The following is a 54090-nucleotide window of genomic DNA, read 5'->3' as shown; positions in this document are numbered from 1 at the left end:
GTTAGAAAACATAATTTAGTTATAACAAAATAAAACATAGATATTTATCTAGTAATTTTTTTAATAAAAAAAACTTATTTTGGAATAATGAATCGAAGTTGTAGAGACCAAAAAACAACAAAACAAGCAATAATTGTGTTTTTCTTTGCTTATTTTGTTTTTGTTTTTTTTTTGTTTTTACGTTAAATAAGTTAGTTAATACCCTAAACACATAAAATAATGCTTAATTTTGTCCTAACAATTTCTTTTTACTTTCTATCTACATGGGGAATTAACTTTCCCACCAATTATTATGAGAATCACTTTTCATTGTTCATGGAAAAGTAACTTCTATGAGAATGTTACATTCCAAGGAAAATAAATTAAAAAGTTTCATATTCCAATCAATTAAATTATTTGAAAAGTGATAACTTTCCATCATACCAAACACCTCTAAGTCAGAGAAAAATAAATAAATTGGACAAATTAGATAACTAATTTTAAAAAGAAAAGCATAAAAGAGTGGAATGAACCATCCCTAAACAAAAAAGTCTCAAAGGCATAAATACTCTCTTGAACTTTCTCAAGTGTAAGGAGAGCCTTTCCGAGAAAAAGGAAAACATCCACCAAGAGTGTGGAGTATATTAAATTGCTACATATATCTTGGATAATTTTTTTTACTGCTGGGCCATAGTAAAATTTTATTAAACCCAATAGGGTAAAACTAATCAAAAGGTTAGTGAAAACAATAATCACTTACTTTTGATTTAACTGTAATTTAAACTCATGATATTTTTTAAAGAGGTAAACACATATCAATAAATCATAATTTAGGTTCAAAAACAAAAATCACATTTAAATCTAAAAGATACTTTCTTAAACAGTAAAGAAAATTGCGAGATCTCAACTTAAAAACTCCATAAAACAACCAAGTTCAGAAAGAGTGAAAACAAAACAACGATAAAAGTAAAAAAATTGAGACATTCCTTAACATCACAAAACATCAGTAGCTATGAATCTTATTGACGAACTCCACACACAAGTCAAATACTATTATTTGATTAATATCCAAAAATCCCTTCAAGACATAAGCTTATAAAAGTAAGATTAATTTTGAAATTTCTCATTGAGCAACTTCTCAAGTCACTATCAGCTCTCGAATATTATATTTATTAAAAATTATTGAAGGTATTATACTTATCCATAATCTTTTAGTTTTTTTCATTTAAAATTACATAAATTATTACATGTATTTATTATAAAATATACTAACAACATTGTATTTATTATAAATTACTATTAATACAAGCCATTTGCTTCCCAATTTTGTAACAAAAATTGAAAGAAGGTTGATGTTGTGCCTTGGTGAATATAAGGCTATAAACTTAATAAGCCACTTTTTAACTTTTACATGTATATGTGGCTCTTCTAAAAGTCTCCTTTATATGTTTCCTTAAAGATGGTTTTTTGATGTTATGCAGTAAAGGGGTTGGATCAGTAATGATTCTAATATTCAAATTTGAAGCCCTACAAAAATTAAATGAGACTTTTTTTTTCTAAACTTGTATGATCTGAAAACAAAGTGGATTCTTTTGAACTTAAAAATAAAATAAAATTCTCTTTTGAAATTGAATTGCATGAGTATAGATGTGTTTTAAGCTTCAAAACAATGAAAATCTTGATATTTTTCTCTATCTAGGTGCTTAACCAGTTATGCTATAATATATCTCTCTGTCAACATGGGAGACAAGTTAAAGCTCTTCAAAACCCTTCAATGGATCCTTCTTTGCTAATTATCCGCTATATAATGACCAAAAAGTTAAGCAGTTCAAGGCTTGCTTTTTGAAAGCAGCTTTTTGCAAGTGCTATATACACATATATGATGTAATATTGCATAATTCAGAATTGTTTCCCTTTCATCTTGTTCGTAAACAACGTTGATTCAAGCAGCTTCTTTGTCTTGATCTTTCAATCTACATACAACTTCATTCAGCACGATCTAATTTTAAGTTCAGCATAGATCCAGGTTCTGAATTTGCAGATTTACTCAGTGATTCCTAGCCATTCAATACAGATACTATGTAAGAAAGCCAGCTTTCAAGAATAATATGTATTTTGTGCATCCATAGGGAGATTGTGTAGTAAGTAACTCTTACTGTTTCCTCCCATTATGTGGTTATAAGTAATTTTGCCCTTTATCTTAAACTTTTTTCTTTTTGCTATGCATGTAATTGACATCAATGATAGATAAGTCTCAAACCTGGCTTGATGATGATGAGACCCTCGACCTTGAAAATGGACTGCACAAACCATCACTGCCGCTGTGTCCACGGCTACAACCACTAGTGTTGAATCCTTGGCTTTGATCACTACCACCGTGTCCTTGGCTATAACCACTACTGCTAGAACCATTATTGTTGTATCCAAGGTCTCTTAGTCGGTTAAGTTCTGGCAGTATAACCGTGGCAAGATCTGGTCTGTCCCTCTTCCTCAGCTCTGCACATTGTAGTGCCAATTGAGCAAATGATAAAGCCTCTTCCATTGGCCAATTCGGCACAGCTGGATCAAGTAAATCAGCTAAAGTTCCTTTCTCAATGGCCCTTCCGACATGGTGAGCAAGACCCATCGGAGGCTTTGCTGTGATAATCTGGAGCAACATTATCCCGAGGGAGTATATGTCTGATTTAGTTGTTAGCATGCCTGTTTGCTGATATTCAGGATCTATGTAACAGAATGTTCCTGCTGCTGAAGTCATGTGATATTGTGTTACACTGTCAGCTACAGAAGGTGGAACTAGCCGTGCTAGGCCCACATCACTAATTTTGCTCACATAATTGCGGTCGAGGAGAATGTTAGCCGGCTTAAGGTCTCGATGCACTAGTGGTTCTGGCTTTGCTTGGTGAAGGAATAGAAGCGCAGTTGCAATTTCAGCAGCTATTTTAAATCGTCTCCTCCATGAAAGTGGATGGGTATTACCTTTTCGAAATAGCCTATCCTCTAAGCTGCCATTGTGCATGTATTCATATACCAAGCATCCATACTCAGGGCAAGCGCCGAGTAAGAGGACCATGTGTGGGTGTCTAATGCTGCAAAGAACCTCAACCTCTTGCTGGAACTGTTTCTTCCCTTGAGCAGCATCTGGTCTTAAAATTTTGATGGCAACTGGAGTGTGATCAAGTTTGCCTTTATAAACAGGCCCATAACCTCCTTCTCCAATCTTGTTTGATGCTGAGAAATTTTCAGTAGCTTCTTCAATTTCTACTATGGAATATTTTCTATATCGGACATCGTTAGTTGCCAAGGCATTCAAAGCTCGATTCTTCTCATCCGACTCTTTCTTAGCTTTAGACTCTGCTTGCCTTCTTCTATATGCTTCCATTTCCGCTAGCTTCTGTGCTGCCTCGGCTGCTTCAATGGCAGCTCGGCACTTAGCCTTCTCCATCTCTGCCATGGCAAGAGCTGCTTCTCCAGCTTGCCTGGCTTCCTCAAACCTGCGAGACTCTTCCATCTTCCACTGATGAAGCTCATTAGCCTGAACTCAGAAAAGTCAATTATGTTCTCAAATTGATGTTCTTGATACCTTTTAGACATTAATAAAAAAAAAACTGGTATGATAACTTCCTGTGCAACTTTGAATTTAAAGGGTGTTTTGAATAATTTTACATGTAACACCAGGACAATCCGAAAATTGTACTTTAACTTCAAAAGACATCTTTCATCCCTTATATATACAATAGCCATTTTGTACCTTTTATATGCAATAACTTTATTTTTGGTTAATTCTTTCTTTTCTTATCATTTATTCCTTGAACCATCTCATGTGGCCCAATATGTACAGATATTTTCAACTTTCAATCATGGTCATGAACAAAGTCAAAGATCTGTTATATTAAGACCTGTAATTTCAGAATTTTCTTGAAAGATATGGTTGATTTAACAGGCAAAAACTTAAAAAGGTTGAGAACATGATGGTAAGAGATTACCGTTTTCTTGGCTGTAAGAGCTTCTTTGCAAGCTGAGCTATACATATCCATGGTTTGTTTAAGTTCAAGCTTTAACCTTCTCATTTCATCTTCTATATCTCGCTATAATTCAAGGTCATACCATATAATGAATGTTAGCAGTTCTGTCATTAAGCCAACAATGCTTTACAGTAAACACAACACAATGGCTGAAATACCAAAGGCCTTACCGCACTTTGTGAAGATGACTCAGAATTGCTACTTGACAAATCTAAATTTTGGCCAGAAATATCAACAGAGCCAAGGGAAATTTTTGCTGGAAAATCTATGTCACTAGACAAAGAATCTTGTCTAGATGACGACGGTCCTCGAACTACATCAATGTCCAATGACATATTTCCTGGAGAGCTTCTATGTCTGTCGCGTATAGGTGCTCTTGAGGAATTATCAAAGGACAATCTCTCTGATCCTGCATTTCCTGGTACACCTCTTGTATATTGTCCTCTGATACAAGTAAAACATACAATGTCAACATTATACTAGTACTAACAAGACAACCATTTCTAACTTTACCAACCAAGTTGAAGGTTTTGATTGTTTGTCACATTTTTCCAGCACTATTTCAATCAAATTCCAACAATGTAACTGACTTTCCCACCTGTATCCATCATCTTCACTTTGATCCGACGGTATTTGCGGTGGCATTCCTACTGGTGCCTTTGGCGGGGCAGCGGTATTCGACACAGGTCGTTGCGCTGTTCGCACTGTCAATATCTTACCTTTGGAAATCACATACACAGAACAAAAATCTGGTGCAGTTTTGATCAAGGTGGTTGGAATGTCACTTTTGAATTTTCTATAAGACAAGTAACTGAACATTTATTATTAGAAACACAATATAGAGAAAACCCAGAAACTTCAAACAGGAAGTAAGATATATTAATGAACCTTGATATGGCACCCCTGGTTGCTGCGCCAAGGACTATGCTGTTAATCAAGTTTCTACTAACGTAGTCTATAAGTGCTTTAGAGATATCAACATCCTCGAGGACAACCTCCCTCGCTTGAATCTAAACTTGTCAATGAAAATTACATGATAAGTAGCTACAATTTTGTGAACAAATCATCATAGTTGGTAGTTGATACCGTACTACTTGATACATATCGTTACTATTCTAAAGTTTCAGCCTATTTCAACTACTATTAGCATGTACCAGCCTATACTTTTAAAATTTATATTTACATATGAACATAGTCATATATATATTTAAAATATATTTGCATCTATATAATAGATATAATTTTTTAATAACTACAAATTAGAATATAAATATATGTGGATTGAAAAAACAGAAATCGTACATCAAAACACATCAACAAAAATGGCAAGGTTATCGGTATGGATAACCTTATCATTGTTCTTGAGAAATGCTTACCCCTTTGCGTGCGCAGTAGCCACGAAATGGAACGAAAAGCTGGTTTATGTCGTAATCAGATTCGGGTTCACCTTCTGCATGAAAATGATAAAAAAAAAAAAAGTAATGCATGGGTCAAAAATCATTATTGGGGTATATTCGTGTTACTTCATTGTCGCTTTTCATCAAACAAAAAAGAGAGGCAACGAAGATGGATAATATAAGAAAAACGAGTGAAAGGGTACCTACGGTTTCTATGCCTAACATGGATCAATACGATGATAGGATTGGAGATGACGAGATGGTCGATAGCCCAACGAACAGCATGTGGGCTGTTCTTGTCTTTGTCGATGGCCACCGCAGTGGAGTCGGCGGGTAGATTGTCGTCCGGTGACAAGCGAGGAGCCATTGGAATGTGAAATGACTTTGTGTGGTTAGGTCTGACGGCAATGCTATATAAATTTTTTGATGGATGACGGAAATATAAGTTGCTGCCACCACCACCAGCACTGCCGTTGCGACCACCTAGCCAATGCCTCCTCGAAAGAGAAAAACAAAAAATCCTACAATACCAAAAAACCAAAATGGGAAGGAATGTTAAAAGGAGAAACAAAAAACATAAGGCTAGATTTAGACTTTTTCTCCTGGTATTTAGGTGCAACTACAAATGTTCCTCTATTTCCCTCATGTCTTGTTTTAGGCAATTTAACCTTGTCCATTCCTTCAAAAACTGTAATTTGTAAGACACACCAATTTAAAGTTTGCTACATTTATAAACAATTTTTTGCTAGAAGTAGATTGAGGAACCATATCTACTTTAACCAAAGAATGGGTAAAATTTCATAGGAGAAACACCAAACTTCATCCTACACAAATTAACAATATTTCGAAATTCCACAAAGCACACAATTAAGGCATGCCAAATTTCCTTCAAAAATCATAGTCAATACACCCTTTACCATTGACAAATCCAACAATTCACATCATCATCATCAAACAATACAAGTTGGGATCAAAATATAAACATCACTCCTGTAAAATAAGGATCTGAAATTTGAAACCACAAGCCACATCAAAAGAATTCCAAGGAAACAACTCATCAAACCCCACAACACATCCATCTCAAGTGAACCACAAAGCAAAATATAAAACCATCATCCGGTAAAAGAACAAAACTTATTGTAACACCCTACACTCGATCTAAAAAACGATCGAATATAAAATGTCATATTTGTCATTGAAATGATTCAAATAAAACGAACATTTAACAACACGTATTTTATTGAGTTCAAAACATGATATATGAATATTTGGATGTTTACAAACACATATGAAAATCGAGTATCAAACGGCCCTTGAAGTAACAATTAGGGCTCAAAACACAGAAGGAGTAAGTCAGGTGCCAATACATAGGTCCTATGTATCTAGAGGAGATTCAAGGGGGGCTGGCATGGCCCCAGCCCCCTAAAATGAAAAATTATCATTTAGGTCCTCTAATTTTTTTTAAAAATTTTAAATTAATAATGTTAAAATTGCACTTTAGCCCCCTAAAATTATAAAAATTTGATTTAATTCTTTAAAAATTATAAAGATTTAGACTAAAAAATTAAAATTTCATTCGGCCCCCTTAAAAAATTGTTCTGGCTTCGCCCCTGTATGTATCAGAACTTGGAACCAATTTTCAACAATTTAGCTTCACAATACAAAATAGGAATGTAATGACACATGCTAGTGTCATGAGCTTGGAGGTTAGCCTAGCAAACCATGTAGCTTTAAGCAGTGGATTTGCTTCAAATTTACCTAAGTCATCCTGAACCATTAAAAAAAGAGAAGTCTCTAAGACACTAATGCTAAAAAGAAACTAAGAGAAACAAGCAGAAAAGACAAAAGGCTCGAGAAAGCTATGTGAGTAAATGTTCTCAATTTGATTAATGAATTATGAATTCAAGATTAAAAGATTAGAAATGTGGTGAGGAAGGGCTCTATATATAGTTGAGCACCCCTACTTCCAACCGTACAAATTAAATTACATCAACAACTTACATTGAAAGCTATTTACAAGATAGAGTCCTAAAGAATTTAAACTCTAAACGATCTTACAAGGCTACCCTAGTAAAATACAAGTTATTGGAGTGCTTACAATTTCATCAAGCTTCAAGTAGATGGGACTTGAATCTTCCAACTATAAAGCCAGTCCTGGTGGGTCAAAATGACCCCAAATCATCTATAAGAGCAGCTTGAGTCATTAGTGCGCACCTTGGTCACGGGCTTTTGTGTGTGGCCCATGTCAAATTATAAAAAAAATATTTAAAAAAATTTGCACATGTTTTTATTTAATTTGAAAAATTATAACAAAGTGAAAAAAATTATAAAAAAAGTATTAAAAAGTAATAGAAAATTATGAAAATATAACAAATTATATATTTTATAGATCCATCTTTTGAGATTGATCAACTTGTAGATATCATCACTATAAGCATCAGTGTTGCGTGGGAACATGGTGCTGTCACTAGGGAACCTGAACCTCTGCCCTTTGACCTCAATTCTAGTTCTTTTTCTCACGGTCTACTCTTTATGTGGCATGTTAGCAAACCATTCAAACTCTTTTTCATAATTTTATATAGTTTTTTGATAATTTATATTTTAAATATTTTTTAAAATTTAAATTTTTATACTTTTTTTCCAATTTTTAAATTTTTGTAATTTTATATTATCTTTAATAATTTTTTTATAAATTTTGAAATTTCTAAAATTTTATTTTTTAAAATAATTTTCTATCATCTTTAATGATTTTAATGATTTTTATATTTTTTCATTTTTTAATTAACTTTTGAAAATTCTAACTTTTTAAAATTTTAGAAAATTTTAATTCTTTTTAAGAATTCTTGGCATGCCACATAGTGAAGTTAGAGATGTTAGGAGTGTAAAAATACACAATTATGAAAGAATTTTTATATATTTCAAAAATAGAAGAGTTAATAGTATATATAACCTACAACACATGAAGTTTTTCAAGGAAATAGTTGAAGAATCCCTATAATCAAGGATTGACTCAATCCTAAAGAAAGAAAGAAACAAAATCTCATCAAATTATAATCAAGGGTCAACTCCATCCTAAACAAAGAAATAAATAAAGCCTCATCAAATTTGTCTCAATCAACTCATTGATTTTTATCATTCCCCCTCAAGTTGGGCATGGATATCATACATGCCTAACTTGTATAAAGCTTTATCATTGCTAGAAACAGCCTTGGTAAGTATGTCAGCGAGTTGATCTTCGTACTTAACAAAGGCAATGAAATGGTTTCAGCTTCAAGTTTTTCTTTTATAAAGTGTCTATCAACTTCTATATTCTTTGTACAATTATATTGAACTAGGTTGCAAGCAATCTCAATCGCCGAAGTATTATCACAATATAGGTTCATTGACCCTTGAAGATTAATGTCTAATTCTTCAAGCAATTTCTTCAACCACAACAATTCACATACTCCAAAAACCATGCCTCTGTATTTTGCCTCTGCACTTAACCTTGCAACGATTGGTTCTTTCTTACTTCTCCAAGTTATAAGGTTTCCTCCAACGAAAGTGAAATAACCTGAAGTCGACCTTCTATCATCAGCTGATCGTGCCCAATCTGCATCACTATAACCCTCTATTATTAGATGATCATGTTTCTTAAAAATTAATCTTTTCTTGGAGCATCTTTTAAATAATTCAATATGCGTTCAACAGCCTCCATATGTGACTTTCGAGGATCATGCATAAATTGACTCATCACATTTACTACATAAGCAATATCAGGTCTAGTGTGAGATAAATAAATAAATTTTCCCACAAGTTTTTGATATCTTACTTTGTCAGTTGGAGATTCACCTTAATAGTAATATAACTTAAGATTTTGTTCAATGGGAGTAGTCACAGGTTTACAACTAAGCATCCCTATCTCAGCTAACAAATCAAGAATATATTTTCGTTGAGATAGGAAAATACTATTCTTTGATCTAGCTACTTCAATACCAATGAAGTATTTCAGATTACCCAGCCTTTTCATTTCAAACTCGGAGGCTAAATATTTTTGGAGATTTTCTATCTTATCTAAATTATCACCAGTTAGAACCATATCATCCACGTAGATAATCAATGCAATCACCTTTCCTTGTCTATGTTTTAAAAACAATGTGTGATCAGTATTACTTTGCTTGTACCTAAACAACTTCATTGATTTCATAAATCTACCAAACCATGCCCTTGGAGATTGCTTCAATCCATACAATGCCTTTTTTAGTTTGTACACCATTGTATTCTCTAAGTACTTTTCAATTCCAAGAGGAGGATCCATGTAAACTTCTTCAACGAGATCTCCGTGAAGGAAGGTATTCTTGACATCAAACTGAATGAAAGGCCATTCTTCATTAGCAGTTAAGGATAGCAATACTCTTACTGTATCAAGCTTGGCAACAGGCACAAAAGTTTCTTGATAATCGACTCCATAAGACTGTGTATATCCTTTTGCAACTAATCATGCTTTAAACCTTTCACCGTTCCATCTACTTTATGTTTAACAGTAAATATCCATCCACACCCCACTGTTCTTTTTCCATCAAGAAGAGGCACTGAGTCCCAAGTAGCATTTTTTTCAAGTGTTGCCATTTCTTCTGCCATAGCTTGGGTCCACCTTGTGTCTCCTAAGGCTTCTTGTAACTTACTAGGAATAGAGATAGATGATAATTGCAATACATAAGATGCATATGACTTTGATAAACAATGATAAGACACATGATTAACAATGGGATATTTTGTTTTGGCTTTAATATCAGGTTCATATCTAGCAGGAGGTATACCACGGTTAGCACGAGCTGGAATATGGTATTTAGAAGTTACCTCAGGTGAATATTGACATTGTTGGTTTGGTAGTGTAGGAGGATCAATATTATCTGTGAGAAGATCATCTTGTAATTCATCACATCTACCCAACTCAGTGTTTTCATTTTTATCACCTCTCTCTGCAATTTCTAGAATAGGTAGTTGTACTCTCAGTGCAGTATTTTTATCAATACTCTTTTCATGCAATGGGAGAAATTCTTGCACTACATCATCAAGATTAACACTTCATTATGTTTCCCCCTAAAGTGAAGAATCTGTAGAGTAGAAAAACTCATTTTCATTGAAGACAACATCCATAGTGACATGAAGCCTCTTAGAGGAAGGATCGTAGCATTTATACCCCTTTTGATAATTTTCATATCCCACAAAAATGTATTTTACAGCTTGAGATTCAAGCTTATTTCTCTAATGGGGATACAAATGAGTGTAAACAACACATCCAAAAATTTTGGGAGGTAGATGAACAACAGGTGGAAGACTACAATGGTCAGACAACACATCTAGTCGTTGTTGATAATTAAGAGTACTTGAAGGAGTACGATTAATTACGTAAATAGCAGAACTTAAAGCTTCACCCCATAAGTAAGATGGAACATGTCTTTCAATTAAAAAAGGATCGAGTGACCTCCAAGAGCTGTCTATTTTTCCGTTCTATAATGCCATTTTACTGTGATGGGTAAAGCCGTTTGATGAATCATGCTAAAAGAGACCATGAACTCTTTTCGTTCTTGGTTAAGATATTCCCTTCCATTATCTGATCTAAATACCTTTATTGACATACCAAATTGAGTTAAAATCATCTGATGAAAAAGGTGAACAATAGAACTTACATAAGTTTTCTTTTTCATTAGATAAATCCAAGTCATTTTAGTGCAGTCATCAGCAAAGAAAATATACCATTTCATTCCATTACGAGTTGAAATGGGTGCTGGCCCCCAAACATCGGAGTGAACCAAGGAAAATGGCATGCTTTTTTTATTTTCACTTAAAGGAAAGTGAGCACGATGACCTTTTGTAAGGGCACAAGTTTTACAAGCAAAATTTGAATCATTAAAACCAACAAATAATGAAGGAAATAATCTTTTCAAATAGAAGAAAGATGGATGTTCCAAACGTTTATGCCATAACCAAATCTGTTTTTTTTTTCTTGTCAACTTTATTCTCTTGTACCACATAAGCCTGCCCTTTGCTAAAATATTACAAACTATCTTCTAGATAGTATAATCCTCCTCTTTCTCTACTACTGCCAATCTTCACCTTGGTGTGAAGGTCTTAAAAAATACAGTGGGTGGGAAAAAATACAATAAAGATTATGAGATTTGGTTAATTTTTGTACTGAAAAAAGCTTACAATTTAATGATGGCACAAATAAAACATTTTTTATATCAAAAGAAGGAGATAATGGGACAGTACCAATACCAACAATTGGAGAAGAAACTCCATTAGCATTAGTGACAGTATTCATAGAACAATTAGACAATTGACTGAATTTTTGTCTATCACAAGTCATATGATCTGTTGCACCTGAATCAACTATCCAATCACTATTACTAGTAAGGGATGTACCTGATTGAACAGCAAATCCAGAACTTGTGGCTAGATTAACCTTTTGATTGATGTTCTCCTCTTGGTTATTAGAGGATGCTTAAGATGCCTTCTTGCTTTTTGGGTGCCAATCCGAATATCCATGTAACCAAAAACATGTATCCACTATGTGACATGTTCCATTACAATGGGTACATTTACGATCCTTTTTTGAAGAGGTCTTTTTTGTGATCATTGCAGCTCATTCTCCAATTGTCCCTCCAAGCATGGCTCATTGTCGGTTAGATTCTGCACTGACTATAGCATACACACTTCGGATATTTGGGAGTGGTTTAGTAGCAAGTACTCGACCACTTACCCTATCCAATTGAGAATCCAATCCAACCAAAAAAATATACACACGCAGTGAATTAACCTTTGCAGTATATTTTGTGATGTCAGTTGCACACTCCATAGTATAATCATCAATATCATCAAGTTGTTGCCAAATCTTTTATAGCTTTCCAAAATAATAAATAATGGACTCACCATTTTGCTTAATAGACATCACTTACAATGAAGTTGATATGCTTTTGAAGCATCTTGTTTAACAGAATACGTTTGTTTTACAACATCCCATATTTCTTTTGCCGTGCTCAAGCGAAGGAATAATGATTTAATGTCCTTTGTCATTGTATCAAGAAGCCATGATTTGACCAATCAATTTTCTTCTTGCCAAGTTTCGTACTCATCTAAAAGTTCATCTTTTGGTGGCACTTTCGTACCTGAAATAAAACCCCAACGCTTTCTTTCATGAATCTTTTTTTTAATACTGCTTTCTTTCATGAATCTTATTCTGGGCATTTAGGGACCATTCAATATAATTGGTTCCATCAAGGCATTCTAGGTGATTAGAGAATTTTTTTGTATTGCGAAAACAGTTGTAGGGTTGTTGTTTTTCTCATGAGAACCATTGCCACCCTTTTTAGAATCAGACATAGTGATCGTGGTATAAGGAAAAAGCATACAACAAAAGTGTTAAATAGAAATAATAATTGTGTCTACTTCAATTCCAAAAGAAATTGAAAGAGGCTCTAGTACCATATAAAAAAACACAATTATGAAAGAATTTTTGTATATTTCAACAATACAAGAGTTACAATATATATATAACCTACAACACTTAAAGTTTTTCAAGGAAATAGTTGAATAATCCTTATAATCAATGATTGACTCAATCCTAAAGAAAGAAAGAGAAAATCTTAGAGACTACAATGGTGTGCAAACTAAAAAAGGCATTGTATGGATTGAAGCAATCTCCAAGGGCATGGTTTGGTAGGTTTACGAAATCAATGAAGTTGTTTGGGTACAAGTAAAGTAATTGATCACACATTGTTTTTGAAACATAGACAAGGAAAGATGACTGCATTGATTATCTACGTAGATGATATGATGCTCACACAAAAATTGATTTTTTAAGAACTTAATTAATTACTTATATTCTATTAAGGCTTAATTGGGAATTAACGGTTAAATTGATTATTGAATTATTTTATAAGCATTTTTTTGATATATTAAGCCTAAAATTTATTTTTCCGATATTTCCTCTGAAAAATATGGGCTTTTTTTTATATAAAACTAACCCAAAAATTTAATTAATTACGTAAATGACCTATTTTTTGATAAAATATGTAAATGACCTAAAATCTACAATGCAAGTTGATGGAGCCAAAGTGTTTGATGCCACCAACATGCCACGTTAGCAACCAGAATAAAAAATTAATTTTTTTGTGGAGCCATGTAAAATGGCGCCACCTGTATAAATGCTAGGGAAATACTGTAATTTTTGAAAACATGGGAGGCTTTAAACAAATTTTCCTTTTTCTAGTGGAGCCAAATAATTTAACACCACCAGTTTCCAACTGTCTCCTTTTTGTCCTTTTTTTGTTTTATTATTTATTGTTTGTTGTTTATAATATTTTGAATTTATATTTTTTGGTGAAGTCATTCTAAATGGCGCCACCAGTTCATTTAAATTTTTTTAAAATTTTATTATTATTTGTTTTTTATATAATTTTTTGGTGGAGTCATTGTTCATTTAAACACCTTTTTTTTATTTTTTATTACTTGTTATAATATTTGTATTTTTATATTTAATTTTTTATCATTTCAAGGCTTTTATTTTTATAAAATAAATCTACTTTTTTTTTAAAAAAAATTTAAATTTTTTTTTTAAAATGTGTTTTTTAATCTAAAAATTAATATTTTATTTTGGTGGAGTCATTCTTTATGGCTCCACCACTTGGTTCTCCAACATATATAGAGATATTGAGGCTTTTTTTGTAAGAGTTGAACTAAAGGAAAAGAAAAGAGAGAAATTGTGTTAAAGATGAATAACACGGTATTTTTGGTGTACATTTTTTTTTTGGTGTACATTCTTTTTTATGGTGAATTTGTAGAAAGTGCTATTGATTGTATATTTCAAGATCCGTGTTTATTCGAGAAGACATTCTGATATCTATATCATTTTAAAAAAATTACATAAATTAAAGATAATTAATTATTATATTAAAATAACTACTTTTAATATAATACATTTCACATAAAAATAAATTATACATACCTTCTTTTCTTCCTCTTATTCTCTACAAAAAATTGAAGGAGAGGGAGGACTAGAGGTGCTCATGGGCCGGGCCAGGCCAGGTTCGGGTCGAGCCCAGAAAAAATTTTTGACCCGCATCCTAGGCCCAGGCCCGGCCCAGCCCAAAAAATGGGCCTAAAATTTTGTCCAATCCCGACCCAGGAAAATTTCCCAAAACCCGAGCCCGGCCCGGCCTGGTTCTTTTTTTAGTAAATTAACTCATGCAAAACAAAATCAACTCAATTAAACAATAGTTTTGACTCCTAAAATTAAATGAAAGAAAGAACATAAAAAAAAGCTCAAAATTGAACCAATAAAAAGTACTTAAATTCTAATGCAATTAAGTATCCACAACTGATTTTGAACTTTTAAACTCAAACAACTTGAGCCATCAAGCAATTCTAGATGATATATTTAGTTGCATAACTCGCAATAACATGAATATCAAGTGACCATCTCAATGCCATGTTAAACTAACATCATCAAATTAGATTGATTAGCACTATCGAATGTTTTAAATAGCTCATGTGCTTAATTCAAAGTCAACAACTAAGTGAAACTTATAATAACATCAAAATTCAAGAACCATTTTAAATTGAAGGAATGAAAGCATCTGCAAACTTATTTATTTAAATGAAGCCAATTAAAATGTTGGAGAACACACACATACAGAGTGCAAATTTTAAATGCTGCCCATTTTATTTAGCCAATGAAGAGAAAGTTTAAATGCAGTCAATCGCTCATAACGTGCACGATCATCTAAAACCTACATAAGAAAACAAATTGTTAATAGAAGCATTTATATATATATATACAAAATAAGTTAATATGAAAGATAGTTTAACCGGTTAAATAAAATCAGACCTCAACTATCTGCATAACATCACGGTTGGCAGCTAAATCTTCTGAGCCAATCACAACCTGAAAACAAATTTATTACTTTCTCAAATATATAGAAAACTATGACAACACCATCAAGCATTCAGATAATTACCTTAACAGGATTAGGGTCCATGTACTCCTGAGCTAACCGATGACCGCTGCAGGCCATGTAGCACTGAACATTACCATCTGATGAGCTGCAAAGGTTAAAAGCAACATGAGGATTTCCAACCTAATTGCTCATGCACTATTCTATCAAGATACAGAGCAATATTTTTTAGCTTGATTGAACCTGAAGTTATCAATGGTTAGTGGCGTTTACTCATAAGCATCCGTAAAAGCTTTAATCTAAGCATCTTCTAGGAGTTTAAAATTCCAATGTACCAACAAAGAGATGTCTTTCCCAATATAAAGTTAACATCCTCTTCAAATCCCATGTCAAGCATTCGATCAGCTTCATCTAGAACCTAGAGAAAATCAAACCACTTTTTTCCTTAGTACATACATAATCCATCTATTCAAGAAATCGTTATATAAAAGATGTATCAAGCATTAACAAAGAGCTCTGACAGAAGCAATTTAAACACGAATAGAACTACAACAAAGAAAAGGAATCATTCTTTCACTTAATATTCTTCATGGGAAATTAAAAAAAAACGAAGGAGAAAATCCCATATATCACAGCTTTTTTAGCACTTCCACAACATCCAAACGAAATAGGAAATTGAAGTGCCAGAAGAGAAAAAACTTTAATAATTCTCTTTTGCTCGAATTTTAGAAGATTTGAGAAAGATACAATTTTAAAAAATAAATTAACAAATGATAGTTTATGGATAAATTCTCTATACCTCTAAAAAGGAAACAGCATAAATTTTAATTTGAAAAAGAAAGCAAAACTACAACAACTAGGGTTCATCGAAATTTTACCTTAAATAGAGGTGACTGAAATTCTGTATAGCAGAGAGCTGTTTGATTTACGTTTCTTTCCGTTTGCCGAAAGAAACAACAAATCTCTGCGTATGTATGTGTGTTTGGAAACAGAGAAAACGACAAATCAAAGAAAAGGAAAATGAAAATCCAGCCGCACTGAAATTAAAAAAATTACTAAGTTGCGACTTGCGGTTCAAAAATTATTCAAGAACTGAAGATTTACAAATACAGAAGCACCGTAAAAGAGAGGAAAAAAAATCTAACGAAATGTCTAATGAGAATTGAATCGAATAAACTAGGGTTAACACTGTTAATATACCTTTGAAATTCAAAGGTAGAAGACGTAGAAGCACCGCTCTAACCTCTGATTCTGGAAATGGGTGGAGCCGTGGAGGACCGGAGATGGATCGGTGGAGGTGGATTGGAGGAGGTGAAGATTGATTTTCTAATTGGGAAAGAAGGGACGAGGGTCGTGGAAGAGGGGAAATGGGGAATGGGAAATGGGGAAATGGGTTAATGGGAAATGTATTTTAAAATTAAAAAATTAAAAATATATTTATTATATATAGCCGGGCCGGGCCAGGCCCGGGCTAAAAAAGTTGTGCCCGATGCCCGGCCCGTTTTTAAAATGGGCCTCGTTTTTTGCCCAAGCCCATATTTCGGGCCTATATTTTTACCTGAATCCTCCCATATTTCGAGCGGACCGTCGAGCCGAACCGGGCCGCCCGGCCCATGAACACCTCTAGGGAGGACCAAAGCCCCACATTCCTTCCTTTTTAAAGAGACGTTGGCCTCATCTCTTCCCCTTTATTTATTTTTCTTCTCTAAACTAATATTAATTAACCTGTTGACCAGTTACATTGTTGATATCGTTGATGCAATTGATGCAATGTGACCAGTCATTATATTTACTTTTAATCTTTTTTTATTATTATTTTTAAAAAAGTCATAGTTATTTTTTTATAAATAAATTCTTTCCCTTTTTTTTCAATCAATTCAACGGTCACATTTTTTTTCTCTTTTTTTTTCAAACTTTCTTTATATTTCAGTCATCCGTTTTTTTATTTCTATTAAAAATGTCCATTATAATTCTTTCTTTAAAAATGTCCTTTTAATTTTTTTGATTTCACATTACATAAATTATTTACATGAAGATTATATTTCACAAAATAACTATCAATTTACATTATTCAAATAATATATTTTTTACAAAATATAATTTTACATTTCAAACATTCTAAATAGTTTCACCTAACTTACAATATATCATTTTATAACACGAACAATTTTCTCAATACTAAAAAAAAAAGTAAATGAATTTTTTTAAGACTGACAAAATTACGCCTTACAAACAAAACATAATTAAACAATTTTGTTCAAAACCGACATCATTCTATCTTACAAATTGAAAAGTAATTTGCTTACCGCAACAAAAACGACTTTCTTGATGCTATTAAATTGTAGCTTGAATGCTGCTGACATTGATGATTTCACCATTGCGGTTCGACTTGGAATTCCTTATAACCTTCAAACATCCCATTAACTTAGAGAATTCCAAATAATCCACCCGTTGGTTGCATAACCAATTTGAATCAAATTGGTTGCATAACCTTCAAACATACTCGTTGGTCAAAAAATAACTATTAAATTTACCTGTGTTAAAGCTCTACCGAATTATCGTTAAACAAAAGATCCCTTCAAATTAAAAAAAAACACAAATAAATAAAAAAAAATGCTTCTCATATCTCTTACATTCATCCTCTAACAAAGTATAAGTAATTTTTTTTCCTTCAACTCAGATTGATGTGTTATTAAGGCTTATATATACCAATTTGGTCACACCAAAGAGAATGCTCCACCAAATAAAATATTATTTTTTAAATTTTAAATATAAAAAAATAATTTAAAAAAAGTTTAAATGAATTGGTGGATCATTTAAAATGACTCCACAAAAAAAATATAAATTTAAAATATTATAAAAAACAAATAAAAAATAGAACAAGGGCAAAAAGGTGGCGGGAAATATTTGGCTCTACTAGATAATAGAAAATTTATTTAAAGCCTCTCATATTTTTAAAAATTGCAATATTTCTCTAATATTTGTATAAGTAGTATCATTTTACATGGCTCCACCAAAAAATTAATTTTTTTTATTCTGATACTGACGTGGTATGTTAGTGGCGATAAACATTTTAACTCCACCAACTTGCACTCTAGATTTTAGGTTATTTACATATTTTATTAAAATTAGGACATTTACATAATTAATTAAAATTTTTGGCCTAGTTTTATTAAAAAAAGCCGAAAAATATGCGTAAGGACCAAACCGACGTCGCTTAACCAGTTCCCTGTCTCCACTCAAATTCCAAAACTGAACCCAGAACCCGCATCCAGAAAAAACCCAATTTCCACATAGAAAATTCGACGCCGAATTGAGAACCCTGTTAAGAGAAGATGTCGACGGTGTACGTTTTAGAACCACCGACGAAGGGAAAAGTGATAATCAACACGACGTATGGCCCGCTCGACATCGAGCTTTGGCCTAAAGAAGCACCGAAAGCCGTTCGGAACTTCGTGCAGCTTTGCTTGGAAGGTTATTTTGACAGCACAACCTTCCACCGCATTATCAAGGGATTCCTCGTCCAAGGCGGTGATCCCACCGGTTCCGGCACCGGTAACCCGTTTCTCTTCTTTTATTTTTGTTTATTCTAGCCGTTTTCTAATTAGTTTGGGCTAGGGTTAGGGTTAGTCAAAACGTTAGTAATGAATTTGGTTCTTTTTTTTAGGTGGAGAAAGTATTTACGGGAGTGTGTTTCCGGACGAGTTCCATTCGCGTTTAAGGTTTAACCATAGAGGTATCGTTGCTTGTGCCAATGCTGGTACCCCGCATTCCAATGGGAGTCAGTTCTTCATATCTTTGGATAAATGTGAATGGCTTGATCGAAAAAACACTATTTTTGGAAAGGTAACAAGTGATTCAATTCTAGATAATTTTTTTTATATTGTAATCCATACTTGAATGCTTACTAGAACTGATTATTGGTTTGGTAGGTTACTGGAGACTCTATTTTCAATCTTCTGAGGATAGGTGAGGTCGACACTGATCAGGATGACCGACCTTTGGATCCTCCTCCGAGAATCAAATCTGTCGAGGTTGGTTTTCCTTTTTATATTTTTATTTAAGTAAATAATTGATTAGATTGCTATGGCCTGTTGTAAGAAGTTTATTGTTCATAGCTTTTATTATATTTTAAGAGAATTATATCAGCCTATCAACCAGTTTTTTTTATGCTTTGCGATGCTGTTTTAGGTATTGTGGAACCCTTTTGAAGATATAGTTCCAAGAGTAACTTCGAGGCCTTCAATCCAGCCTGCAGCTGAGGCTGAAAACAAAGACTCAAAGAAGAAAGCTGTTAAGTAAGCCTTCTTCCATAATCGAACACTTTTTTGAGCACGATTAAGGCATTCTTATTGCTTAACTTGTATGTTCTGCTTGGAGAATGCAGAAAGCTGAACTTGCTGTCATTTGGGGAAGAAGCTGAAGAAGAAGAGAAAGAATTAGCAGCAGTAAAGCTAAAGATTAAGAGTAGTCATGACGTATTGGATGATCCCCGTCTCCTAAAGCAAGATGTTCCAGATAAAGAACAAGTAAGATCCCAATCTATCTTTATTTGTTTTTGCCTCTCCTTTTTCAAATACTTGGATAGATATTGAAACCATGCTTAGGCCAAGTTAATTGATGCATAGTTTTCCTATTCACAGAAATTCTTCTTCCAATCATTTCCTGACCAACGATTTGACTTAGTGCAATGTTACTATGGTTGTCTGGGGAAGAACTTCAAAATTGGTTTCCTAACCACATAGAGCTAGTTTCTCATTGCTTTTGAAAAGGGCTGTGAGAAAATGCTTAAGAAAAATGCTTTTGAAAAGTTTAGTTTAAGATTTAAGCGTTTAATATTACTGTCAAAAAGTGCTTTTGAGTAATAAAATGTTCATTTTAGACATGATGTTGTGAAGTAAAAATATGCTTTTAAATAATATTCAAATTTGTTAATATTATGATGTTTTAATAAGAATATTTATTGTAATTCATTATTAATATTTTGATATATGAAATATAAAATTTAAATATTTGTAAGCAATTAATAGTAATTATTTGTAAAATTTAATTTGAATTTGTAATCTATATTTTAAATATTATTAACATATAATCATTATAAATATAAATATAAATATATGATGTTATATATTTGAAATAAACTTCAATAGGAAAATAATTGTATACCCAATATAAATATTACATAAAATACATTGGACTATAAATAAGGGCTACAAATGTCATTTGGCTCCAAAAGTGCCTTTCCCAAAAGCAAAAGCTAAAAAAAGTGCTTTTTCTTTTGGATTCAAGAGCACTTTTGACTTCAAAAGTTATTTGTTTAGCATTGCTCATAACTCCAAAAGCACTTTCGATAAGCAATGAGAACAAAGCCTTAATGATGAGCATAGCAAGTCATATAATTATGCTGACTTGCAGAGTATGATGAGCATTTAATTTATATTGCGACCGTATTCTTAATGCAACTACATGATACAGGATCCATCTGATGCCAAAGCTACTAAGGATTTGCAATTGTCCGTGAGGGGAGCACTAAGATCAAGAAGAGAAGGAGATAAAAAAGATGCAGAAGCCGAGTTGTCTGATTCTGTTGATCATAGTGATGATGATGATGAGGCTAGTTTTGATGCTCGAATGCGCCGTCAAATACTAAACAGACATAAGGAGCTTGTAAATCTCCCATCTAAGCAAAAGATGCAAAACGGTAATCATTCACTATGGAACTCTTTCATCTTTTGGATTTAGACAGAAGCTTGAAGTCTTGGGAACTACTAATTACAGTGCTTTTTCTCATAAAACTAGGCTTTTTCAGCTCAATCTTAAAAATCTCTCCTAAAGAGGAACAAAGTTATAGGAAACTAAGGCCATTCCTTGCACTACATTTCAAGGTCCTGTAATGATCATTGGAAATCTTCACAATAAGATAGACTGTTATATAGTAGTTTATTTCACACATTTTTGTGTCATTAGTGCGTGAGCACATGAAATTAGGCAATGTACCTTATGATGTAAAATGAAATTTCGAAACAATTTTAGATATCTTGAAGAGACAATTGGAGAAGTGTTTAAAGCCATCACCATCATGGAAAATGTAAAAGAAAACTGGTTTCGCACATGGTTAATTTAGTATTGCTATTGTTATAACATGTTGGAGAAGTAATGTTGGGCAAAAGGATATTCCTGCAACCATAAGAGCTTTAGACGTTATAAGATTTATTCCTTGCTTAGGTCATGGAAATGATTTGCTTATTCACTTCAGTTGCTTGGGCAATTAGAATTATCTGTAACATCGTAAGGAAAGAGCATTATTTTTAATCTAAACCTTGAAATTCCAATTGTTTGTTTAGCGATATGATGCGCTTGGTTTAGGGTTTAGAAGTTAGAATTTGCCCAAGGTTTTTATCAATTTGTCAATATTAAATAGATGGAAATTGCCCTATTATCAGAGAAACTATTCTTTCTAGTCCACAACCTTTATTCTATCTGGTTTATTTGTTAGTTAGTGCTTGCCCTACAGTTGATCTTGACTTCTGGAACCTATGTGCAGGGAGCTCTAAACCAAATGACAATAAAATTTCTGCGCGAAGGTAAACATCTGAAGGTTTTTTTTCCCACTTTCTATTGAAAGAAAAACCAAATTGAACCTTAATTAATCTCTCAAAGCGTTTCTTGTAGAGTACACATGTTTACTAACTATCACACTTATATTCAACATGTATGACCTATCTAAAGTTTCTAGTACACTAAAGTTACTGAAGTCTGTCAGGTGTCAACTGAATGGCTATGCTTCCATTAATCTTCCTTTGTTGTTTAAGTGGTTTTTTTATTTTTCTATGTTGTGTTGGTTTTATTATGACCCTGACTTAAACTGTATTCCATCTTATTCATGTTTTTTTTTCCTGACATTATCACCTTCTCTTTCTGCTGCTTCCCCTGCTTATTCAATATACAGAGTCTATTGTTACTCTTTCTTTTTTGCTTATATGAACTTCTTGGCACTATGAATCTACACCAGATTCAATGATGAGAGTACTGATGATGACCAGCCAAGGGTAGAAAAGCTGTCTCTGAAGAAAAAGGGTATGGGATCAGAAGCCAAAGCTGAGCGCATGGCTAAAGCTGATGCAGATTTACAGTTGTTCAGTGAGGCTGAACGAGGAAGATTATTGCAAAAACAAAAGAAGCGTAGACTTCGAGGACGTGAAGATGATGTATGTTACAAAATTTTTGGTTCAATGTTGTTATTTGCAACTCTGACACGTTTGAGTCTCCCTTTTAACTTGATCTTTAGCATAGAGCAAGTCATTATGCAATCTTCTCTTTGCTTATGAATCCTTTTATTGATATTAGAGGCAAACACAAATGGTGATAGGACTAGGTTTAAATTTGTTTCTTTTAAATTTTAAAATCTCATTCTCCACACTGTTGGAACTAACTCCAGCTTCTTATTTTATTTTTTCTGTGAACCCTAGGTTTTAGCAAAACTTGAGAAGTTCAAACAATCTATTTCCACAAAACCAGCAGCTTCAAGCAGTAAGCCTGAAGGTGGTGATAAAGAGGATTTGTCTGACTGGAAAGCAGTTCGGTTGGAGTTTGCTCCTGATACCAAGGTTGGCTTTCTGTCATTTGCATATAAACCATTTGATTTCTTGCAAGCATTTAAGAAAAAAAGCCTACTGCATATGATATTTGTACTTAATACTCTGAGCAGCACCAAAACCTTCATCCAAAACTAAAAGGAAAGCGTAATTGAAAAAGCTCTACACAGTTGAAACTTCACGAAATCCCGTTTTATCTGTCATAGGTTTTATGGAGGTAATTAATAGTTCTGTTGAACCGTGATGCAGGATGGTATGTCTCGCAAGGATGATCCAAATGACTATGTGGTGGTTGACCCTCTTTTGGAGAAGGGGAAAGAAAAGTTCAACCGGATGCAAGCCAAGCAAAAACGAAGGGAACGCGAATGGGCTGGAAAATCTCTTACTTGATCTTCATGTGCTCTGATAAAATGATAAGTTGGTTCACATGACTGCCCTGTTGATTGAATTGACAGTTAGGCTGCTGTGGGAATATGAATTATACTGTTACGCGGCCAAAGTCCCGAAAATCAAAACACAGCTTGGGACTTATTTTCTTCTAAGGAATTAGGTATCGTTCTAGACCCTAAATTGCTAATATGTTATTACATTTTTGCACATTTTGGTGTATCATAGTATAAGAGCTGTAAAAAACAATTAAAATGTTGAAGTGTTGAGTTCGATTTTGCAGTTATCACACTAGAATGGACTGTCATAAGGCAAGATTTAGTACCAGTGTTGAGATTATTAAAAGAGAGAGAGAGAGGTGTAATTAAAGTTAGATATATGAAACTGATGGAATTAAACTAATGATACATTGTTTCTTAGATTTGCGAGGTAAAAAGCTGTAGGGTGAATCATGGGGTCTCAAAATTTCGTAATCATTTTCATACCTTCTTTTCAATAATTTGTATAACAAGTTGAATCGTGGGAAGAATTTGAGTCATATTCATTGTATTTATTTCATCATATTTGTTACTTTTATATATATCTATTACATTACTATGAGTTATTATGTCAAAATCTTCATTAAACATCCTTAGCTTAGTGAATTTATTTAACAGTCGTATGATAAAATATTAAGCCACTGACCACGTGCAAACTGTTAACGATACCAATGGCTGCGTTCACGCTGGCTCACCCCCTTTTTTTTTTGTTTTCCCCTTTTGGCTTATGTTAAAAAACTCCTTTTAAAAAATAAATAATAAATCAATTAAACCTCACAATTAAATTCACCCTTTATTAAGTCTTTGTAAATTAAAATAATCAATTAAGCCGTTAAAATAAATTGATGGAATAATCATATGGTGAAATGTAACAATTTCTAGTTTAATTATAAAAATCATAAAAGATATCAAAAAAATTATAATAAGGTATCAGAAAAATTATCAAAAAATATATAAATGATTTAATATTAAAAATAAAAATTCATAAAAAAACTATAAAAATTATCAAAAATATAAAAAATCTAATAAATTATAAAAAGTTATAAAATTAATAAAATATTTAAAATAAAAAAACGTATTAGAACTTTAAAAAATTGTAAAAAATTATTAAAAAAATTAAAATTAATATAAATTTATAAAAATTATAAATAAACATAAAAACTTGAAGTGGACCGGTTAGCCCGAAATTGGTAAGGGTACTAGCTTGATGAAAGACATTAAATCAGTTGACTTGGGAATCGAGCGATTGAACCACTTCTTATCTTTTAACTTTTCTTTTTATCAAACTAATATGTTAGAATCAAATGTTTTGACCAAGGTTTTTAGAATCGAAGCGGTGGTCGAACTAGTAAGGCCACCATTTGTTAGTTCGATTAATCCGTTCAATTCAATTAAATAAAAAAAATCGTTTCAACTGTCTGATTCTCAAGTCAATAGGTCTAATGGTTTTATTTGAACTGATACCTTGTCGATTTCGGTTTAATTAATCCAATAGACTGATCAGGTCCAGTTAAAGTTTTTATAATTTTTTTATATATATATTTATAAGTTTATATCAATTTTAATAATTTTTATAAAAGTTTAAAAATGCTTTGTTACTTTTGTAATTTTTATAATTTGTTAAAATTTATTATATTTTTATAATTTTTATGAATTTATATCATTTTTAATAATTTTATTTTTTATAAATATTTTTAATTTTTTAATATTAAATTAAACCATCACATGTTTTCATATCTATTTCTTTTTAATGTTTTCATAGGTTTTCTAGCTTCTCACTATCTTTGACATTATTAGTCTATTCGCAAAGCTCTAAGCCATGTTTGGCGCCTCACCTTACCAAGTTAGTTTTTTAATTTTATCAATGAAGGTATTTGTCTCTTTTAATTTTATCAATAATATTTTTTAAGAAAAAAGCTTGAGTATTTTGATAATAACAGTTTTGTTTGTGGTGTACGTTATTATTATTGATTTTTAGGTAGGTGATGATTGATATTAACATTATCACTAAGATATAAGAACATAAGTTTAAATGCGCTGAGAGACTATAAATAGTTGAATATAATAAAAAAGTTGAAAGATATATTCTTTTGTTTCGCTCAGACTTGGTCTAATATTCTGGATAACCCATTTTGTGAAAAGAACAAGTTGGTCACTACTCACTAGTCACTACACACCATCTTCATCCACATGGGGTTTATAATTTAAAAATGGAAATAGGTTTCATTTGATTCTACGTAGAGCCCATTGTCTCTGTCTCCCTCTTTTAGTATGCGTATGAGACAAAATCACGTCTTTTCAACATCTCTGCGTTCACACTCACTTCTCATCCGCCTTTTCACACTCTTTAACCCCCAGCTAATCATCTCACTTCCAATATTATTTCTACATTTCCAATGTTAGTTATATATAAATCTTGTCTAATCATTTCTAATTTCTTTTTTCCATTTTACTATATCTAAGAACCAATCATTTGATGCTATTTAACAAGTCCTTCCTAATTTAAACAGTTACAGCTCTGCTACTCAAACACCCTTTTTTTTTCCTTTTTCTTTCCTTGGAAAATGAACGACGGCAACGGTAACTGTAAGCGGCGACGAAAAGAGAGGTTCGCCGGCGAAGATCTCAGTGACATGAATGAATCCTCCAACGACGAAAATTCTGTTCTGATGTTCACCCACAAGAGAAAAACTCGAACCATGCTGGGATTTTACGACTCCGTCGCCAGCGCTTCCGTGAACCAGACGGAAACCCAATCACCCAACCACGATAAGCAATCTGGGTTGGATCCATCATGGTGGGATGAGTGCAACAGACCCGATTACCCGGAAGATGAGTTCAAGAAGGTGTTTAGGATGAGCAAGTCAACGTTCGAGCTCATTTGCTTCGAGCTCAGCTCCGAAGGAGACGCCTCCACGTTACGGAACGCAATCAGCGTTAAACAAAGGGTGGCGGTCTGCGTTTGGCAGTTAGCCACGGGCGAACCGTTACGGCTCGTCTCGAAACGGTTCGGTTTAGGCATCTCGGCGTGCCGTGAATCGGTCCTGGAAGTGTGTTCGGCGATATGCAGCGTTTTGATGCCCAAGTATTTACGATGGCCGGACGTGAAATCGTTGCGGAAAATAAAAGAAGAGTTCGAAGTCATTTCGTGGATACCAAACGTCGTCGGATCAATGTACACGACGCATGTACCGATCACACCGCCGAAAACATGCGTGGCAGCCTATTTGAATGAAAGACAAACGGAAGGGAACCGGAAAACGTCGTATTCGGTAACGTTAAGAGTTATTATCATCCACATGAATAATTAAAGGCATTATTAATTTTTCATTTTTAATACATTAAAATTGAAAAGCTGGACTCTGGTGTGAAATTTGAAAAGTTAAATAAAGTTTTGAATTATAAAATATAAATTGATCATACTTAATACAAAAACATACTACAAATCAAATCAGTAAAGGGCCTAAATTAAATCTTAATTTTTAAGAAAGACCAACAGTGAAATTTTACCATTTTATTTCGCAATTGTTGAATTGCTTCACTTTCAGGTAACGGTACAAGGTGTGGTGGATCCCAGGGGAGTCTTCACCGACGTTTGCATCGGATGGCCGGGATCTATGAACGACGATCAAGTGCTGGAAAAATCAGCTTTGTATCAAAGGGCAAACTGTGGGTTATTGAACGGAGTTTGGGTGGTGGGGAGCTGGGGGTATCCATTAATGGACTGGGTATTAGTCCCTTACAGGCAACATCGTTTGACATGGACACAACATGGGTTCAACGAAAAGATTGGGGAGATTCAAAGGGTTGCTAAGGAAGCTTTTGGGAGATTGAAAGGGCGGTGGCGTTGTTTGCTGACTAGGACCGACGTCAAGTTGCCTGATTTGGCTGTCGTCGTCGGAGCATGTTGTGTTCTGCATAACATTTGTGAAATGAAGGGTGAAGGGTTCGACCCGGATTTGAGATCCGAGTTCTTTGATGATGATGATGAGATGGTCCCTGATGTTGATTTGACATCGGTGAGTTCCATGGAAGCTAGAGATGCTATAGCTCATAATCTTTTACACCATGCAATTTAGGATTGGATTAATTTCATCTCATGTCCCCAAATTCTAAATTGATTCTTCATTTTAAAACCTTTTAATTAAACCTTTAAAGTATCATTTTGATTAGACTCCGAACTAAAAATAACTTAAACCTCAATCCTCGAATATTTAAAGCAACCGGATTTTTTAGTCCAATCCAAAACCCATTGATTTCATCCCCAAATGTAAAAGACCAAAGCAATGATAAATGGCAAATCTGTCTTCTTTCTGAAATTACTTCTAAAACAAAAACCCTTAACTTGAATGAATACGAGAAAGCTTTAGCTGTCACAGTCAATCGTCAAACAATAAGTATGGCCATGCAAACAAACAAACAAACTTACACATGAGAAAACAAGGGCTGATACGGTTGCATATCGTTTACATGGTTGAAAGGGTATAAATCCATTGTGCAAATTATGAGATGCCTTGAATTTCCTCACCTCGTTTCTCAGCATTCTTGTTTCCTTCCGTTGCACCGTTGTGAAGTCTTTCCTCTGAAACTTTGCACAAACTAGGAATCTCAGGGATGAATTCAGTTCACCAAGTTGTCTTGGGTTGGCCAACAAGGTTGCAAATTGTTGTTGCAGCTGCACAAGGGCTATGCTACATGCAGGATGAGTGTCTTACACCAATCATCCATCATGATGTGAAGTCTAGGAATATCTTGTTGTACTCTGAATTCAATGCAAAAAGTTCAAATTTTGGACTTGCTATGATGCTAACTAGGCATGCAAGTTCTCGCACAATGTCAGCAGTCGTAAGGTCCTTCAGTTACCTCGCCTGGTTAGTATCTTAGCAAGCTCAAAATATACAATTTTTGCATTGAATTCAGATTTCGACCAAATATTGCTAGACTTCACGTCACAACTAATGATTGGTAAGGCACTCATGATATATGTAGCATAGCACTTGAGCAGCTCTAACAACAATTTGCAACCTTCTTGGCCAATCTAAGACAGCATGATGAACTGAAATCGTCCCTGAGATTGAGTTTCTCTTTTTCCCATGAAATGATCTGATTCTCTATGTGCTGGCATACCAAAAGCTTCGAAACTTCGCCGGAAATGCAACATAGCAACTTCACTATGTTGGAATAACAAATGTTGCTCAGTTTCTCAACTTTCGCCAACAACTTTTTCTCAAGCTTGTGAACGTGATCCACTTACTATTCCAAATTTTGTTCACGGCAACAGATTTGCCTAAATGGTTTATGATGATTCAATAAGCCTCCTCAGAGCCACCACTTCTGATGAGATTGATCAGTCAAATTGTCAATATGTTCACTTTGTGCAACCCAATCTCAGGAACAAGGCCAACTTCCATACACTCCACGTGTTTTTCCTCCTAGTCTCGAGTAAGGAAGAAGCTAAATAGAAGGATAACTAGAGAAACAAGGATGACTAGTGCTACAATCATGGCAAGATATTTCAGATGACAATTTCTTGGGCTGATGGAGTTTCCAGTAGCTGTCTGGAATGTATAGAATTGGATGATTTGCACATAAATTAGCATTTTCCATTTAAAAAAAACTGTTCATATGCAAGGTTTACTTAACTGCTTGGGAAACTTTCTGACAAGTCAAGTCAACCTCATGTTGCCAATTTTAGGAGGAATTTCACCAGAGAATTGGTTTGCAGGTTAGTAAAGACCAAATTGCAGCAGGGATTTCAGTAGCAAGCTTGTTATCGGAGACATCTAATGTATTTAAGGATCTCCATGAGATTATTTCAGATTGTAGTTCACTGGAAAATTCATTACCGTCAAGAAGCGGAGTAGTGAGGCGAGAAAGGTATGTTATCTACTTTTGAATTTTGCCTGTGAAGAGATAGTTGTTCTCCTGAAAGACGACCAAGATTCAATTCCGGTTGCGGTTGGGATTTCACTAGAGAACTTGTTGTCATTAATTTCCACCCTTGACATATTCCATGCAAGTTTACTTGGTACTTGCCTGAAAAGGAATTGTTTGTTAACATCAATGCCGGCAAATTGAAACTCATCCATAAATCTAGAGGAATCTCACCAGAGAACTAACTTGTATTGTGAAGTCGAAAAGTGAGCAAAGTAGGACAATTTCCATGCGACACTGCTATATTCCCACTGATTGTTTGTAGATGCAACGACTCCTTGTAGGACACCTCCACCACATAAATCTTTAGACGTTACTTTGTTAAGATCAATATGAAGACATGACACGGGAAGCTCGAAACATTCAAGATTATGAGATTCTGAGCCATGAAAGTGTATTTTTCATCATTAAGGTATGCCATGATGAATATCTATCTCATAGCAGGGCACCAACCAATCAAGCAAAACAAACTTCAACTGTTGAAAGTTCATGATAAGCAGCAAAAACAGGGAAATTCTATCAATGAGAACATTGACAGAAATTCAAAGCATATACAGTTATAACCTTTATGATTTAACGCAAGACAACCTATTATGTCAGAAATCAAGGAAACATATATGTATGTATATATATTATAAGAGAGCCCTCCTTAATACATCCAACTATGCTTTTAATTGCTTTATGTTAATCAACCCCAACATAGTCCAGTTCAGAGGCAAAGCCGAAGGGCTAATTTAGTATACTTTTAAAAAGTACTTTTGAAAAATACTTTTTATAAGTTTGGTTTAAGATTTGAGTGTTTTAGCATTGCTATCAAAAAGTGCTTTTGAAAAATAAAATATTCATTTTAGACATGTTATTATCAAGTAACAAATATGCATTTAAATAATGTTCAAATTAGTTAATATTATTATATTTTAGTAAGAATATAAAAAAATTTATAACTTGTTAATATTTTAATATATAAAATATAAATTTTAAATATTTTTAAGCAATAAATATTATTTTTTATAAAATTTAATTAGAATATATAAACTATATTTTAAATATTTAAATATAACCATTAAATATTTGTAATTAGATATTAACACATTTTTATTATTTTAAAAATATTTTTTATTTTTAATTAATGATTTTAACACATTTGTAATTAAGCACCAACAAAGAAAAGAAGGGAAATTACTATATTATTAAAGGAGTGAAAAAATAATTAAGCACCAAAAGTGCTTTTGGAAGAGAAAAAACTAAAAATTTTAACTTCTTTTCAGAACAAAAATTCCATTAAAAATAGTTTATTTAGCATAACTTTTTTTTTTTCAAAAGTGCTTTTTTTAAGCACTACTAAACAGGCCCGAAATTAAATTGTAATTTTTACAATAATAAAAATGTAATTTCAATAATTTAATAATCTATATTTTTATAATTTTTAAATAATTAAATTAAATTTTTATTATTTTTAGGGAGTAAAAGTGGAACTCTAATTTAAAATTTTAAAAATTTTAAAGGTGACAGGCCTGCCATCCCCTAGCTAGCCACTAGTCAGTTCAAATGAAATCCATATAATCACATCCATTACAGGGGGAAAAGAAGCTGGGTTGAAAGCAAAATGAAAAGTGAAAACAACATTGGGTTCCTAACTACGCCCCTACTTTCTCATTTATTGACTTATTATTGCCTGCCATTGCCCATTTTTGGTAGTAGGAAATGAGGGGAAGGGACGGAAGAAATAAAATTAACTTTAGGCCTAAAGGTTTCTAAGTTCTGTTTAGTTTGGCTAAATACTGTCTGCTGATTGTGGTGGTATGCGTCAACCTTTAATCACCACCTTCCCTCCACACAACTTAAAACAATGTCTGCTGATTTCAGCGATATGCGTCAGGTTGCAGTTCCAGGAACTATGGTGTCCCACCCGCCTCCTAAGCTAATAAAGCCACTTCCATGCCCTAGGTGCAACTCAACCAACACCATAACTACAACCTCTCTCAACCTCGCTACTTCTGCAAGTCATACCGCCGTTACTAGACTCAAGGCGAAACTCTTTGTAATGTGTCAGTTGATGGCAAGACCCGCAAGGTTTCCAAGCGCTCACGATGTTCTTTTGGGTCTTCTCCTTCAATTGTAGTTTCTTCTTCCATTTTAGTTTTTTTTTTATTTTAAAAAAAATGATATTAATTATGATATGTAAATGTTTTTTACCAACTATTTTTTTCAGTGTTGAATTTTATGACCGGGCAACATAATGTTGCAGAGGTGACGGAATATGGTTATGACGATTGCAGCATTGCAAATGCCATATCTGCTTTGACCACCGGACGGGCAAAGATTACCCTTAATAAGATTGCGACCGCTACTTCATTTGCGGTTTCCCCAATCATTGTTTTGCTAGCCAAAAGCTCAAGTTCGAAGTCCGAAATGGTAATCGCACCAGTACTTCTCCTACACTTAGAGATCCAAGCCCCACCACCACACTAGGGACCCGAGCACCACCGCTCCTAGAACTCCGAGCATCACAACATATAACATCTTGTTTTTCAGTTGTGTCAAAAATATTGGTTTCAAAACCACAATTTTGACGTGTGAATCCATAAATATTATTTATTTAATATTTAAGAGGTCATTATAGTGTCATATTGAAATTTAGTCCAATAATTTTGACGTTTAGTTAGTTAATTAAAGAAAAAAAACTAAATCGTAAAAACTGCAAAAGCCAATTACTATTAGTTTAAAGTGTAACAGCTCGTTTCTGAGTCTGATCGGAATAGTAATTTCGGGACCATTTAACCGAGTCAAAATATTTATTTTACTATTTTAATAAGTCTTACAGTATGATAGAATGATAGTATAAAAATTTCGTTAAGAAATTTTACCGTTTAAATGTTTAATTTAATAAAAAGGACTTAATCACATAAAATGCAAAAGTTGCATACTATTTGTTAAAGTTCATTAATTGCTAGGATTTTAAATGTGTAAGTCCTTATGTGGTTATTTGACATTGGTTAATGGGATGGACAAAAATAGTCATCCAATAAGTGAATTTTTGTGTTATAATATAAGGTTAAAATAGTAATTAGCGAAATTAGGGAAATTATATTAAAACAAAACAAAATGATGGTCATTTTTATCATCTTTTATGGCCAAATGAAACAAGGAAGAAAGCTAAAAATAGGGTTTTGATATTCGGCAACTTGGTAGCTTGATTAGGTAAGCAATTTTGCTTGGTTTTTGATTATTTCTATATTTTTGTGATCGTTGCTTTGAGTCCTAGCTAGCCCGTGCCTTAATTTTTGAGTTTGCTAGTGATTTTGAAAAATTCCATTGATGAATCCATGAGTTTTATGATGTTTGATGATGAATTATGCAAGCTAGGTGTTTGATATATATGTTTTGTAAAGAGATTTTTGACAAAAATGTCAATTAGGGATTTTAATTGAGGAATTTGTAAAATGTTGAAATATTTTGGTTGAAAGTGTGAAATAAATAGAAATATGGGCTCCTAGTATTGTCATAAAGATTCGGCTATGCATGGGTTATGGCCTAAATGCATAAATTTGCCATTTTGTGTAATAAAGACTAATTTGCAAAGTAGTCAAAAGTATAGGGGAAAATGTGTAAATTGCCAAATATATGAATTGTGGATTAAATTGTATTGAATAGTTACTGAAAGTACCGAATTTGATAATATTTAGATCAAGATAAACAATTACCGGAACTAGATCGGGGGAAACGAAAAGTAGACGAGTAGACGACGGTTTATCCGAGCAATACGAGGTAAGTTTGTATAGCTAGAATCAAATTATTAAATATTTGTAAATGTCCAAAAATGAATGTATATAAGTTGAACGAATAATCCATTTGAAATTTAAATTATCGATATACAATTATATTTCTGTTTACAGGAATGAAAATAAAATGTTACAAATGCTATATATGTTACATGGATTTGGTATAATAATATGCAATGAATATGCAATTTGAGTATTTAATTGTATGTATGTATGTAATTAAATTGAATATATATATATGATTTGAGAAATTTAGTTATTGATTATTGAATGCTTAAATGATGAAATTGGATAATACCGAGCCCTGTTCAAACTTTAGAAAATCATCGGATACAAGTGACCTGTCACTAGGGTTACTGTTCGGTCCAGCTCCTGCATTTGTTGCGGACTCACCACAGCTCGTATGAGCTTACCGTTTCAGCTCTTATGAGCTTACTGTTTCAGCTCTACGGAGCTTACCGTTCAGCTTGATAGAGCTTACCGTTTACCTGCTCAAGAGGAGCAAACTGATCATGGCTCGAAAGAGCGTAAATGATGAGGAATTGACTGATTTCTGATTAATACACTCATAATGTATCACCCGTGTATCCCTCGATGTTCTAATAGGTTTAATTACTATTACTGATCATATAAATAAGCTATATAATTATATGGATGAAATACTGTTGGTATGTATAAGTTAATGTTGATATGGATAAATTTCTGTTATTACTGATGAATTACAGGTTATACGAATAGGAATGAACTGATATAAATGTTATATGATTTTCATGGTTTATAAGTTACTTGGATTATTTGTTTTATGAATATATGAATTATAGAGATGACATGATATATTTAGCTATATGACTTGGATTGATTTTATGATATATGATTATATGACTTGGATTGATTTTATGATATATGATTATATGACTTAAGGAATGAATTTGGATGTTAAAAGAATGTTATATGTTTGGTTTCATTTTATGAATGGATGAATATATGGAGGTGAAATGACTAACTTGTGAATGATGATATGAATAGGCTTTGTGGACAAATGAGTTGATTTTAATTACTTTAATGCTTAATGTTAAATTGGTAAGTTTAATTCTATATTATACGGCTTACTAAGCTTAATGCTTACTTCGTTCATTTTCTTATGTCCTATAGATTTCAAAAGTTAGCTCGATTTCGGACTAGGTCAGAGATTTGCTATCACACTATCTAGACGATATTCGATACTTTTGGATCTTATGTAAATATTGTAAATATGGCATGTATAAGCTAGTTTATGGGTTGAATTATTTGGTCACTTATGTTGGTGAATGTGGTATGAATTATGGGGTTTGATCAAGCTATATGATATGGCTTGAGATGGAAATGTTAGGTTTGGTATGGAAGCATTACGTATTATGCTCATTTTGTGGTGAATTTGATCAATGATATTTTGGCATAAATGAGGTATGATTATGGATATGTTAGTATGAATGGTGATAAGTGTTTACTTGTGAGTTCGGTAAGATTTTGATATGGTATAACAAGGTTTTGGTATGTTTTATAATGTATTGAAATGAGATATGTACACATGTTTAGATATGAAATTGATATATGAAATTGACATTGAATTTGGTATGTTTGAAATGGTTTTAGTAAATGTTCAATGTTTTACTGTTCCGAATTGAATTAAAAGTCTTGTAATGCCCTTTACCTATTCCGGTGACGGTTACGGGATAGGGGTGTTACATAAAGAGACTAGTTGAGTGCGAAAGTATATTTAAATGGTCTAATATGGTAATTTAGTCATAATTATTAATAGTGGACGGTTTGCCTATGCATGATTATATTATTTAGTTATTAATTTGATAATTGGTTTAAGAAAACCAAATGTAAAAATGCTATCATCTTTCTCCCTTGACCGAAATGGAAAGATTATCACAAAAAAGTTATGTCGAATCATGACTTCTTCTAACTTGGGTGGCAATGATGCATTGCTAGATGCCACTCATCACTTGTAATATTAGAAACGTTCTAGTATTACTACCAACGTTACAAGAGTCTATAGGGTCACACCCTATAGTTGAAACGAATAGAACCCAAATACATTTGGTATTGTATTTAGTTGTCTCATGTAGTTAAATATTAAACACATTTTATGTACAAACTTGTTGTACACAAATAAAAAACATAGATATAATTAATATATGAATTTGATTCATACAAAATATTAATTGTATCTATTTTATTGAATTTATTAATATAAATAGTTATATTAATTAATTCCGATCAAAATATAAAAGACATAGAAGTTAATATTCTTTTGGAAATAATAAATTCATTTTTCTAACTTTCCATTTGCCTTCTCTATTAATAAGAGAATAATCTTGATTTTTCTTTTTAATATGTGATATCAAAGAAGATAAAAGAATGATAATCTATTTGCCTGTTAAGGTTACCAACTTAATGATTTAAAAGGTCTGGCAACCGTTTTTAATTATATCTAAAAAGTTCAAGAGAAAGTGATTGTTTATTTTTGATGAGGTGGACTACATAGAGCCTGAGACATTTTCATTGTAGCTTGGAATCAACATTGAATTAGTAGCATCCTTTCAATGTTTTCATTAAAGAAGGTATATTTTCAACCCTACTTCAACCCAATTCGTTCCTCATACATGGATCCTTGGCTGTGGATCATCGAAATATTTTTCTGCTGAGCCACGGGGCATACCAGCGGTCCCAATAGTGGTATTAGAGCCACTTGTACTATACAGATTCGGGATTAAATTTATTGGTTGATGTGATTATATGAGATACATGTTGTATACTATGTTTGATATGCACGGTGTTTGGAAATGCATGATTATAACCCAATAACCCATTTAATTTATTATTTGCAAATGTTGTAATTTTATAAATATGGTCGGCCTGTCGTACCTTTCTATATTTCTCTTGTACTTCTCTTCTCATCTTACTCCCTCGTATGTAAAATGAGTTTTTATAATTGTAAATTGTACGAGTTGATACGGGCTAGAGGAAAAGAAGCTTGAGAAGCGGCATAAACCCTTAGGATTCCCTACGATTTCGCCATTGGCTTGGAGGAACCACCTTAGTTTTATGAGATATAACCATTGCATTTATTTAAAGGTGATGTAAGTTGCCCACCATACCTAGGAAATTTCATGTTCTGTATGGAAGTCATTTGAGATTCTATTGTGTGAATTAAAATACTATATTCTTCTAAGTAAGTCTGTTGTTTGGGCTGATTCGAAGATATAAAGTAACTGGCATTCTGATAATCGCTAGAGTCTGTAAGAGAATCCGCCAAGAGTATAATCGGATGAATATTGTTTTGAGGTGGTGTGTATCCAACTACTACTTTCAAAGGGATTATGAAGAAGGATTTAAAATATGGTGTGAAGTCTGAAATTCCTCCATTCGGGTGAAATGTCTATAAGGTGGTTAAGAGTAGAATTGGCGTATGGTTATCCACCAACCAGGAACCAGAAAAGTATTCGCCAAAGTCTGAAAGGAAGTTTAAAATCTTAAAATCAAGGATTTCAACAATGACATTAATGTTGGGACTGCTGGTACGCCCCATGGCGCAGCGAAAAAATAGCGCAGCGAAAAAATATTTTGGTGATCCACAACCAAGGGTTTATGTACGAGGAACAAATCGGGTTGAAAATATATCTTCTTTACTGAAAACGTTGAAAGGATACTGTTAATTTGATGCCAATTCCAGATGACATGGAGGTTTAATTTATTAACGGATGATATGTTTGTTGTATTGAAACATGGCAATTATGTTATTTATCTATATTTTGTTTGTTATTTTTAAAATAGAATAAAAATTTAAAATTTTAATACATTGTTCCAATAATATCAATAATTTGTAAATTTAAATATTTAAAATACTTAAATTACACATTCTACTATGCACGTATTTTATAAAATTGATAAAATGTTAACAATTAAAAACATCATATTAATGGACCAAAAATTAATTTTAAAAAAGTATTAAATATTTAAAAATTTTTAATAAATATTATTTCAAAGATATACATTATTTATAAATTTAAAATAGTTAATTTCATTATTAATTAATATTATGTAGGTGAAGATATCAATAACAAATTTTTGTTATTTAAGCATAAAATTAAAACCAAATTTTAAATAAAAATAATTAAAATCAAATCTTAGTTAACTATATTGTCATCATTATTTTCTTAAATTAATGGTTATATATAAATTGTTTATTTTAATCACAAGAATTATATTCACTTATTTAAATGACTAATCCTGCTTTTAATTTTTTTATCAAATTAAAATAATAATTTTTAAAATAAATAGACAAGAAAAAATATTGATTCATTCAATTAGAATAATCAATGGTTGTAAAAAACTCTCAAACTTAAAAAAAAAAGCAATTAAGCTCATGTGTTTTTTTTGTTTTTGTTTTTTGCACTCAATTGAGTACTTGAACTTTCAAAATTTATCAAAAATGCCCTCAAACTTTTTCATAAAAAGTAATTAAACCCTTACTTTTTTTTCCAGTCAATTGTGTACTTAAAATTTCAAAATGCATAAAAAAAATGCCCTCAAACTTAAAAAAAAAGCCATTAATCCCCCCTTTTTTTTACACTCAATTGTGTACTTGAACTTTCAAAATACATAAAAAATGCCCTCAAACTTTTTCAAGAAAAGAAATTAAGCCCCTACTTTTTTTTACACTTAATTGGATACTTAAACTGCCAAAATGCATTAAAAAAACCCCTTTGACCTACCTCTAATTTTTTTCAGTTAAGGCCACTCCATGTCACAATCACCGCATGACATGTGGCAAAAAAATTATAAAATCAATAAAATTTATAAAAAATTATTAAATTTTAATAAAAATATAAAAATATAAAAATTTTATTAAAATTAAAAAAAATTAAAAATCATAAAAAATATAAAAAATTGTAAAATTCTATAAAAATTATTAAAAATTATAAAATGCATAAAAAATGTCATTTAACTATTAACTTTAACTGTTGATTGTTAAAGTTAACGACTCCAATTTTTTTAGTTAAAGTTATCATGTGTCTCAACACAGTGTGTGACATGTGGTGAAAAATGATAAAAATAAAAATCGATAAAAGTTCTAGAAAATTATAAAATGCTTCTTTTGGTAGATAATTTTTATAATTTTTTTATGAATTTTATATTTCTTTATATTTTTTATAATTTTCTTACGACTTTATAAAATTTTATATTTTTTCTATATTTCTATATATTTTACAATATTTTACGATTTTTTAATTTTTAATAAATATTTAATATTTTTATTAAAATTTAATATTTTTTATATTTTTTATTTTTTATAATTTTTTTGTCATATGTCACGTTGTGGTTGTGGCACGTGGTGGCTTTAATTAAAAAAATAGGGCTAGTTAACTTTAACAATCAACTGTTAAAATTAATGGTAAAAGGGCCTTTTTGATTCATTTTGGTAAGTACCTAATTGAGTGAAAAAAAGCAGGGGTTTAATTGCTTTTTTTAAAAAAGTTTAAGGACCTTTTCATGTATTTTGAAAGTTCAAGTGTCTAATTGAGTGTAAAAAAGAAGTAAAAGCTTAATTACTTTTTTTGAAAAAAATTGATAACTTTTTATGCTCTCAAACCAATAATCAATAGTATGTAAAATGAACTTAGAGGCAATAAAATAGAGAGATTTATAGCTTTTGTGAATGGTAAATGCCTTTTTAACCCATCCATGTTCTCTAAAATTATTTAAATGTGCTTAACATTTCTAAATCATAATTTAAGTCTTTATTGTTTCCAACCTTTAAAAATCAAGAAATTCCTTTATTAAAATTACAAAATTAGACTATCATTTTCTATTTGTTCTAAAAATATCACCTTTCAGTCAAAAATTAAATAAATTATTTAAGTAATTATAAATTTTATTTTGTTAAAAATAATTATCAAAGAAAAATAATTTATTAATATTATGTTCCAAAGTTCGATTTTATAAATAAATATAATCACAAAAAATATGTTTTTAATTTTTTATAGCAATATTAGCAAACAAAATTATATATATTACAAGTTTTAAAAAAACTAAATAATACATACGATGAACTCGTGCATCACAAGGAAAAAAAACTAGTTTTATATAAAAAACTATTTAAAATAACTTGTATATCTAAACCTATTTCTAATATTTTTCAAACAACTATTAGGGTTTTTTACAAAATTATTATAAAAAAAATAAAAAAAATAACCAAAATTGATAAAGGGACGCAAGCGGACCAAGATCGAGTTGCCAAGTCACGAGAAACTCCTACGAAAGCTCTAATCGAACAGATCTGAAATCAAAACAAAGAATAAGATTAAAAACAAATCAGATCTGAAAATTAAGATCCCCAAAACAATCAAGAACAGCCAAGAATCAAAGATCTTATGAATAGATGTTTTCGGAATGCAAAAACACGAAATCGATCTCCAAGATTGATTTTCAACAAGCCGAATCTGTCCAAGAACTAAACCAATGAATAAAGCCCCAAATTCCAGCAACTTGATTTTTCCCAAAATTCCAGCAACCTAAAACAGTCAGTTTTGACAAGAAGAATTCGACAAGATTAATTGGGAAAGATAAGTTTAGTCGAATTTGGCTACCAAGAATGAGTACCGATCGATCTTTTTGAGTTCTCTCTTGAGTTTTCTTTAGAAGTTGTTTTAACAATCTTTTGATTGTGGGAGCCATCTTCAACCTTCTTCTTGCCATCGATATTCTTTGGAGGGGAGATTAGAGCCGTTTGAAGAGATTTGTGAAATCTTTCGGGATTTCAAGGATCTTTAGAACTTCAATTTACTTTCTTGTTGTTCATTCTTTTCTTTTAAATTCTGTTTATGCCGATTCTTTTGATCTAACTTGTTTATTCTTCTTGTGAATTTCCAGCTATCTTTATTACTCAAAAAGATCAATCGGTACTCATTCTTGGTAGCCAAATTCGACTAAACTTATCTTTCCCAATTAATCTTGTCGAATTCTTCTTGTCAAAACTGACTGTTTTAGGTTGCTGGAATTTTGGGAAAAATCAAGTTGCTGGAATTTGGGGCTTTATTCATCGGTTTAGTTCTTGGACAGATTCGGCTTGTTGAAAATCAATCTTGGAGAAGATAAGTTTAGTCGAATTTGGCTACCAAGAATGAGTACCGATCGATCTTTTTGAGTAATAAAGATGGCTGGAATGAGTACCGATCGATCTTTTTGAGTAATAAAGATGGCTGGAAATTCACAAGAAGAATAAACAAGTTAGATCAAAAGAATCGGCATAAACAGAATTTAAAAGAAAAGAATGAACAGCAAGAAAGTAAATTGAAGTCCTAAAGATCCTTGAAATCCCGAAAGATTTCACAAATCTCTTCAAACGGCTCTAATCTCCCCTCCAAAGAATATCGATGGCAAGAAGAAGGTTGAAGATGGCTCCCACAATCAAAAGATTGTTAAAACAACTTCTAAAGAAAACTCAAGAGAGAATTCTTGGAGAAAACCCCAAAGAAAATTCTGCACTCAACAAATCTAAAATTTGATAGAAAAATAATAATAAGATGTGTTTACAAAGGGTGGCTAGCCAATGCTTATATAGGCCTCCAACAAATCCTAATCTCACAAGTAACTAATAAAAAATTAAACCTAATTAATAAAATAACAAGGTAAATTCGGCCATGCACTTATATGGGCTGTTTTGAAGAGATTTGTGAAATCTTTCGGGATTTCAAGGATCTTTAGGACTTCAATTTACTTTCTTGCTGTTCATTCTTTTCTTTTAAATTCTGTTTATGCCGATTCTTTTGATCTAACTTGTTTATTCTTCTTGTGAATTTCCAGCCATCTTTATTACTCAAAAAGATCGATCGGTACTCATTCTTGGTAGCCAAATTCGACTAAACTTATTGGGTTGGGCCTTTGTGACTCGTATCAAAAATGTTATCCTTTTTTTTATTTACCAAAATATACCAAAAAAAACAAAAACCTGCAAAAAAAAAACCTGTGGCGGCACCAAAGGTGCCAAAGTGATTGGCGGCACCAAAGGTGCCAAAGAGATTGGCCTGACCAAAGGTGTCAAAGAGATTGGCAGCACAGGACTAAAATGTAACTCTCTGCAGTTTCAAAGACCTGACATGCAAATTTATCATTTTTAATTTTGAAAGTGAATTGGTGCGCCTGTGGGTGTGTCAGCGCCAAAATTGAAACTTGGCTAATTGCCTTCGAAGCCCTCCTTATTTATTATTTTCTTTTTATTCCCCTTTAACTCACTTTTTTATTTAATAAACAAGCCCTCAACCTATTTTTGTAGTTAAATAAGCTCTTAATTTATGATTTTTACTCATAAAAGCCCTTTATTTTATTATTAAAGTAAATATATTTTACCTAAAGTAAAGCTATTTAAAAAAGTATAAGCTAATTTGCATTTTATGTATTATTTTGGTAATTTAATGAGAATAGTTTATTAAAAAGTAAAAACTCTATTTTACTTTAATAAGTTTATTAAAAAGTAATTTTATGTATTATTTTTACTTTAATAAGTAAAAATTTATAGAAAATAGAGAAGTCTCATATCAATTAGTCCAAAATTTTTTTTACCTAAAAGTATTTTTGTAAAAAAGGTGATTCCAACCACAAATAAATTTTATTTATTTTTAGAAAAATAATTTTCTATTTAAATTATGTCTGACTTAGCAGTTAACAGAACTCATAGTAGTTTTCTTTCGCTCACATTATAATTAGAAACTATAAATTTAACTAATAATTATAATTTATACATGATAATATTTTTCTAAAGCTTTTATAATTATCCTTGTTATCAATTTAATTTACGTATACGGTATAAAATTTTAATTATAAAAACTTTAGAAAAATCTTATTATGTATAATTTATAATTATTAGTTGAATTTATAGTTTCCAGATATAACGTGAACAAAAGAAAATTATTATGAATATCATTAACTATTATGTCAAAAAAAATATTTTTTGAAAAATAAATAAAATCTATTTCCGGTTAGAATCGATTTTTTACAAAAATACTTTTTGGACTAATTGGTATAAGACTTCTCTATTTTTGGTGTTGAAAGAGAATAATAAATAATAAATAATGAAGGTTTATGAAGCAATTATTCCTATTTAAGGTTTGATGTCGCCATACTCTCAGGCGAGACCTTAAAGCTTTTTTTTCAATAATCAATCTAAATAAAAAAATTTACTTATCAGGAGTTTGAATATTTTAATTTATCATATTTCAGTTTGGTGTCGCGTGTTTAATATTATTTTTAAGAAATATTTTTAGGATAAAAAATATTTCTAAATAAGTTACTTTTTAAAAGAAAAAATACTTCTCCCAAATAAAAAATTAGCTAAAAAGGTATATTTTTTAAAAAGTTAAAAATTTTTCCTTCTCCTTAAAAACATTTTTTTCCTAAAAACATTTTTTGAAACATTACTAAATTAAGCCTAAAAGCAATAGTTTATTAAAGTAAAATAGAGTTATTACTTTTTAATAAACTTATTAAAGTGAAATAGAGTTATTACTTAATTAGAATTCTAAGTCTCTTAATTATCACTTAATTATAAATTTTAGTAATTTGATGAGAATAGTTTATTAAAGTAAAATAGAGTTATTATTTAATAAACTATTCTCATCAAATTACCAAAATAATACATAAAATGTGAATTAGTTTATACTTTTTTAAATAGCTTTACTTTAGGTAAAATATATTTACTTTAATAATAAAATAAAAGGCTTTTATGAGTAAAAATCATAGATTAAGAGCTTATTTAACTACAAAAATAGGTTGAGGGCTTGTTTATTAAATAAAAAAGTGAGTTGAAGGGGAATAAAAAGAAAATAATAAATAAAGAGCGCTTAAAAAACAATTAGTCAAGTTTCAGTTTTGGCGCTGACACACCCGTAGGCGCACCAATTCACTTTCAAAATTTAAAATGGTAAATTTGCATGTCAGGTCCTTGAAACTGTAGAGGGTTACATTTTAGTCCTGTGCCGCCAATCTTTTGGCACCTTTGGTGCCGCCACAATTTTTTTTTTGCAGATTTTTTTTTTGGTAAATAAAATTTTTTTATAATATTTTGGTAAATAAAAAAAAAGATAACATTTTAGTTATTTTTTATTTCTTTGTAATAATTTTGTAAAAAACCCCAACTATTAATATTTATTTAAAAAAAGTATTAACATGAAAAAGAAATTTACCTTGATTTTTTGCTGAAAGATGGTGAGAGTGAAAGTGAGAGGTGAAGGAGAGGGAAAGGGTAGTTGAAAATTACTCTCTTTTTTTACCATAATCAATGAAATTTTTACTGCAAAAAGCAGTTGATGGGACGGGCCTAGAAATCAGTTCAGGGATGCAATGCTGTTTATTTATTGACAACTTTTGTACTTCACCCTAAATTGTTTTTTTTGTTTTATTTTAATAATAAATAAATAAAAAACCCGGTCCGCAACACAGTATCTTAACTGCGTTGGGCTTTTTCGGCATTGCCTCAGCTTCACCAACTACTTACAACTCACACAAGCTGTTTATACAAAGACAAAAGCATTTTGTCCCGTCTACTTTTCCGAGAAAATACAAAGCCTATATATATAAGAAATTTAGACGATCCCAATAAAATCCCAACTAAACCAATTGCAGCTTCCTTTATCAATTTTCAATCGCCTTCAAAGGGTTTATTTATTCTTGACTTTGTTTTAGTCAAAAAGCTGAGCTACTGAAATCGATCAAGTTTTTGGTTTTACTGTTTGATCTGCAGGAAAAAGGAATCAGGTTTCAAGTAAGTAGCTTTTGATTTACTTTGATTAATTTCTTTCTGGGTTTCAAATGATTTGTATTGTAATTCATTTTTTAAAACATTTTTTCTTCCTTTGTGTTGTGTGGTGCATGATTTTAATGATTCAAGTGGGTTGTTGAAGATATCTCTAGAAACTGAATTTCTTTTAAGGGTATCTGAATGGATAAGAATAATGGAGTTGCTGATTCTAATGATGGTCAGTTATTGCGTGACATTGAGGAAATAAGTAAAGCCCTTTACTTGCAGAAACCTTCATCAACTGCTTTGATTACCACACCCAATGTTAGGTCTAAATCTGCTGGCAAAGCCCATCTTTCAGAATCAAAATCAAAGCAGAATTCAAGAAACCTTTATAATGATGTGAAGCATAAGGAAAAGAAATCATCTTCATCATCATTATGGAATTGGAAGAAGCCTTTTAAAGCATTAACTCATATCAGGCATCATAGGTTTGATATTTGTTTCTTTCTCCATGTGCATTCTATTGATGACTTGCCTGCCTTCTTAAATGACTTGAGCTTATGTGTACATTGGAAGATGAAGGATGAAGTATTGTCTACTCGTGCAGTGAGGGTTGTGGATGGAATTGCTGAATTTGAAGAGACATTAATGTGTCAATGTTGTGTGTATGGTAGTAAAAGTGGGCCTCGTAATTCAGCAAAATACGAGGCCAGGCTTTTCGTGATCTATGCATCCATTGTTGGCGCTTTGGGGAATGATATAGGAGAGCATTGGATTGATCTCACAAGGCTGTTACCACTTACTTTGGAGGATTTAGTTGGGGAGAAGAGGTCAGGTAAATGGACTACCAGCTTTAAACTTTCTGGCAAGGCTAAAGGTGCGACTCTAAATGTCAGCTTCAGTTTCTTGGCAACTGGGGATGATTTAGTTGAATCAAGTGGCAAAACAAATGCATCGAGTTTTTTAAATCTAACAGAGAAGGGGTCAAGTGCAATGGGACACAGTGGGATTCTTAATCCAGACAAGGGGAATGGGATACTTCAACATTTTGGGACTGTTCCGAGTAATGTAGACCACATGTCTTACCTGTCACCTTTATCTGTTGATTTACAGTTTGGTACTGAATTGTTGCCAAGTGTGGGACTGAAACTTTCCAAATCATTAGGTTTTTTATATCAGAAACTTAATGAAGGGAACTTGCACAGGGTGTCAAGCTTAGATAAATTGTCTGAGCATGTGGAGCCACCCAAACATTATTCCGATTTTGATGAAGTTATAGATGAGTATGAAAACATTGAGTTTTCTGTTATTGAACAGGGTGTAGAAATGTGTCATAATGATCCATCTAAACTTGAACAAAGTGCTATTCAGACTATTGATGGCTCCACCATTGGTATTATCAATGTGGAAGAGATCCTTAAAGATTGTGACACTGACATTGATGAGGAAGCAGAGCAGCTTTTAGATGTCTACTGCTCCAGTGTTTGCACGGAGGAGGTTGGGGTTGATGAATGCATACAGGAAAAAAGTGCTATACATTCAAAACCAATGACTTTAGGGGGGCTGGAGTCAGATTTTGATGACATATTGATTACAGAATCTTCATCTGCTTTGGATGAGTTCATTGAGCATGAAAAGTATATGGAGGTTAAATCACATTACACACCTAGCAATTCAATAAAGAAATCACTTAGTCTGGATGAAATTGCCGACTCTGTGGCTAGTGATTTCTTAAAGATGCTGGAAATTGAACATGGTCCATTTAGCTTGAATTCTGACAATGCTGTTGAGTCTCCTAGAGAACGTCTGTTGAGAGAATTTGAGAATGAAGCCTTAGCTTCCGGTGACTTCATCTTAAATTTTGGTGCTGGGGGAGAAGAGGAGGAAGTTGGATCCACCACTCCTGGTCCTTGTCACGGGGTTAATTATGATGATTTTGCTTTCTCTTCAGTTATTCTGCCCAGGAAGGAGCAGGAGGAAAGTCAGTCACTGGCAAACAGAAGGTCGATCAAAATGCTTGAATACTTGGAGACTGAAGCCTTGATGTGTGAGTGGGGCTTAGATGAGAATGCATTTCAAAGTTCTCCGTGTGTTCAGACTGATGGATTTGGAAGTCCAATAGAGTTTTCATCAGAACAAAGTGAATTACCTCCACTGGGAGAAGGCTTTGGACATTTCATTCCAACAAAGGATGGAGGTGTCCTGCGGTCCATGAATCCTTTACATTTTATAAATTGTAAAAATGTTGGGTGCCCGGCCATCCAAGTATCTAGAGCTGCTGTGTTTCCTGCAAGATTGGGTACTGATGTTATGGAGATATTACAAAACTTGGCTTCACTCGGAATTGAGAATCTTTCCTTGCATGTAAGCAAATTAATGCCTTTGGAGGATATTACTGGGAAAACATTGCAACAAGTTGCACTGGAAGCTGCATCCAGAGCTATAATGCTAGAGAGGTATGCATTAATCTCGCCATCAGTTTCTCAATTCCTTTCTCTTTCATTTTCTATTTCACTTTCATCTTTTATCCTGTTTTATTAACTCAAAATCATTATTTGACAGGTGGGATGAGTTGCAGCAAGAATTACTATGTGAGCGTGATTCATTTGATCAGAGAAATGAAGTTGAAGGATTTCAATTTTGCTGGACTTGCGATAATCTGAGCTCAGGTCTCGTATGTGGTCAGATTGACCCAGGTTGTGTATCTATGGAAAACCTTGTTCCATCGGTCATGAGTAGGATTGAAGTCCTTGCATTAGAGGGTTTGAGAATTCAATGTGGCATGTCAGACGAGGATGCACCATCAAGCATCAGTCCTTTTTCCTCAAGCAACATGCCATTTATTGTAGGCAAGGATTCAAATTTCAGTAAGTTACTCAGTTTTGAGGGAGCTGCAAGTTCAAATTCCCTGGACCTGGATTTTGGATATGATGTTGATTATGTTAATAGATTAATGAGCCTTTCCATAACATTGGATGAGTGGTTACGGCTGGACGCTGGGATTATAGACCACGGAGACCATATTAGTGATCATAAGATCCAGATCCTTGAGGCTCATCAAGCCAAGTGCCTTGATTCAGTTAGTGGAAAATTGATAAAACGTGTTAACTTAGGTAAAGCATCTGGTAGAGAGCGTGGGCCGTTGGGGAACAACTTTACGCTTGCTGTCATGGTGTTGCTTAGAGATCCCCTTCGAAACTATGAACCAATCGGCACTTCGATGATTGCTTTAATTCAAGTAGAGCGAGTTTCTCTTGCTATAGAGCGAGAAAGAGATGAGCAAGAGAGCCCTGAATCCGAAGTCGCAGAAGAAAAAGATGGTGCTCCATTTTTCTTAATCACTGAAGTCCATCTTGCAGGGTTAAATACTGAGCCTCATAAGCAGCATCTTTGGGGTAGCAAAGCACAGCAACAGTCCGGGACACGCTGGTTGCTTGCTAGTGGCATAGCTAACTCCAATAAGAAAACGTTTTCGAAGTCAAAAGCGATGGTAAGATACTACCCATCAATGATGAGAAAGATGCAGCCTGGGAATGTGCTATGGAGTCTAACCTCAAATGTTCATGAAACTGGAACAAATTGGAATGAATTGGCAGATTTTGGTCCACATTCTCGAAACCCTAATGTCATCCTCCCAAATTAAGTCGTCATATTTGTTGTAGAATGCTGTTTTTGAGTTGTTACTATGAATATGAATATACCTATGTGCAGAGTTCAGTGAGTTTAAGCATTTTTTATTTTAGTTCCTATATGTAACAGCCAGCTTTTCTGCAACTATAGTTGTCTAGATTGTATAGTCCAATAAGAATCCATTTTACAGTTGAATACCCATTTCAAAGGTAATCAATTCATATCCATTTGATAAATGAAGCATATAGCTAAAGTTTTCTGCCTGTTCCGTGCCTTCTATTCTCTTGCAATGGTTTCTTCATGCTGCTATCACATGGCTTACCAAAAGTCTACAAATTTTATTGATGATTTCGGTTGCAGTTGGCAATATCATATCGAATGTTCGAAGAACCGATCCTAACAATCTCCACCTATCCTCCAAAGTTAAAAACAGACCCTGACTTTGTGTTGTCAAAACTAAAGCTTAGGGTTCTACTAAAGCTTAACAAACGATAACAAGATAAAGTTGGCCAAACCCCATGTAGTCTGGTTCTTGGATTTTCTTACAGATACCGACATGGATAAAATGGAGTGAGACTTTTTTGATATTCTACACAGACGATGTGATCATTGCAGATCGAAGTTGGCCATCTGCAGGAGTTGGCTGCGAGATAGTAACGGTAAAAGAACTCGAACGTCCTGAGAAAATTAACCACCGATTCAAGAAACGCTACGGTGATTATGGATCCCCTCATAAGTTGTAATTACATAACTCGGATCCTCTTTATCTCTTTCGACTCTTTTCTTCACGGGGCATCCGTCAATAGAACATCTGTAGTAGTTCCTATCAATCAAACAATAAGAAATGAAACTGGTTTTTGAAAGACTAATCAAAATATATCTGCTCTTAGCTTAGTAGCAGATGATGATTCCAGGCTGCAATGCTCAAATTGTATAAAGATTAAAAACCGTACAAGCATTGGATAAAAAATACCTTGGATTTGGGCTATTCTTCACCCATTTCTTCCCATATTTCCTCCATCTGTATCCATCATCCAGTATCTCAACCTCAGACTTGGTCTTGAATGCAAATCTTTCTCTGACGTCCCTCCTTTCCCTCGCAGTTTCATTTTCTGCCATTAACACAAACAAAGTGATGATCCTCACTCAATCAACCACATACTAATGTAGGAACTTCAACAAGTTAAAAACAGTAATTTCATTACCAGATACTTGAAGGAGGCTGCTAGTCCTAGCAGAGTCATTATTAACTTCATCGGCTTGATTAAAAGGAAACTGAATTGGCCCTGTGATGATAGTTTCAGGATAATCCTCCAGCCAACCATCAAGAGTCCAGTCCTCGGGGAACTCAAAATTGGATTGGTCGGCACGGTCACTTTCCGGCGAGTCGGGCGGATTAAAATTGCTGCTAGACATTTAGATATTGAAACTAAAAAGACCACTCTCTACCGTATGGATGATGGCAACGTACATATATATGATATTAAGCTTAACTATCAGCAAGGTGGTTTCTCCATCACCTTCCTGTGGAATTGCTGGAAGCTTCACTGCTCCAATGCTTGATATTAAAGATGTTTGGGTCCCAGGTTTTTTCCATTAAGAAGCTAAAAGGAAGTGGGGGTTCCCCCATTGATGACTTGAGAAGTCGAAGACTTCATTGCTTTGTTTTGTGTGAAAATTTAGCTGTTCTTTTCTTTATTTTCACCAGTCTCGTGCTTAGACCAATCCTTTCACAACGTTGTGGCTGAAGACAAGTCAAAAGTGATTAAGGCCCCAACTATCATAAAACATTATCATGGTTTTTTTATACATATATATATGTATATATATGAACCCATTGGAAGGAAAACTATGCATTGCTATAATCTGAAACTAAGAGGTAAGACCCATTTTTTCTTGACTTTCATACAGTGCATGCAACGCAGGACAAAATCCAAGGCTTAATCATGTTGGGTTAATTATCACTAAGCCATGAATGAGACAAATCCATCTTCATCATTAAGGCACACTATGGGTTCATGTCAATACTCCAGTTCTTTACCTAATAAAAGAAGAATCCTTGAGCAACCCAGAACTTTACATGAAACTTCATTTGTCACTGTAGAACTTTTCTAATTTTCCATCCTTTACATTATCTGATTGGCTTACTATTTTATTATTTCAGTTTCATTTTTGTCCTACTGAGTCAATTCTTAAATTTTTTTTTATAGTATAGTCAACCATAGATATAGATATATGTCTGGCATATATTTTGCCTTGCGTCAAATCATTCATATCCCATAAATAATCCTTTTTTTTTTCAACTACATACCTGGTTCCTGGAAGCCAGAGTGCGGAATTTAAACAGAGTAAACGATGGTGAAATGGAGATTAAATAAAATAAAATCATCTGTATATATCATCTTTCATGATATTTATAAACTGGTATAAAATTTTAAAACATGCCAATTATTTTAAAATTTTTATTTAATTTATATATGGCATTTGTATTGCCTAGTGTCAAATCATTGATTTTTTCAACTATATACCTAGTTCCTGGAAGCCAGACGGTGGACATTTAAAGTACAAAATCGTTTATATGGGTAAAAGTACTATAGCAGTCCCTCTACTATACTTCAAATTATATTTTGATTCTTCTATTGGAAATATAGTAAATTGATGAAGGAGCAAAATAATCCCATCCAATAAAATTATACCGTTAAATACTTATTTTAATGTTTTATATATACAACATAATCTCAAACTTTACACTTTTATTCAATACCTATAGATATGCCTTCGGTAGAAAATGTATGGATAATTTCGTTTCTGATGGAACGTAAATTTCATATCATGTGGTGGACATTAGCCTAGACAATTGCATGACATTGTTTCCCGCAGTACTCAGGTAGAAATCGGGATGCCATTGATTTTTTTTTTAATACTTTAACTATAGAAAGATTTAAGTCATTATCGTTAGAAGAAGATAATTTACCTATTGTTGGAAAATAATGGATATTTTGCAACTTTAAGGTATACTATTTTATTTATAAAATTGAAGCTTTGAATAATAAATTATGGATTTATATTCTATATAATACGCTCAAAATTGTTGACTGATAAATGATAAATTGATACTCAAATTAAACAATAGTTCTATCTCTTGATGAACAGTTATATCTTTTGAACTATTGTATCTCTTGGTGAATAGATTCATTACTTTTGGTTTAATATTACATCTTTTCATTCATTGTGTCTGTTCACTTATATCTATTAACTTTTCAAAGAAATCTTCATGAATAGGTCTAAATCTCTTCATTCATTTCCTCTCATCTATATAAAGCCAAGTTAGAGACTTCCAAAACACATCAACATCAAAAATTCCTTCTAAATTCATTCCTCCTAGTGATAGAAAAAGGCAAGATTGTGTTCGATTGATCACTGTTGTTGTGTTACTACTATGATCATTTGTTGTTGTATCTTGAGAGACAGACGTCCAACGTTACTCAAAGCACCGAGGAGATGTCGAATCTGTCTTAAGGAAACTGTTCATATAGGCCTCAACAAAATTCTTCTTCTAATTTTCAACTCTATCTTATTACAAATATTCTGTTGTGTTACTGCTATTGCATTGTATTGCATTATTATTGTTACTGACATATTAATACTATATACGATATTATATTTTCTTACATCTGTTATAGAAAAAACCCAAATTAGATTGATTATTAGTGTCTCAATTTTTGGAGTTATTCAGGGATCAAATTGAATAAATGTGAAATGGTCGAGGGATAAATTTGTTATTATTTATCTTATATATAAAACACCAGAATAAGCATTTAATGACAGAATTTTAACAAATAGACTATTTTACTCATTCGTCTAATGTACATGGACCAATTTATTTTTTTTAATAGAGAAATCAAAATGCAATCCAAAGGATAATATAACGATTGCTATTCTACTTCTACCTCTTTAATTATATTTATATTACTCAGTATAATTTTGAATATTAGAAAAAAGTGCTTGAAAAACAAAGGATGATAATAAGCAAAAAAGTAATTAAATGTGATAATAGTGTAAATTATGTTGAAAACTCAGTCGATAATTGCAATGCAAAACCAACAACGCTAAGAGGAGTGCAATTAACGGTGTTCATTGGAGGTGACAATGCGCCAAGAATACAAAACAACACAACTAAATTATTTATGCAGTTCAGTTTCTTTATATTTACAAAGCCTAGCTCAATGAGATAATTCACTATTTTTCAACGTTGTATAACAAATATTCTAAGTTCTAACACATCCCGATTTATACTTAAACATCTAAATCACTCATCTTCAAGTTTTTCCCTTGAAAATTTAATTGGTAAGCCAAGTAACACATTTGTTTACTCTAACAATGCACTCATTAAAATAAGTTCCTCAATGAGCAAATAAATGGTAGCACTCTCGATATAAAACCTATACAAGTCTCCTCAAACTATACAAGTGTTCGAGACTTTCTAACATACAAATAAATTAAAATCAATTTTTCTAAAAAAACATGCAGCTAAAATAGCATACACAATATATTAATAAAGTCCAAGATAATGTAAGAATGTTGGAGGTAAGCATTCAATGCAATCCTGATCTAATCTCCTTATTTTATGGGATCCGATTCGATCTAATATTTAAGATATGTTGCATCAAAAGATTGTTTTTCATAAATAGGCTATCATACTTCTACAACATCAACAAGAATTTCAACCCAATGATTTCGTTTCAAAATATTACCAACAACTAATATAGTAAGTTATGTTGTTGTCACAGTGCTAGGTGTTGTGGACATTGCTTGTGGCTTTGGATGAACTATTTTCTCACATAATTGCACTAACAAACTATAATAGTTTTTTTTTTTAAAATTTAAGGGTGTAAAAAGCTCTCAAATTTTAAAAAAACACAATTAAGCCCCTTTTTTTTGCACTCAATTGAACACTTGAATTTTCAAAATTCATCAAAAAGGCCCTCAAACTTCTTCAAAAAAAGCAATTAAGCCCCTTCTTTTTTTTTTCACTCAATTAGGTACTTGAACTTTCAAAATGTATCAGAAAGACCCTTAACATTTTTCAAAAAAGTAATTAAGCCTCTGCTCTTATTAAAAATTAGAAAAAAATTATAAAAAATATTAAATTTTAATAAAATATAAAAATATAAAAATTATTAAAAATTATAATTTTTTATAACAATTGTAAAAAAATTAAAAATTGTAAAATTTATAAAAATCATAAAAAAACCTAACGACCCCTAGTTTTTTTAAATTAAAGTTATCACGTGTCGCAACACAGCGAGACATGTGGCGAAAGATGATAAAAAAAATAAAAACAATAAAAGTTATAGAAAAATTATAAAATGCTTCTTTTGGTATAATAATTTTTATAAAATTTTTTTTACGAAATTTATATTTCTTTACATTTTGTATAATTTTCTTATGACTTTATAAAATTTTATAAATTTTTTATTTCTATATATTTTATAAATTTTTTGCAATTTTTATAAAATTTTACAATTTTTATATATTTTTTTATGATTTTTATAATTTTTTTTCTAATTTTTAATAAATTTTTAATATTTGAATTTTTTTATTAAAATTTAATAATATTTATAGTTTTTATTGATTTTAATTTTTTATAATTTTTAATAAAAGTAGGGGTTTAATTATTTTTTTTTAAAGTTTGAGGGTCTTTTTGATGCATTTTGAAAGTTCAAGTACCCAATTAAGTGCAAAAAAAAAGTAGGGGATTAATTGCTTTTTTTGAAAAGGTTTGAGGGCCTTTTTGATGCATTTTAAAAGTTCAAGTACCCAAACGAGTGAAAAAAAAGCAGGAGCTTAATTACTTTTTTAAAAAAATTTGAGGGCTTTTGCACCTTTAAGACTTTTTTAAAAAAAATATTCTATCCTAAAGTTAAGAAATTTTTTGAGGAGTTGAAATTAAATTAAAGATTTTAATGAAAGTCAAAAAGTAAACTTTTGTCATTATAAGTTAACATTTTAGAATTTTTAAAAGACGTAATAATAATTTTAGTCCTTAACGTTTACATCTTTTTTCAATTTAACATTTTATTTTTTTGAGCTAAATTTAATCATTAACTTTTTTAAAAAGAGTCAAATAATATATTTAAAGAAAATGTTGAGAAAAATATTAATTTTTTAGTAATATTGGCGTGGTAACTTATACTTCATAATAACATGGCATTATTTATCTTGTATCACATCAATAAATAATTTAAAAATTATAAAAATACCCAAAAATAAAATTTTAAAATTCCAAAAAATTATAAAAAAAAAGTTAAGTAAAATTAGCATGATATATGCATATATTGTTACGTGGGCTGCCATGTTTAAATTTAATGTTTTATTCAATACTTCTGTTAAAATTCTACAATTTGACTCTTTTTGAAAGATTTACAGTCAAATTCAACTCCTTTTAAAATATTGAGGGTTAAATTTAACTAAAAAAAAAGGAAATAATGACCAAATTGACAAAAAAAATATAAACATCAATTAATAAATTTATTATTTTATCTTTTTAGAAATATTAAATCACAATTTTACCACTTTTTAAATTTTAGAAAAACTGAAAC

The 54090-nt window shown here is 32.1% G+C and overlaps 7 protein-coding genes and 1 long non-coding RNA gene across 16 annotated transcripts; 5 read left to right on the top strand and 3 right to left on the bottom strand.

Annotated features, from left to right (window-relative positions):
* Positions 1–1584: 1584 nt before the first annotated feature.
* LOC107915036 (U-box domain-containing protein 35) lies at positions 1585–5938 on the bottom strand. Of its 3 annotated transcripts, none has more exons than XM_016844133.2 (8): positions 5602–5938; positions 5378–5451; positions 4890–5011; positions 4600–4812; positions 4172–4445; positions 3963–4064; positions 2240–3511; positions 1585–2036 (listed from the first exon to the last, which is right to left on the bottom strand). In XM_016844133.2, the coding sequence occupies exons 1-8, from the start codon at positions 5621–5623 to the stop codon at positions 1965–1967; spliced, it is 2151 nt and encodes a 716-aa protein (XP_016699622.1). In that variant the 5' UTR covers positions 5624–5938; the 3' UTR covers positions 1585–1964. The 3 variants fall into 3 exon arrangements, with proteins under 3 accessions (XP_016699622.1, XP_016699621.1, XP_016699620.1); XM_016844132.2 differs by having other exon boundaries at positions 4600–4797; positions 5606–5937; XM_016844131.2 differs by having other exon boundaries at positions 5606–5936.
* Positions 5939–15000: 9062 nt separating this feature from the next.
* Positions 15001–16895, bottom strand: LOC121218492 (DEAD-box ATP-dependent RNA helicase 5). 6 transcript variants are annotated; one of them, XM_041095735.1, is made up of 6 exons: positions 16537–16892; positions 16215–16300; positions 15672–15754; positions 15400–15484; positions 15270–15326; positions 15001–15171 (listed from the first exon to the last, which is right to left on the bottom strand). In XM_041095735.1, the coding sequence occupies exons 3-6, from the start codon at positions 15731–15733 to the stop codon at positions 15088–15090; spliced, it is 288 nt and encodes a 95-aa protein (XP_040951669.1). In that variant the 5' UTR covers positions 15734–15754; positions 16215–16300; positions 16537–16892; the 3' UTR covers positions 15001–15087. The 6 variants fall into 6 exon arrangements, 3 of the variants coding, with proteins under 3 accessions (XP_040951669.1, XP_040951672.1, XP_040951671.1); XM_041095738.1 differs by lacking the exon at positions 16215–16300 and having other exon boundaries at positions 16580–16895; XM_041095737.1 differs by lacking the exon at positions 16215–16300 and having other exon boundaries at positions 16537–16888.
* Positions 16896–18517: 1622 nt separating this feature from the next.
* Positions 18518–23604, top strand: LOC107915035 (peptidyl-prolyl cis-trans isomerase CYP57). The gene is made up of 10 exons (XM_016844130.2): positions 18518–18891; positions 19004–19182; positions 19269–19370; positions 19528–19634; positions 19724–19865; positions 20812–21037; positions 21881–21920; positions 22349–22544; positions 22806–22943; positions 23181–23604. The coding sequence occupies exons 1-10, from the start codon at positions 18672–18674 to the stop codon at positions 23319–23321; spliced, it is 1491 nt and encodes a 496-aa protein (XP_016699619.1). The 5' UTR covers positions 18518–18671; the 3' UTR covers positions 23322–23604.
* Positions 23605–25671: 2067 nt separating this feature from the next.
* LOC107915034 (protein ALP1-like) lies at positions 25672–27507 on the top strand. The gene is made up of 2 exons (XM_016844129.2): positions 25672–26628; positions 26905–27507. The coding sequence occupies exons 1-2, from the start codon at positions 25921–25923 to the stop codon at positions 27433–27435; spliced, it is 1239 nt and encodes a 412-aa protein (XP_016699618.2). The 5' UTR covers positions 25672–25920; the 3' UTR covers positions 27436–27507.
* Positions 27508–27970: 463 nt separating this feature from the next.
* LOC107915499 (probable serine/threonine-protein kinase PBL26) lies at positions 27971–29853 on the top strand. Its single transcript, XM_016844652.1, has 3 exons — positions 27971–28201; positions 29052–29233; positions 29703–29853. Exons 1-3 carry the CDS (start codon positions 27971–27973, stop codon positions 29851–29853), a joined length of 564 nt encoding a protein of 187 aa, XP_016700141.1.
* Positions 29854–32410: 2557 nt separating this feature from the next.
* Positions 32411–34639, top strand: LOC107916066 (uncharacterized). The gene is made up of 3 exons (XR_001689367.2): positions 32411–32491; positions 32977–33058; positions 34225–34639. It is a non-coding gene; the product is annotated as an uncharacterized lncRNA (long non-coding RNA).
* An 8956-nt stretch (positions 34640–43595) lies between these two features.
* LOC107915032 (protein PLASTID MOVEMENT IMPAIRED 1-RELATED 2) lies at positions 43596–47751 on the top strand. Of its 2 annotated transcripts, none has more exons than XM_016844127.2 (3): positions 43596–43879; positions 44006–46314; positions 46421–47751. In XM_016844127.2, the coding sequence occupies exons 2-3, from the start codon at positions 44057–44059 to the stop codon at positions 47499–47501; spliced, it is 3339 nt and encodes a 1112-aa protein (XP_016699616.2). In that variant the 5' UTR covers positions 43596–43879; positions 44006–44056; the 3' UTR covers positions 47502–47751. The 2 variants fall into 2 exon arrangements, with proteins under 2 accessions (XP_016699616.2, XP_040951232.1); XM_041095298.1 differs by having other exon boundaries at positions 43629–43879; positions 44144–46314.
* Positions 47752–47806: 55 nt separating this feature from the next.
* On the bottom strand, positions 47807–49278 carry LOC107915033 (probable WRKY transcription factor 50). Its single transcript, XM_016844128.2, has 3 exons — positions 48694–49278; positions 48462–48600; positions 47807–48311 (listed from the first exon to the last, which is right to left on the bottom strand). The coding sequence occupies exons 1-3, from the start codon at positions 48902–48904 to the stop codon at positions 48188–48190; spliced, it is 474 nt and encodes a 157-aa protein (XP_016699617.1). The 5' UTR covers positions 48905–49278; the 3' UTR covers positions 47807–48187.
* Positions 49279–54090: the final 4812 nt, after the last annotated feature.

Source organism: Gossypium hirsutum, chromosome D06 (assembly GCF_007990345.1).
Source record: "Gossypium hirsutum isolate 1008001.06 chromosome D06, Gossypium_hirsutum_v2.1, whole genome shotgun sequence".
Taxonomy (NCBI): domain Eukaryota; kingdom Viridiplantae; phylum Streptophyta; class Magnoliopsida; order Malvales; family Malvaceae; genus Gossypium; species Gossypium hirsutum.
Note: the sequence above shows the minus strand (reverse complement) of the source record. Positions and strands in the feature narration are given on the sequence as shown.

Excerpts from the sequence above, each read along its gene's own strand:
- LOC121218492 (XM_041095738.1), bottom strand. The coding sequence starts at position 15,733 with ATGCTTGACATGGGATTTGAAGAGGATGTTAACTTTATATTGGGAAAG. Across the intron at positions 15,485-15,671 it reads GGAAAGACATCTCTTTGTTG|CTCATCAGATGGTAATGTTC; the intron begins GTACATTGGAAT and ends TAACCTTTGCAG. Across the intron at positions 15,327-15,399 it reads TGGACCCTAATCCTGTTAAG|GTTGTGATTGGCTCAGAAGA; the intron begins GTAATTATCTGA and ends ATTTGTTTTCAG.
- LOC107915499 (XM_016844652.1), top strand. The coding sequence starts at position 27,971 with ATGAATTCAGTTCACCAAGTTGTCTTGGGTTGGCCAACAAGGTTGCAA. Across the intron at positions 28,202-29,051 it reads CTCGCACAATGTCAGCAGTC|GAGGAATTTCACCAGAGAAT; the intron begins GTAAGGTCCTTC and ends TGCCAATTTTAG. Across the intron at positions 29,234-29,702 it reads GGAGTAGTGAGGCGAGAAAG|GTATGCCATGATGAATATCT; the intron begins GTATGTTATCTA and ends TTCATCATTAAG.
- LOC107915032 (XM_016844127.2), top strand. The coding sequence starts at position 44,057 with ATGGATAAGAATAATGGAGTTGCTGATTCTAATGATGGTCAGTTATTG. Across the intron at positions 46,315-46,420 it reads AGAGCTATAATGCTAGAGAG|GTGGGATGAGTTGCAGCAAG; the intron begins GTATGCATTAAT and ends ATTATTTGACAG.
- LOC107915035 (XM_016844130.2), top strand. The coding sequence starts at position 18,672 with ATGTCGACGGTGTACGTTTTAGAACCACCGACGAAGGGAAAAGTGATA. Across the intron at positions 19,183-19,268 it reads AAAACACTATTTTTGGAAAG|GTTACTGGAGACTCTATTTT; the intron begins GTAACAAGTGAT and ends TTGGTTTGGTAG. Across the intron at positions 19,371-19,527 it reads CGAGAATCAAATCTGTCGAG|GTATTGTGGAACCCTTTTGA; the intron begins GTTGGTTTTCCT and ends ATGCTGTTTTAG.
- LOC107915033 (XM_016844128.2), bottom strand. The coding sequence starts at position 48,904 with ATGTCTAGCAGCAATTTTAATCCGCCCGACTCGCCGGAAAGTGACCGT. Across the intron at positions 48,601-48,693 it reads CAGCCTCCTTCAAGTATCTG|AAAATGAAACTGCGAGGGAA; the intron begins GTAATGAAATTA and ends TGTTAATGGCAG. Across the intron at positions 48,312-48,461 it reads AAGAATAGCCCAAATCCAAG|GAACTACTACAGATGTTCTA; the intron begins GTATTTTTTATC and ends TTTGATTGATAG.
- LOC107915036 (XM_016844131.2), bottom strand. The coding sequence starts at position 5,765 with ATGGCTCCTCGCTTGTCACCGGACGACAATCTACCCGCCGACTCCACT. Across the intron at positions 5,452-5,605 it reads CCATGTTAGGCATAGAAACC|AAGGTGAACCCGAATCTGAT; the intron begins GTAGGTACCCTT and ends ATTTTCATGCAG. Across the intron at positions 2,037-2,239 it reads TCTCATCATCATCAAGCCAG|GAATCACTGAGTAAATCTGC; the intron begins GTTTGAGACTTA and ends TTGAATGGCTAG.
- LOC107915034 (XM_016844129.2), top strand. The coding sequence starts at position 25,921 with ATGAACGACGGCAACGGTAACTGTAAGCGGCGACGAAAAGAGAGGTTC. Across the intron at positions 26,629-26,904 it reads ACCGGAAAACGTCGTATTCG|GTAACGGTACAAGGTGTGGT; the intron begins GTAACGTTAAGA and ends CTTCACTTTCAG.